Source organism: Myotis nattereri (assembly GCF_964212035.1).
Source record: "Myotis nattereri genome assembly, chromosome: 17".
In the NCBI taxonomy this organism is placed as follows: Eukaryota; Metazoa; Chordata; class Mammalia; order Chiroptera; family Vespertilionidae; genus Myotis; species Myotis nattereri.
This window is the reverse complement of record NC_138092.1, coordinates 48,119,262-48,191,350: the sequence shown is the minus strand read 5'-3', so window position 1 is coordinate 48,191,350 and position 72,089 is coordinate 48,119,262. Positions and strand designations below refer to the sequence as shown.

At 44.6% G+C, this 72,089-nt stretch overlaps 1 protein-coding gene and 1 long non-coding RNA gene across 3 annotated transcripts; one reads left to right on the top strand and one right to left on the bottom strand.

Moving 5' to 3' along the window:
• Positions 1-14,000: 14,000 nt before the first annotated feature.
• On the bottom strand, positions 14,001-45,590 carry ZBTB10 (zinc finger and BTB domain containing 10; the record flags this gene model as incomplete). 2 transcript variants are annotated; one of them, XM_081111557.1, is made up of 6 exons in its annotated part: positions 14,001-18,812; positions 19,078-19,250; positions 19,434-19,610; positions 25,091-25,189; positions 38,173-39,064; positions 44,682-45,590. In XM_081111557.1, 6 exons carry the CDS (start codon positions 45,588-45,590, stop codon positions 18,507-18,509), a joined length of 2,556 nt encoding a protein of 851 aa, XP_080967683.1. In that variant the 3' UTR covers positions 14,001-18,506. The 2 variants fall into 2 exon arrangements, with proteins under 2 accessions (XP_080967683.1, XP_080967684.1); XM_081111558.1 differs by having other exon boundaries at positions 19,434-19,538.
• Positions 45,591-47,490: 1,900 nt separating this feature from the next.
• LOC308533518 lies at positions 47,491-70,478 on the top strand. Its single transcript, XR_013997095.1, has 3 exons — positions 47,491-47,577; positions 70,068-70,233; positions 70,346-70,478. It is a non-coding gene; the product is annotated as an uncharacterized lncRNA (long non-coding RNA).
• The last annotated feature ends 1,611 nt before the right edge of the window (positions 70,479-72,089 follow it).

Genomic DNA, 72,089 nt, shown 5'->3' with positions numbered 1-72,089 from the left:
GGGATATGGCTTCCAGAGACGACAGGAAGGCCAGGCCTCCTCCACTATCACGTCAGCTTTGTCTCAGTGAGATACAAAAACCATGGGGACACTTTCCAGAGAGAAAGAGAGAAGCGAAGTGATAAACATGCCAGGCATTCGGAGTGCGTTCAGGTTCTGGAGAAGGGGGAGAGCTGGGATTCTAAAATGGAAATGGAGGGGTTCGTCCTGCTTCTCAACTTTAGTTTTAGGACTTGGGTGGGAAACGTGTGACAGAAACAGCAAACTGGGTCAGAGGTATGACTTTTTGCTTTATTCCTTCGGGATTCTCTGTACCATCAAAAGAATATTTTCTGAGAAGGCCAGCATCTGACGGAAGGAAGCTTAGTTGTGACGGACATACTTCACAGCAAGACTCGGCAGCTCTGAAGGGAGGCGTCGGGCTCGCGGCGGAGGCGGGCGTGCGGCCCCAGCAGACCTGCCCGTATGTGTGTGACGGGCACGCTAAGAGGAAAATGGTTGTCCATTTTTAAGTGGTGGACAATGACATGTGGACATTACAGGAAACCAGATGTCAGTGCACAAATGACATTCTAGTGGGTCACAGCCACGCCCGCTTGCGAGGCATCTTCTGCTGCTTTTCCCCTGCCAGGGCTTGAGTAGTTGTCATGGAGACTGGCTGGTCCACAAGCTGAAAATATTTACTATCTGACCCTTTGCAGAAAAAGTTTGCTGACCACTGAGCTGGAAATAAGCTTAACTGGAAAACAAAATAGATGATTATCTTAATTTAGAAGTGGAGAAGGTGTTTCTAAGCACACAATCAAACACAGAGCAGCTATTAAAATGATGAAATGGACCCACGCTAACTCACTGAAAAGGATGATACTGTATTGCTAAATGAAAAAAGGGCATAATATGATCACATTTTTAAAAATAAAAAACTAGATCAAACAATTCGTCAGTCGATAGTTTGGAAAAGGATAATAGTTAACATATTGTGCCACCAGTAGGCAGGAACCTGGGCCACCAGAACAGTTGCTAGTTGCAAATACTGGATGTGGTTCGTTATCAGTGTATATCCCTGAGACCAGCCCTGACGCCACATCCATGCGTGAACGTTATTTGGAAGAATTATACAATAGATGTTAACAATGACTGTCTCGGGGGGCGGGGGGGGGGGGGTGGAATTGTGGGTAATTTTTCATGTCTCTTTATTTACTCATAGTTTTATGTATTTTCAGATATATAACTTATTTCAGAGAGGAAGACAGAAGGAGAGAGAGAAACATCAATGATAAGAGAGAAACATCAGTGATGACAGAGAATCATTGATCGGCTGCTTCCTGCATGTCCCACACTGGGGACTGAGCCCACAACCTGGGCATGTGCCCTGTCGAGAATCAAACCGTGACCTCCTTGTTCATAGGTCGACGCTCAACCACTGAGTCACACCGGCCGGGCTCAGGTATTTTTAAACTAACAATATTATTACTCTTAAAATCAGAAGAAAAGCTATATACATATATTTGGAAAATGAAATAAAGCAAACTAACTAATCAACTAAATAGCACTATTCCCATAAATCATGAAATGGAACTATGTTTGTTTTCTAAACTAATAAGAAATACTTTGATTCTTAATTTTTATCATATAATTTTCTAATTTAAAAAACTGCTTGTTGCAGTGGAAAATACACTAAAGGATAAAAAAATAAATTATCCTAAAAGTTAGCATTTTGGTGTACTTACTTTTTATACAAAGTTGGGAGCATATTACAGTTTGTGTCTTTTTTCTTAATATTTACACAAGATAGACCTGGCCAGTTTGGCTCAGTGGACAGAGCGTCAGCCCACGGACTGAAGTATCCCAGGTTCAATTCCGGTCAAGGGCACATACCTCGATTGCATGCTCCATCTCTGGTCCTGGTCGGGGAGTGTGTGGGAGGCAACCAATCTATGTGTTTCTCTCATATCAATATTTCTCTCTGTCTCTCCCCCTCCCTCCCACCCTCTCTAAAAATCATTGGAAAAAATATCCTTGGGTGAGAATTAATATAAATATATATATGCTTACAGAAGATAATATGTTATCAAACACTTTCAAAATATTAATGGGTACCTAATATAATGAGACTGTCATTATTTATTCCTACATAATTGGAAATTACATTACTTTTTATTTTTCTCATAAATAACACTCAAAAACATCCTTGTATGAAAATCCTCTCTGCTGTGGGACAGTGTCCTGGGAATGCATTGTGGGGCATGAACACTTTAACGACTCTTAAAATACATTGCCAGCAAGCCCACTGGCATGCCTCAGTGGTTAGCATCGACCTATGAACCAGGAGGTCAAGGTTCAATTCCTGGTCAGGGTACATGCCCACGTTGTGGGCTCAATCCCCAGTAGGGGGCATGCAGAGGCAGCTGATCAATGATTTGCTCTCATCATTGATGTTTCTATCTCTCTTGTTCTCTTCCTTCCTCTCTGAAATCAATAAAATATATTTTAAAAAAAAAACATAAAACAAACAAACAAGAAAAGGACTTATTTCTGTGGGACATTTTTTATGCCGTGTGAATATGGTAGCATCAAGTAATAGCAGTGGCATATTTACTTTAAAAAACAAAATAAAAAAAACCCCAAAACTTTAACTTTTAATGTTTAGGGTGAGATGCTTTAATAAAATGACTTAAAAATGTCAAGCTTTTGAAACAAACACACATAACTAACCTTTCTCACCAAATACCACCTGTTACCACTCACCGTGTTTTAACCCTGGTATCTCCAGTCTCATTTCTGGGAATCTTATCTTGGAATCACAGAGTTCTTCGGTTGGTTTTTCTATTTCCACTTCATGAGGGCTGCTAACCCTAATTAAACTCATTCATGTAATTGAATCAATGGCTTTGGTTGTCTTTTTTAGCAAGCCCTGATCAGCTAGCAATAGAACAACGTAAAACTGGCTATTCTGTTCTCTCATCTCACAAAAGCAAAACCAGGAGAGAAGAGGCACGGGCGCTCACCATCCACGGTGGCCAGGGAACTGTCTACACCAGTGGTTCTCAGCCTTGGCTGCACATTAGAATCACCTGGGAATCTTTTTAAAATCCTGATTTCTGGGCCTCATCCTCCGGAAATTCTGTTTCTTTGTTACTAATGTTGTGGCCCACCCCATAACAAAGAAACAGAATTTCCGGAGGATGAGGCCCAGAAATCAGGATTTTAAAAAGATTCCCAGGTGGTTCTAATGTGCAGCCAAGGCTGAGAACCACTGGTCTACACCCTCCTCATCAGCAGGAGGGGGTCCTTAAACTCTCTGCAGAGCACTTCCTACCAGTAGCACTAGCCAAGTGACATTGGGCTGGCACTGAGATCCACACTCTCCTTACCACTGCCAGCGACTTCTAATTTCACAAACAACGGAACAGAGAATGCGTCAGAAATACTTTCAGGAAGAAACTTTTTATTCGTATACAGAACATTTTAGGTCATATTCAAACATTTTTATAAAAAAGATTTAATGGGTTCCATGATAATGGTCATAGGAAGATCATTTCAATACTGTACACTAATGTGTCTGCTGAGTGAATGTTAAATAATTTCACAAAAGGGATGTCCATCCATTTAAGGAAATCTATATTTCAATACCAGTTGACAACAAAGACGACAAACATTTTTTTTCATGTATTGAATATTATAAATTACTTGCTATTAACTCTCTATATATACTGTATTAGAAAAATTGGTTGGAACTGCCTGGTAATTTCATAGCAAGTTCCTAAATAGAGCCTTAGGCCTCTGACGTGTCTTAAGCAGGAACTACTATGAGTCACTTAGAGTCTGGCACCTAACAGGAAACACTTTAATTGCACCGGCTTTCCCTGGTAAGGATGGGCACAGCCCAGGAACTGCTGGCCACCTCCTGGCAAGAGCACCTGAACAATCAGCTGGGAGTGGGGGTGTGTGTTCCTTTTTTTAAAGTTTGGGCATCCACCCAGCCCTATGGCTGTGACGTTCTTGGCAGGGATACTGGCAGTGGGAATAGTGAAGGTTATTCAAACCGCTGAGCTCTCTGCTCCAGTGGAAACCAGCAGGCGTGCCCCAGGCCTCGTGCTCCCCCCTCTCCTCCTCCACCTGCACCCACGCCTGCAATGGTAGGTTTTTGTTCCAGGAGGCATGCAAAGAGAAACTTAAAATCCTAACTGTCCTGATTATGAGGACTGTATCGTGTTTATAATTACCTGCTTATAAATGTCTACAAATTACAAATATATAAATACAGAAACAAAAATCCTCTCTTAGTAGTGGGTGAGAATGAGGATGCTACTGTTAGGGATTTTTGTCCATAAAACAGCTTCATCATGAAAACGGGCATCTAGGATCTATGCTAATTTAGTGGTTTTCTACTACCAATATCCAAACAAGCACGTGCAGACGTGGGGAGACGTCCTAATCAGGAGTGTGAGGTCACAGAAGTCTCACCGTAAAGTAGGGACAGTAAATAGACCTCGAATGCCCACATGGGTGGCGCACACTTACCTTGGATGTGCCTTCCTGACTTAAACTAAGGCCCTAATTGGCACACCCAGATTTGAGTCCAAAGTCTATCGCTTAGTAGCTGTGACCTCTTGGCCAAGTTCCTTAATCTCCTTAAGCCTCAGTTTCCTCATTTGTAAGATGGGGATAATAAAAATGCTTGACCTTGAGGGTTTTTCCTTAAGGATTAATGTTAGTATTTAAAGCGCGGTCTGGCACTTGATACGCACGCAAAAGCTACGATTACTGTTGTTGTCGTCTTCCATGACTGTTTTTAAATTAAGTTGGTGGTTAAAACATTTTTTCAAGCACAGGCCCTGAAAGCCAGGAGATGAAAGGGGAGCTGCGGAGGCCTGGCCGAGGCCCAGGGCCCCACCTGCTCTGCCAGCAAACCCCACACCCAGGAGGCATCTTCAAAGAACCCCTAGGATCCCAGAGCACATTTTGAAAATCCCTGAAGAACGTTATTTACAAGTGAAAACAATGCCCCTCTTTTGAGGTTTGCTCTGCATTTGTTAGCCAGTTAGTCTTAAATAAGAAAGGTCATAGTCAGGGCAAAACGGCCACATGTAAGGCAGAGAGAAAAACGCAGTGAAGAATGCGCCCCTGGAAGTAAGGTGCTCAAAAGCAGGCAGTAAATTCACATAGTTATTTTAGAGTAAAAATGTTTACATCGAGATTATTTTGGGCAAATAAAATAGGATTAAAATTCACTTCAGGTTAACTTGAGGATAAAATGGATCCTTACTTAGCTTTGTATTTATATCTAAAACATGGCTAGATTTAGTTAAAAGAATTTAGCCAGAGCCCTAACCAACTTTGGCTCAGTGGATAGAGCGTCGGCCTGCGGACTGAAGGATCCTGGGTTCGATTCTGGCCAGGGTTGGTGGCTTGATCCCCAGTGGGGTGCATGCAGGAGGCAGCTGACCAATGATTCTCTCTCATCATTGGTATTTCTATCTCTCCCTCTCTTTCTCCATTCCTCTCTGAAATCAATATGTATACACTTAGAGGCCTGGTGCACAAATTCATGCATGGGTGGAGTTCCTCGGCATGGCTGGCGATCAGGGGCGATCAGGGCCGATCAGGGCCACGGGATGTTGGCCATGGGAGTGCACTGACCACCCGGGGGCAGCTCTTGTGTTGATCATCTGCCCCCTGGTCAGTGCACGTCATAGCAACTGGTCGACCGGTCATTCCGGTTGTTTAGTTGTCCAGTTGCTTAGGCTTTTATATAGATACTAGAGACCCGGTGCACAAAAATTTGTGCATTCGGGGGGATGGGGGGTCCCCTCAGCCCAGCCTGTGCCCTCTCGCAGTCTGGGACCCCTCAGGAGATGACCACCTGCTGGCTTAGGCCCGCTCCCCAGGGGATTGGGCTTAAGATGGCAATCAGACATCCCTCTGGCAGCCCGGCAGCCCACAGGGGATGTCCACTTGCCAGTGGGGAGCAGACCTAAGCTGCAGTCGGACATCCTTAGCGCTGCTGAGGAGGCAGGAGAGGCTCCCACCACCACCGCTGTACTGGCAGCCATCAGCCTGGCTTGTGGCTGAGCAGAGCTCCTCCCATGTGAGAGCGCCCTGACCACCAGAGGGCAGCTCCTGCATTGAGCGTCTGCCCCCTGGTGGTCAGTGTGTGTCATAGTGATCAGTCATTCCCAGTCGTTCTGCTGTTAGGGTCAGTTTCCATATTACCCGTTTACTATACAGGATAGAGGCCTGGTGCACGGGTGGGGGCTGGCTGGTTTGCCCTGAGGGTGTCCTGGATCAGGGTGGGGGTCCCGCTTGGGTGCCTGGCCAGCCTGGATGAGGGGATGATGGCTGTTTGCAGCTGGTCACACCCCCTTCAGGGTGGGGGTTCCACTTGGGTGCCTGGCCAGCCTGGATGATGGGATGATGGCTGTTTGCAGCTGGTCACACCCCCTTCAGGGTGGGGGTCCCCACTGGGGTGCCTGGCCAGCCTGGATGATGGGATGATGGCTGTTTGCAGCTGGTCACACCCCCTTCAGGGTGGGGGTCCCCACTGGGGTGCCTGGCCAGTCTGGGTGAGAGGCTGAGGGCTGTTTTCAGGCTGGTGGGCAACTGAAGCTCCCAGCCTCTCCTTTTTTCTTTTTCTTTTTTTTATTCTGGGATTAATTTACCTTCTATAGCTGTCACTGGAGCTGAGAGCAGGCTCCAGCTCTGAGGCCGTTCCCAGGTGAAAGCAGGCACCTGGGTTTGTTTAGATTCTATAATTGAAACTCTGTTGCCATCACTGGCCATTCTAAGCTCTGAGGCCGCGCTGGCTGAAAGCAGGTTTCTGGGGTTTGTTTAGATTCTATAATTGAAACTCTGTTGCCATCACTGGCCGCTCTGAGCTCTGAGGCCGCGCTTGCTGAAAGCAGGTTTCTGGGGTTTGTTTAGGTTCTATAATTGCAACATTGTTTCATCCAGAGCTCAGAGCTGAGCTACGGCAGGCGGGGAACGTTGACTTCCTCCATCACTGGAGTAAGCAAGCCTCATGTTCATGTTCGCTTCAGCTGCCTGGCTGCCGGCCGCCATCTTGACTGGCAGTTAATTTGCATATCTCACTGATTAGCCAATGGGAAGGGTAGTGAAGTTATGGTTAATTAGCATGTTTCTCTATTATTAGGATAAAATTCAGCCAGAAAAAATAATGCCCAATTGGTCTGGACACATTCTTTAATTATTCAACACATATACCTGCTCAAGTAAGTAAAGTTCATATGAAATTTGGTAGTTTATTCTTAAACCTTTCTAAGTTGCATCTACGTATCATGAAAACTTGTTTGCAGAATCAATACTCTTGTCAATAGATTGTGCGTCAAACTTACAGAAGTGCCTTCCCTGTAGCTCTGAGGAATCATAACACTTTACTTCTAACCAAGCCTGGCTCTCAACTCTGAAACTAAAATACAAAGGCCTAAATGTGTACCATAGTCCAATATCCATCCCACAATGGAAACTTAAACCTTAATGATTACGATGGCACTCCATTACATAGTATATTAATCTTGTTTCACTGGCTTAAGATTTCTCCTTAATGGCAGGGTTAAGTTTGCTTTCTGTGTGTATATGTGGCTACAAAAATAAAGCTGACAGTCTCTTAGGACATACAAAATGCTGGATTTTGCCTTTGCAGTTGCCTCATTAATCATCTCCAACAATGAATCATGTTAATAAAGGCTGGAGCGTAAGAAAAAAAGGTTCTATTAAGAAGTAGGACATCAATGACAGTATGATATATTGGAAAAATTCTCAAATCTGATTTTTCAAGTCACTTCCGTCGTATGTGCAGAAAATGGACTTTTACAGTGGAAAACCAGCTATGCAATTTAGTCATTTTTTGCTTGCAAAAAAAATTACTATGCCTGCCTCATTTATGCTCATTTTCCCCAAAATGGCCATTCTGAGGTCTGGATTAGAGTCACAATCATATTATAAAGAAATTGCTTACATTAAACCTGGAAGTTATAACTAGTCTTTCAGAATATGATCTAAAATGCCCTGGTGTCAGTGAGCGATAAGTGCTTAAAGAGCAAAGCCATCCCCCCTGCTCGCATGTCCATCAGTGGCTGGAGTGGCAAAGCCGTCAGTCCCCTGCGGGCAGTGTGGGAGGCCCATGCTCCCGGCTGTGGTGAGAGAGAGGGGTGTTGTGGTAACTTTCACACAGCATGCAGTAAACCTGACAAAAAGCATCTTGGCAGCTATTTTTATGAAATTCCCTCACTCATATTTTTAAAGTTCGAACATTGAGAACAAAATACTACGCTGATGAGCATTTAATAATTATTAGGACTTAAACTGGCCTCCTGAAGGGGACACTGTCCAGCTCCGGGACAGGACGGGCTCCAGGACTGGGCTCTGCATCTTTTCCAAAACAAGGATAAGCAATAACAACGCAGCCATGACATACATCTGTCTTGCTGCATAAAGGAGAGGAGTGGCTTGGGCCGAGGGACCTGAAGTTTTATAAGAATTTAATAAAAACGAAATATTTCTCACATCTTTCAGAATATGATCTAAAATGCAATTAAAAGAAAAAACTCTCATCTTCCTTGTAATGCATTTTCTAAAGGGAACTGAGTCATTAAATTTATATGGTAAAATTATACTGCATAAAAAATCAATTAATTATGAAATTCTTAAAAGCCTAGGATTAAGCAACGTTAAAATTTTTATATCAAGCTGCAAACAAAATCTTATCTTAGAGAAGCAAGTTTAATCTCACGTTAAGTGTAGTGCAGGCATATTAACATTCTACTTTTAAGAAATATTTCTGGATGCTTTTCTTTAAAAATCTCTCTTTGGGCATTAGTTTCCATATTAGTATTAGCCTTAAAATGAAAAGTGAAACATTAAACTGGAAAAGGGTAGACAAGTATGGATTCTGATATTATTCTACAGAAATGAAGACACAGAATACTATTGACTATGAATGAAAAAATTTTAAGGCCAAGCTCTCCTCAAACACTAGTACAGTGTACCGCCTCCCCGTGTCCGCTGTCACACAGACCATATGTGGAAGGATCTGAATCTCTGGCACCGAGATGGAGGGAGCAGATTTCAACTCGACGCAGCTCAGAGAGCGAGGAAGAGGAGAGTCTCAAGCTCAGACGACTTGCTTTACGAACGCTCACAGAATGAGTTCAGAGGGGGATAAACACGCGCTGTCCATGTTCAAACATCCCATGAGTCTGTGTAGTTAGCAGAGGTACATACGTGCTGATATGACAGAATAATAGTCATCCAGACACCACCTCTCAAACAGTGCGGACATGGCTGGAGAAAGAATTAAAATCACGGTTTTAATTCTTCTAAGGGTGACTTTGCCAGGCTGTCTCAGCTCATGGCGAGACTCCATACAGCAGAATGTAAATCTAAAGACCCTTCTGCTCATGAAAGAACCGAGACCCTAATTAGGATTGTGACTAAAACTCCTTTGTGCATCAAACAGTGCATGGGGTTATTACACAAATATTTGTAAACTCTGCAGAGTGGTCAGTGATGAACGTCGCCAAGACTGAAGTCACTGTGATCACTTGGGACGGAAAGAGAACACCAACGGAAAGAACGCTGGGAGAGTGCCCCTCAAAGAATGAAAGGAAAACCATGCTTATGGGGTCAAAAGAGGAGTCGAAGGAAATGAGTCATGAACAGTGCCAAACGCCGAAGAGGTGAGGCGTCAGCTAACAGCCATTCGCGGCCTTTAGGAGGGCAGTTCCTTCCGGTACTGAAGCTCAGCCTCTATCGCAGTGTCGGGGGACAGGGACGTGGATGGTGCCCGGGGGAGCGTGCCCACGTGCTCTGCGTCCAGCAACTGTCCTTTCGGAATAGACCCGACATTCCCGGCGGTGCAGCAGCCCGTGAGAACAGTAACAACACTTTTCTAATCCTTTAGAATTGGACCATTTGTTCTCATTAATTTTAATCTTAACCTGAAAAACTATTGAAACTATTTTAGATCAACATTTAAATCGTCTTGAAATGTTTTAGTTTATGAGTCAAACTGGCGACACAGGCTGTGGAGTAAGATCTCAGCCCTGCTCCACACAGAAATGTGACATGTGAGGGAGAGCCTCCTCTTGCGAGAGACTGAGTGACACAGAGGCCACCAGGTTGTCGTCAGTGGGTCACAATGGGGAGTCATGTGCTTGAAACAATGCCACAGGCTTCCAGGTCCGCTGGCTAGTCTTTGGTCTTGGGAATTCATTTCAGCAGAGACTTGTTCAGGCCAGATATGCTGGCTAGTTCCTTACAAGCTCAGCATTTTCAGGCTGCGGCCAAAGAACTGACAGTCCACTTTACTGACACCTTTTATAAACGCAGGTATCAGTGAGTCTCAGACGCTACAGAAAGTCAATGTCATGGTGTGCAATTGGGGTTGAAAGGCTTCTTTATTGCCAGTGTATGTTTAACACAGGATAAACTGGCAATGAAGGGTCTAGAATTAGAAAGACAGTTTTATTGGCAAGTGAAAGTCTCTTCTTACGTCTCTTCTTATTATTTAGGCACCAGGGCATGTGGAGGGGCACCTTGTGTGCTGGGATGTGGGGTTCAATGGAATTCTTATGAAGGTCTGTTTAATCAGAGCCCCCTTCTCGGCTAAAAGGATGCCACCGGTGTTAATTCTTGCTGCTCCTCTAGATCTCTAACTCTGGACAGGACAGAATTCGCTGACGTCAAGAAGGCGTACCCTTCTTCAGTGCATGTACTGCAAGGACAGAAAGGTGGGGAGGTGGTGCAGTGAGAACTTCAGGGCAGGGGCCAGCAGCCCGCAGCCTCATGCCCAAGGGAAGTTTATCGGAACACAGCTGTGCTGCTCATGTACACTGTTTCTGGCTGCTTTTGTGGTACACCAGCAGAGACCTTGTAGTCCACAAAGCCAAAAGTATTTATTCTCTGGTCCTCTCAGAACAAGTCTGCTGACTCAGAATCCTACTGAAAGCAAACTGTAAAGCACTCCCCCCCCCCCCCCCCACACACACACACCACGAGATGAGTGGGTTTGAACACTCAGGTGTGTGCTAGTAAGAGATTTTGGCGAGGTGCAAATATGCTTTGATGAGAACTGAGGAAAGGTACTTAAGCTACCACTTTCCATACTAACCGCCTGGGAGGGACTCGGCTTGGCTCCATCCTTTGAGAGGAGCTGTTCTTTTCCTAATGGGCACCTCCGGGGAACAAACATGCTCTCACTGCACTGCCTTATTGGGCAGGAAGGCTCTGCGAGGTCAAAGGCCCTTCATGCAGGCAGACCCGAGTACCACGGGTTCTGAAAAAGAGCTTGTCTAGTCCTAGAGAGTGGTCCAGCAGAGCGAGAGGAGGTGGCACCTAGGTCCTATATTCCTGTCCCAGAAAAAGATGCAAATGGGTAATGTAACACTTCTGTTTGCCAGTTAAGGATATGGTCCATGTAAAATGTTATGGGTATTTTCCCCAAAAAACTCAAGATATATTTTCAAGGTGAAAGTATTTTTATTATGTTGAAGGGGAAACAATGAATTTAAGTGCTCTGTGTGCACTGGCTTACCTCCATCTGCACGGTTCTATTTTTAGTCATCCTACCTGTCCACTCCTCCCAATTATGCCTGCTTTTCAAAACCTCGGAAATGAAGAGCCTTTTTGATCAAGTTCCCTGCGTGGCTAAACTTTTCCCATCCCAATGGCTTGTAGAACAGCTGAGAGCGGAGTGTTCGGTGTGACCTCATTATCCGTCACAGGTACTGAACATGCATCCGTTTATACATGTGTGCCCACGACGGAAAGGGAGCGCCCCGAGTGTGCTGTCGCCAACAGCAGCCAAGAGCCGACAGACAGCCTGGGGCCGTCCCTGCTTCCAGAGGCAACTGCAGGATTCTAACCGACACCTTTAAACTTACACAATGGAGTCTTAAATGGAGGCACATTTATGAACACCGATGAGAGAAGCTACACACATATAAAACTAGCTGTTTGTGTCGTCTTTAAATTATGTCTTCAATTTCCTTTGCCACAATGAAGATGCGGCTGTGGACTAGTCCCCTCAGAGGCTAATCCGGTTCTGTAATTGCTATTCTTTGAAATGAGCTAGTTGTTTTATCTAATGATTTAGGGGACAATTACTTGACAATTAGTGTGTAACCTACTTTGGAGAATTGCCCGTGTCTTTATGTAAAATACCCCCATCCCAGTTTAGTAACCCAGGTGGTGAGTCAAGTAGGGGGTGGGGTGACAAGTACTAAGCTCCACAAATCCTTCACAAGAAGGCTGGTCTCGTGTGGTAAAACGTAAATGCCACCACCTAACATGCCTCTTCACAACATGGCAACTAACACCTCCGACCCAGCACCTCCAGGATGTGCTGTGCACTCCCCGCTGCACCAGGAACCAGCTCCATGGGCTTCCTTCCCGTTTCCCACATCTTCCTCACATACCGAGTTCTGGCATTTGCACTGGTGTTGGCCACACTAATCATTTCAAAACCAGTATTTTGCAGCAAAAAACCAATAATCTTGTCACTAAGTATTCTGAGTTATGGAGATGGTGTACATTTAAGACTCTTGCATTGAGATCTCTATTTGCTAGATTGGGTTTGGTCACTGTCTTTGGCTATGGTCACCCATGGGTGTATTGGGGAAAAGGGTCCCGAGGGTCCAGAATGTGTGATCCTATATACCCTGTGCTTGACAACACAAACTACTTCTAAATAAAATATAGCTTGACAGCTACAAGCCATTAGATACTAGTAGGCAAAAATCCTGAAGTTCCTGATATCTTTTAAATAATCATTCACTTAATATTGAGCTCAGACTATGTGCCAGATACTATATTTGAATATACTTTGTAGTTTCTGATTTCAAAGTTTTCCCTAACCTAAAATACATACTGCATGCATGTTTGATGTAGGGGAAGAATTACAATGGAAGGGGCCCTGCCTAAGATTCATGGCAAAGTCACAATAGCAACCTGTCTGGGAATCAATTCTTTATTACTCCTAAAGTTTCTTTCAACCTAAAAGAAATTCCACAATTACCTTGAAACCATGTTATATAGTTTTCTCTCTCCAGCTGTTGGGACGTGTGCCAAGAAGTAAGAGTCTTTCGCTAAGAGTCTCACACACCCCTAATTATGCGGGAAGATTGATGCTTTCCTATTGCCAAACTGGTTGTGCTGGAAAAAAGAAAAACGTCTGGCTGAAGGTCAGGTGGGTGCACAGCAAGCATGGCACCGGGCAGAGGAAGCAGCTTCCTCCCCTTCAGCTCACACAGCAGAGATCCCGTGGTGCCTTTTCTTTCCCTTCTTAGGACAGAAATCGATTGTTCAGACGGACTGAGCCCTTACAGCACAGCCCCTTCCATGGGAATGCTGGCCCTCCGGCTGCAGCAGAGGCCACCAGTGCCCCCGCCTCCTCAACAGCTCCAGTGCACGTGGGGCCTTCTCAGCTTGGGAAGTGGTCTCAGCTTGAGCCCCGGAACCGCAGCGAAGGCACCCAATTCTCCTGCCTCAGGACCGTTCCAGCGGCGGGCGTTACATGCTACATGGGCATCCAGCCGCCTTCAGCTCGCCGTTCTCCAAACTGAACCGTGACTCATCCCTCAGCCAAGCCTGACCGGCCGGTCCTTTCTGTGACCGCCTTCGTTCTGCTAACACCACAAAACCTACATAACTAGTTAGTATGTTTTCTCATGTCACTCCAGTTTTAAAGACGTGAAATTTATATAGTTACTTATAATCCGTTAACCTACTAATATGCAGTAAATATGGGATAATGTGATTGAGCTTTGCTTTTTAACCCATTCCCCAAAGTACAAGTGTACATCACAGGGGAAATACTTCAATGTTTCTAAAACCTGTAGAGAAACGCTCACGTCATCACGATGGGACACGTGCTGGTTAGAGCCACTCTGTGCTCCAGAGCGGCTCTCCACGCAGCGCAAGGAGGTAGTTGGAGGGGCGTGTGCACTTCTCTTCATATAAAAATACACAAGAGAAACCCTTAAAATAGTATGTAATTCAAACTTTAAACCTCAAGTACAAAGATATCTGAATTATACATGTCAAAGTTTACAAAGGTGTCCCCCACCCCAATTAGTCCGATTGTGTACACTGATTGCAAAGAAACACAATGAAAAAATCAAGAGTCAACAAAATTCACAAGCCAGAAGCAGTTCAGTGCTCACAAGTTTGTATTTTTAGGTTTGATAAAGATTCTTGTGTATTTTCTAAATACACGGACAAACAGTCTCGGAAGTTTACATACATGTCTTAGGACACTTATACTAGGTAGGTAAGTTACATTTAAAAATTGGTCTTCGTAAAAGATCTTCCCAAAGAGCTTTTACAAACAGCAGGCAGAGAAAGTGTTCTTTCTATGTTTACAGTGTTAAATGCTGATTCTCCCATTTCATAATGGCCTCAACCACCCCCTCCTCAACCCAAAACGGTGTTTCCAGTAGCCAGTGTGCTCCATCCACAGCTAAGTCCCCAGGGTCCCATGCAGGGCTTCCCGTAGCTTCTCCCCACCGGCCTGGCTGCCTAGAGCTGCCCCGCCGGGAGGCAGGGCCACAGCAGGAGCAAAGCTTCCCTTCTCACCCACAAGGGACTCAGAGACGCCTGGACCATGTTTAAGTTTAAGGATCTGGGTGACTGAACGGCACTAGACCTGGGGTTCATGTTTCTTTCTTCATTTAAAAATGAAATGCCGCACTGAGGCTGGGTGCCTGGTTTGTAGGCAGATGGTGCAGCGATGGCTGCACAGGAGGAAGGTAGGGAGGACGTGCACCTGGGGACAGCGGAGAGAAAGGCGTAGACGCTAGATTCCTAACAGCTGTTCTAAGGGAAATGTGTCTCCACAGGGGACTCCTTAAAAGGGTGAACTTCTACAAAAGCTGTTGCATGAGGCCCAGTGGAGCCTCCAGAAGGGCCGGCTCGGAGGCGGCGGTGGGAGCAGCTCGGCCTGGCCTGGCCTTGGCCCTGGCCCTGCGGCTGCTACGCGAGCAGGCGGCCGCTGGGAGCCTTTCCTGTCTATAAAATGGAGACAATAGCACCTACCTTAGAGAGAACAGATCAAATAAAGCGCAACGGCACGTGTAGGCACTAAAAAATGGTAGCTTTTGGAATCATTATTCAGAAAAATAAACTCTTCATTCTATGTTGACAAAGTCCTAAAAATATAAGTAAAGCTTATCAAAGTTTTAAAATTTGTGATTTTAAAAACCCAACTCATCATACTTTCTCCATGATTACACTGCTCCGGTTCTTTTCAGGCCTTTGACACTGTTGTAGTGGTAGAGTTTCTCTCTTCCCCCTTCCTCGTTCCTTCTTTTCCTCTTGGTTCCGTCTACTACGGAACAACTGCCAGTGTTCTAAGCACCTGACAAGAGTCTACGCATCACCTCATTCTCCTCATCAGGACGGCGCTGCCCAAACCAGTGAATGTTTTCCCCCAAATTTCAAAGCTGCTCATGACTGTTCAGTTTCCCTTCCTGGAGCATCTCTTCTCTTTTCAGCTCTTAGTTGCTGTGGTACTAAAATTTAGCAAAACATCTAGTGACCATGAAAAATGAGGGCCGAACTCTGAGTGACAGTGTAGGGACCGTGTAGCGGTGACTGTCAGAAGCCTAAGAAACAGTGTCTGGCCTTGATTTATCTGAGAGGGTCTGTACTCCAGTGAACACCAAAGAGGCAGTTCATGCTCTTCCCCTTCATTAAAATGAAAAGCTCTGAAGTATTTTTAATTTTCAGTTATGAGAGAAAAATTCAGCAAATGTGTTACACACAATTCTGCCAGGGCCCCACAGACCAAACTATGGGTATTTCGTGTTACCTGGGAGACCAACCCTAAGTTCTTAGCATCTCAACTTCCTGAATTTGTACTGTAAGTCAGAAAAAGAACATACTTAAAAAAATAGAAACATCCAGTAGTATACCTTAGTACTAAAACTAGTTTTTAAAAATGATCTAGAAGGGTAAAGGCAGTCCCTCAAGATCATGGAACAAAATAAATTAGGGAGTCAGCAAGTAGAAAAGTTTGTCAGTTCTGTTTCTTGTGAAACGCTTACTTTAAAGAAGAAACTTTTATATAGGCTGAGGCTAATATATTCAAGAGTATAAACATTTTTCCTTTGGATTGCCTTTCTAAAAACAATATGGTAAAGTAAATATAGTCCGATCTGTCATAACACAACATAAAAGGTAATGGACAATCATAGAATATCTTAAATTAACAGTAACAAGCCATCTACATCAAACCTTGTTTCCAACTAAACCAAGCAAAAGCACAACAATCCTGTAGTGTACCACATGTGTATTTCAATTTACTGTATGCAATCTAACAGAAATTTGGTCATAATTTACCAGATATACATAAATGATTTAAGTAGTAAAGAAAATTCAACTTAAAAAGAATAAGTTCATACCTTGGGAAAAGTAAAAAGTACATTAGAGTGTAAAGCCCAGTCCAGTTTCTATGCAATAAGTGACCTGCAGTCTAATAAAGCAGATTTAGCAACTTTCAGATATATATCTTTTCTCTTTAATATATATTTATATATAGACAGATCTACCGATTGTAAACTATGGTTTATTTTAAAGGAGGGGGATAAATGGGATGAAAGAAATCTTTATACTATACTTACATATTCACAATGCAGAACATTTTATGCTTAAAATACTTTTTCATTCATAGTATCTTTACCCAACTAACGTCTACTTTGGACCCCACCAGAACTACATTTTACTCATTTACCTAGAACATTGAGAATAAGATGTACTCTTCAGTCTTAAAAATCAAACCAAAACTATTCGTGTCAGTTTTAGTTATGTAGAAACTATAATAAAGTTTAGATAATGAAAGATGCATCTGACCATGTAACTGTACTTTATATCTTTAATTTATCCGGGCAGAAACATTGATGTCTAACATTTAAGCATCATTTTACTGAAATCAAAGAAAGCGTCTCTTAGAAAAGTATCAATGTTTCACCCTTGATCAAATGGAGCACCACACAGCAGGAAAATATGCTCAATCTCTATTTAAAAGAAAGCTGAAAGTTTGATATCCCTCACTTGATATAATATACAATATGTTCCTGATAATGTTGTGCATATTAACATTAATTATGTGACATCTTGCTGTCATACAATTAGCTAATTCATCTATCATCAGGCTACATAAACCTGACAATTTCTACTTTATAATATATCACCCCTTGTATCCTGAAAAATTCAGTTAATCATAAATTGTAAAGCCTCACTATTTTATTTGTAAGACTTCTGCAGATCACTGAATCAAGGTGACTGCTAGAAAGACTGCATACCAAGGTGTAGTGACTAAGGAATTGAAAAAAATAATTTTCTATCATAATTTTAAAACACTGAATATCCCAGTAAATATGAAACAAAAGAGAATGCAATTTTTGTGTTAATTTTAATGGTAAAAGGGCACAAGAGTAAAAACCTGATAGTTCACTTATATTGCATAACAAGCTAACCAAACTGGACATGGAGGATAAATCATAAAACAAATCATTTTACTTATTGTTTCTATGACTCTTCTTTCAATCAGATTTCTGTCTTTTCAAATAGGACTGAGGTATAGTACACTGGCAAAAATAAAAAAAGGCAAACAAGAATAGTGCCAAAGTAACAGATACCCAAAACCGAATACCATGTCAGAAAACATCATATAGAACCATTTTATCAGATTAGAGCAGCAAGAGGAAGTGACTTCTAAATCATAATCATTTAGTGGTATTTATCAACTTCGTCAACGATAACTTTGCAACATCATTCTTCATTTGTGAAGTAGTAAAATTCATGTCAAAAAGGAAGGGGGAATGGAGGAAGTCAATTAGTTCATTCCAATAAATTACCTCTCCAGTTCTTATAAACATGCCCATCAGCACAAAATTGAGAAATAATACCTAAGACTAGAAGAGACTTGGTTTAACTTATGAAGCAAATCAAAATGGAAAATACAGAAAAGTACAACCAATGGGGTTGAAAAGGCCCCTCACTGAAAATCTGTATTAAAAAAAATAAAATTAATAAAAATAAAAATAGAAACAAAACTCTACTAGTACAAACTAGCCTGAGTGGTTTGGTGGACAGTGTAGTTGGGCCAGCTGTCACTGTATTCTCATAACTGGATTTTCTTCATTCCGGTTAAACTGGTACGTAAACGTCAGCTCTTTACAGACAGGTAATCCATTTTCATTAGGACCCAAAGAGTTACTGTATATCCTATAAATAAAAAATATTTTTACTTTGATAACTGACTGAAGATGTGGGGACTCCATGTAATCCAACCGCAAGGTTGGTTGCTGTCCAGTCCTGTGCAAATATAAAAAAATTTTGCTATAAGGCTTTGACCCTACAGTTTTCACAGCAACTTAACTACCATCCAGCATGTACCATATTTGCAAGCCTTCAAGTTCAACAATTCAAATTGTCGCTTCATGTTACGTCCCAATGCAGCATCCTTGAGGAGCAGAGTAGGCCAATTAGTCATCCTGAGACATACAGACGTCTCCCAACTCGTCCCAGCGTGACGGGTGGTTCTGATCTTCTCCCTCGTCAGCCAGCTCTTCTTCGGCTTCTCCCCCTTCGTTCTCCTCGTACTCTTCATCCCGAGGGAAATCTGTCTCCTGTCCCTGATCTACACCTTCTTGCCTTCCTGGCCGTGGTTTATCTGCACATTCTACACAAATACCATAGCGTCGAGATCCATGTCTGATTCCAACACTGGCAGCTAATATGAAGATCTTCTTACACACCATACATTTGTATTTTTTATCCTTTTTATGCACCTAGTTGAAGGGGGGAAAAAAATCCAATAAGGACGGTATAAACAACTGAATGCATTTGAACCACTCAAATCACCAGCTGAACCGTGAGTGAATATACCATTTTTGCTGTATGAGGCTCAGTATCAGACCATAAGTCATACTCTTTGTTTAAAGCTATTAATAATCAGCCTTCCTTAAAACTGCAGTAACAGTGCTAATATGCCTTAAACTTTACTGACATAAACATTGTTTAGCTCAAAGATCAGTTATATTTAAAGTTACTTACCAGGGAATGTCTTTTTACATGCTCTCTGCGAGTAAACAGTTTTCCACAAATATCACAGCTAAAGGATCTGACTCCCGTATGAATGAGCAAATGCCTTTTTAGTGTTCGTCTGTATTTGGCTACATAGGTACAATGAGGGCATTTTAACTTGTTCATGTTTAGAGATGATTCACCTTTGAGAATAAAAAAAAACACAGAAAAGCACTTATATATAAAACAGAAAACTTGCTCTCAAAAGCTTACCTATGCCTGAGAACAGGGACAATTACAGGGCTACTACTGTCTTAATTAAAAAAAAAACCCAAAACACCACAACTCAGAATAATTCTGTAGATGTTCAGGTGACTAATACTTGCCATTTTCCCAAGTTTCTTGTTTTGGCCAAGATTCAGGCAACAATCCATACTTGAAATCGTTTGCAGCACCTGGTAGCAATCCATACTTGAAATCGTTTGAAGTACCTGGTAGCAATCCATACTTGAAATCACTTGATGGGCCAGGCATCAGGCCATACTTGAAATCATGTGAAGTACCTAATACAATTGAAAAGTGATTTCGATGTAATAATGGTAATAAAGATCTGTCTTTTGCTGGAATAAAAACACACAATAAATGAGCATTAAGATAGAAGAGCTTAATTTAAAATAGCTAAATAAAAAACCTCTACGTTTTAATCTAAAACTGACATGTTTTCATACTTTATTACCTAATTATAATATCCTAATTGGCAGGCATCTTAAACAGAAAACAAATTAAAGTTTAAAATACAATTCAAACATGGGGGGAAATTCAGTGAAATAAATCTAAATACTATTTAGTGGTGTGTGGAGGCCACAATGAAAATACTGTCTTTCAAACATATTCAACACAGAACCCTGTCTTAAAATAGTTGCTCTTCCTAATTATTCTGTCACTCAAGACTGCCAGCCCAAAGCCGAGCTGTGGAACTAGATGGTCTCCTTCTGTCCCCAAACAATCACATAGCCTTGTTTTAAGACTAACTGGTTTAGAAAAATGGACAAAGGATGAAAAATATAAACAGGTAAACTACAAGTATCAAGTTCTTGTATTATCAGACCCTTGTCTGTGGTCATAGACACACTGGGCAAGGTAACGGAATGCCTGTGGGGGCTTCACCAAAACCTCTTTCTAAGCCCATCCTTGAAGAAATGGAAATCAAGAGGGTAGAATCAGAACACAATAGCCGAAGTCCCGTGGGATCTTCAGAAGAGCTAAACTAGGAATTCTCTCTTCCGGACCTGGGCCCATGTTGACTGTTCCTTGTACTGGGAATCCTTGGGCAATGTGAATCCAGAATCCTCATGGCGACTGCCACCCAGATCCAATCCACCATCAGCTCTAGCCTCTGGATGATGTTCAGTAGCCACCAGCTTATCTGCCTTCCTACAGTGCAGTTCAACACAACAATCAGGTTCTTTTGAACACATTGCGTACCGCATAGAAGTCTCTAAGACATACGCCAGGGACCGCACGTTTTTGGGCAAACTGCACGTTATTTAAATCATCATAATGCACTTTAGGTGTTGTTTTTCAATAATTATAACATTTTTATTTACAAAAACAATTAAACAATTAAAGTTCCTAGTATGTTTTTAACGTATGGTACTGCGTAAAACATTTTCCTCTATGAAGAGGGACCAAACAAAATTTACGTAAGTATCTAGATTCGCTCCTATTTCCATGGGCGTGAAAAACGAGAACACTCGTGAGCGGTCCTTAACAGACGGCGCGCGAAACACGAGGAAACTCCTGAGCGGACGAAATGTGTTAAAGCTTTCAGTCAGAGCCTGGCACTCTGCTCAAAAGCCCGCAAGGACTATCCATCGCACTCCGAGTAGAAGCCAAGGACTCCCCACCTCCTACCAAGCAGTGCCTGACGAGCCCTTGCTTCCAGCTGCTCCTGGCCGCTCTGCTCCAAGCAGATCCCCGGTGCTGTCCTCTGCGGTGAAATGGTCCTACCTTCAAAGCCTCTGCCTGGGACTCCCCCCTTTCAGGCTGTGCACAGCTCACTCGTGCAGCAACTGATTAAGTTTCCTCCCATGTATACCATGGATATAATAAAGGAAAGCTTCTCAAAAAACGGGTTTTCTAAGAATTTGTTTCCCAGCCCAGCTGGCTGACTCAGTAGACAGAGTGTTGGCCTGCAGACTGAAAGGTCACAGGTTTGATTCCGGGCAAGGGCATGTACCTGGGTTGCAGGCCCTGGCCCCAGTTAGTCAGGGAGCACGTGGGAGGTAATCAACTGATGTCTCTCTCACATCGATATCTCCCTCTCCCTCTCTAAAAATCAACAGAAAAATATCCCGTGAGGATTAATAAAAAAATAAAAAATAAAAATTCATTTTCCTATACTGCATCTATTTGCAGATACATTAATTTTCTTAAAAATTAAAATAACTGCCCTAGCTGGAATTAAACTTGGGACCTTTCAGTCAGCAGGCCGATCCTCCATCCACTGAGCCAAACCAGCTAGGGGGCGAGCAGGAGGCAGCCGATCAGTGACTCTCTTTCATCACTGATGTTTCTCTCTCTCTCCCTCTCCTCTCCTATCCCCCTCTCCTCTTCTCCTCCCTTCCTCTCTGAAATCAATAAAAATATATTTTAAAAAATTTTGTTTAAGAACTTAAGACGTCTTTTGTGGTGAAAGTATCAATACCCAACAGCGCGCAAAGGCCTCTTGGGGATTTAAAAATCGCATTTCATTGCTAACAATGTAAATTGTTTTGTGCTTAGAAAGCCACCCATTTTGTTAAATGTTAGGAAAGCCCTCTCAAAAACAAAAAACAAAGGAATAAAAGAAAAAAGAAGGAAATCTCAAATCCATAATTATATAATTTAACTATAATGTATTGCTGTTTGGGGGAAAGTTTTCAGAATCCTAGTGAGGCAGTTTGTCTGTGTGTGCGAAGGAATAGATCACCTTCACGTTCCTAAAGTTTGTGCTTTGTGGCTCACAGTTCTTATCCAAATCAATGCCTGTCTTGCCTTTGTATTTTTTTAAAATATATTTTATTGATTTTTTTTTTTTTTACAGAGAGGAAGGGAGAGGGATAGAGAGTCAGAAACATCGATGAGAGAGAAACATCCATCAGCTGCCTCCTGCACACCCCTTACCGGGGATGTGCCCGTAACCAAGGTACATGCCCTTGACCAGAATCGAACCTGGGACCCTTCAGTCTGCAGGCCGATGCTCCATCCACTGAACCAAACCAGTCAGGGCTTGCCTTTGTATTTTTAATGTCCAAAACATACTCTTCAGTTATTTGTTGAATAAATGGTATCTGGCAAATGGTATTTCTGACATGCTCAAAATACTTGAAAAATTAACATAAGAAATCATGTTAGATATGCTGATATCAACTAAATATTATTCATTACATAAAGGAACAGACAGAATAGCCTAAAACATGAATTGATAATCCAAGAGTCAGAATTAAAGATTTTGAATACTTGAAATTCCATGTTTTTCTAAATAACCTACAGTAAAGACATAACAAAAAGCATTCATGATAATAGGCAAGAGAGCATTCTGAAATTCAAAATAATTCAAATTAAGGAAGGCTTATCCCAAACTTAGTCACCTCTCCCAATTCTTACAATAATGGGCTATCTTGTAGGATACCTAAGAGCAGCCTGAAGAAAGGCTCCTTTGTAATCTAACCCACTGAAGGGTCATAAAGTCATTGAACAGCTACTGCAAAATTGTGCTTGCTTATGATTCCACTAGTAGCCCTGCGCATGAATCCGCGCGCCAGTAGCCCGCTGCCACCCTCCAGTAGCTCTCCCCCCCGCACTGCTCCCCCCCCCCCCCCCCCCCCGCCTGCTCAGCCCCTCATAGCTTGCTGCCCTATCCTGCCCTGCTTGAGCTCGCTGCCCCACCCTCCTGCTGATCCATGATCTGGTCGTTATGCAGTCGGCCATTACACTTCACGGCATAGCAACCATTTGCATATTACATCTTTATTATATAGGATAATAGCAAACTAAGAAGACAACAATGTTTTTATAGTCACAATTTTAAGATAAAGGCTGGTCTCAGTTGCAAAAAATCCAATGAATCAAAGTGTCCCCTAAAGACAAGTGACTCTAAATCAAGGTGTTTCTTTTTTTGAGAATGAGATAAATTAGACCATTACCTGAAAATGTGCATGTGCAAATTTAAAACAACGTATGAATGCACATAGCCCAACTGACCAGTCCATTCTTAAAACAGATTTCTAAACCAAAAGCAAGGGCAAGAAAACATTCCTGTACTCAGTGATTCTCTGTACAGCAAAAGTCTTCAAACTGTAACCCAAATAATCTGTAAACTACTAACTTCAAAACCTTTTTTGTAAATTCTTTCAACAGTTAGGAGAAACCACCTTAAGGGAGTTTTGGCTTCATTTTTTGCTGGTGTATTCTGACTTCAGAAGCCCAACAGCTTTTGGTAAGAAGTACTCCTAGTAATCGCCTCCCCATCAATTCTTTAAAAAATGTCTAGGCTACACAAGCTGAAACAATGACCATCTATATCCCTTTATGTACATTCAACAAATGTTCATTTTGCAGAATGTGCTCTGCGATACACATACACACCTTTGATGTCTATTTGAAAACAAGCTGTACAACCATCACTTCACCCCTAAACACAGCGTGCATCTTTTAGAACTTTCTCCCACATAACCACAGCACCTTTATCACATCCAAGAAATTTAAAGTTGTTCAACACCTGTCATTTCATCCATACGACATATTTAAATATCCAGCTGTGCCCAAAATGCCCCTTTAGTCCTTGTTGGGACTCATGGTATAGTCATGATGGACACTGTGCGCTTGGTTGGTCCCCTCAATCCATGGTCCCGCTGCTTGTTTTTCCTGGCACAACACCTTTAGAATGTGGACTAGCTGGACTTATGTCCATCTACCTCCTTTCCTGTGTGATCAGATCTGGGGCAAGAACACCATAAACACTGTGCGTCAGGAGGCCCGTGTTCCGGTTCCTTTCACTACAGCACTATGTCTGATCACTCGGTGATGGCCACTCATCAGAACTCTTTATCGTACAGCCACCTTTTCCTCTTTGTGACTGAAGACACCCTCACCCTGTAAACCTTCCATTCCCACATGCCTGTGCGCAGTCCTGGAAGCCCATCAACCATGTCACCACAGAGTGACGTTCTTGAATTATGTCCTGTGGGGATGCAAAAATATCATTCTTCTATATTTATTAGCTTGTCCTTCTTCTGTAAAGAAAGCTTTCCCTTTCTAATTGACTCATAATGTACTCATGTAATTCTGTGGAATGTGCATGAATTCTTTGTTCCCTAAAGTACAGCTGATATACCAGGTAAATATTACTATTTAGAATTAATATTTTCTGTAGCCAGCAACAGCCAATTATTTTATATCAAAGCTAATTCAAATACATTTATCATTCTAATAATTACCATTCTTATGCCATCTATATTTTAACACAGTGGTTCTCAACCTTGGCTGCACATTAGAATCACCTGGGAATCTTTTTAAAATCCTGATTTCTGGGCCTCATCCTCCGGAAATTCTGTTTCTTTGTTATGGGATGAGGCCACAACATTAGTAACAAAGAAACAGAATTTCCGGAAGATGAGGCCCAGAAATCAGGATTTTAAAAAGATTCCCAGGTGATTCTAATGTGCAGCCAAAGTTGAGAACCGCTGCTTTAACAGAAGTCATCATAATTACTTTTGATATTGAGTTTTACAATGTCCACCCAACAAAGGAGAAATGCCTATTTTTTTATTTACAGGCTTCCAAAGTCCATCATAATCACAGACACCACAGATGAAAGTACTTACATATACTCCTCTCCTTTAAGAAAAAGAAACTGGAGTAGGTCCTTAGTAAACATGTACACAAACACTTCCCAATCCTCAAATCCTCTTAAATGTATTCTTTTTAAATTCTTACTGCACGGTGGAGGGGGTTAAAGGGACCCTGTAATACTGTCGACAACAAGTCCTGCCGTGCCTACCAGCATCGCCTGCATCCTGCCCCAAGCTGGCTTCGGCCAGCACGTTTGCGTTCACATTCCTGTCGCAGTCCGGCCCCGGGAGCAGAGCACCATCCAGATCTGAAAGAGATGGAGAGTCATCTGTTATTACAGCCGCACCACAGCCGCCACCCAACACACTCCCTTCTGGAACTGTCCTTGGGCACACAGAGGGCTGTCTGCAAGTGCCAAACACCTGCTCACACCGCAAGGCACGGAAGGGCAAGACGTGATTTTCAACCTCAGGAGTAGATGCACACTCGGCAGCAAGCACAGCGACTGGAGAGCATGAGCTGCGAGCCCGGTGCACCGGTCCTCCAGCTCCATTTGCTACTGGCTACGTGAGCGCATGTCAGTTTCCTCACATGCATCTACTTGTATCAGATTTGACAGAGAAATTAGGTTCCTGCAAACAAGGGTTATAATTATGATGTCTGGCACCCAACAGAGGATGACTACTGCTGGTACAAAGTACTAGATGTATAAAACATCATATGGCTCAGAGGTGGGAAGGAAATATAAAGCTAAAATAGAAAGGAAGCTATCAGAGAAGAGGTCATTCCCAAGAGTTCATAGTGAACTGTGGAAAGGATGTGACAGGCAGCGCACAAGGAAAAAGCTCACTAATGTGCTAATCCCTTTAAATCTGTTCCATCCCTTCATTTCTCTACCACTGCCTGCAACTGGCTCGTGTCTTTCCTCTCCTGATTAGTGAGTAAATGACTCAAACAGTTCCTTGGTCTCCTTGCTTCCCGAATACAGTGCTCCCACCACCACTCTCCCCACACACTGCCCGAGAGATCTTCCAAAAACATCAATCTTTAAGTTGCTCCTTTCCTTATGATTGCCCACGGTTAACCACAGCTTTTACGATAATCTTCAAACTCCTCTGAGTCCAAGGTACTGTTTCAGGTGCCTGCTTAGGAATCTAGACTCACCCATTGGCACCATCTACTCTCCCAGATGAATCGCACGTTTCTGAAGACAGTGTTACAATGCCGCGTACTATGGACTGCCCCTCTTCTGCCTTCTATTCAAGACCCATCCTTGGTACCACCATTCCGTACTGCTCCGATTCTCAATACTAAAGGTTAAAAAATTTATGGGGCGCAAATATAATCATACAATGAAATGCTACCCAGCAGTAGTCCTAGTGCAGCTATAAACCCCAAACCACCCACCAGAGCTGGTACTTTCATACTACGAGGCCAGTAGGATAACACTTCCATCATGACCAAGAGAAGAATAGTTTAACTGATCCCAAGTAGACACAAATAGTGATGTAGGTTCCTGCAGGCTTCCGTAAGGAATTGGCCTTTTTTTGCTAAGAGCAATAAAAGGGTTTTAAACAGGCTGCTAGTCTCATTTGTCTTAAAAAAAAAAACAAAAAAAACCCCACACAACAAAAATATTCCTGGTGTAGGAATGAATCAAAGGAGGGCAAGAGGAGATAAGGGAGACCAGTTAGGAAGCTATTTTAATACTACAAGTGAGAGCTGGTGGTGGCTTGTCACTTGGTTGAATGGCCATGGCAAATGGAGAAAAGTGGATGAATTTGAGTTTGTGGGGGAAAACTGACAGGGTTTGGTGACAGACTGGGTGCTGGGGTGGGGGCGAAGGCCATGAGTACGTTTCCAGACTGTTGCTAATGGCAGCTGGGAACCTGAGGAAAGCCCATTCTGGAGGGAACAGGAGGTGTAGGAAGTTCAATTGTGAACTTTACAGAGTGAAACGTACTTCAGAACAAGGCTGAATAATGTGCTTGGGGTGGGACGGGGTGAAGAAGGCAGCGCTAGGACTTCCTGGGGCCAGCTCTGCCACGGCCCCGCTGTGAAACAGGCTACTTTGCTTCTGTGATTGAGGACGGCGCCACAGTGCTCATGCAGTCCCTCCCCCAGCAGCAGTGCTAGCTGGGAACTTCCTAGAAATGGCATTTCAGGCCCGCTGCAGACCTACCAGAGACTGTGGAGGTGGGCCCAGCAACCTGGAGTTAGTAAGCCCTCTAGGGGACTCGGATGCTCAGGGAAGACTTAGGGCTGTATTTTTTTCTTCCAGGTGGAGAAATTTAGTACCAAAAACTATAGATTTGGTGCTTGAGCTGGGGACAAAAATGTTTGAGTCGTTAGAATACACATGGCAAACAAAGCCATGGGAGTAAACAGATGAGGCCTTGAGGAATCCTAGCATTTAATAATCTACCAAAGGGTATAAAAAGATTTTTAGAAAAGTATTTCAAGAAGTGGTCCACTGTGACAGTGCTGTCAAGAATTCAAGATGAAGCCGGAAATATGGGCCACTTTCATTTCATCCAAGAATCCTGAGCACCTCAGTGGGTGGGTCGGGGCAAGCAGGAAGTAACAATGGCCTGTGTTAAAAATGGGAGATGGCCCTAACCAGTTTGGCTCAGTGGATAGAGTGTCAGCCTGCAGACTGAAAGGTCCCCAGGTTCGATTCCGGTCAAGGGCTTGTACCTTGGTTGTGGGCACATCCCCAGTAGGAGGTGGCTAATTGATGTTTCTCTCTCATCAATGTTTCTAACTCTCTATCCCTCTGCCTTCCTCTCTGTAAAAAAATCAATAAAATATATTTAAAAAAAGAATGGGAGATAATGAATTAGGAGATAATACAATTTGAGAACTTTGGCTGTAAAAGGGAAGAGTGCCGAATAGAGTAAGAGTTTTGTCATTTACAAGATGAAAGTAATAAACATATTTCAATGTTGAAAGGAAGAAGTCACTAAGAAAGGGAGAAGTTAAAGCTATTGAAGAAATACCACAAAAAGAAATGGTCAGGTTTGTAAGGTTCCCAGGGAGTCTGTTTGGGTAACAGGAAAGAGAGCAAGGAACATCTGTCCAGAGAGGAGTTTGAAGGCAGCACTCAGGACTTTTCTGTCCAGTAGATGGGAGGGTGATGCCAGTGTATGAAATAGGTGGGACGTCAGGAGGATGACTGAGAAGTAAACAGACCACAGTCCTTCACCTGGTCCTTCAGAGCAGAACACTATTTGGGTCTTATTTTCCCAACTAGAGGCCCGGTGCATGAAATTCGTGCATGGGGGGTATGTCCCTCAGCCCAGCCTGCACCCTCTCCAATCTGGGGCCTCTCAAGGGATGTCTGACTGCCTGTTTAGGACATCCCTCTCACAATCCAGGACTGCTGTCTACCAACCGCTTGCCTGCCAGCCTGATCGATGCCTAACTGCTCCCCTGCCGGCCTGGTCACCCCTAACTGCCCTCCCCTGCTGGCCCGGTCATCCTTAATTGCGCTCCCCAGCCGGCCCAGTCATCCCTAATTGCGCTCCCCAGCAGGCCTGATCGCCCCCAACTGCCCTCCCTTGCAGGCCTAGTCTCTCCCAACTGCCCTCTCCTGCTGGCCTGATCGCCCACAATTGCCCTCCCCTTCTGGCCATCTTGTGGCGATCATCTTGTGTCCACATGGGGGCAGCCATCTTTTGTGTGGGAGTGATGGTCAATTTGCATATTACCTCTATTAGATAGGCTATTTATCAAAATGCATAACAAATAAAAAGCTTTTCAAGAAATGTTAAATGCTACTTAAATAATCTGCCCTTTGCAACATTACTAGTTTAGTTGTAATTAATGGTGTTTGAAGAAAAATTTCTCAGTTTTCAGGTGTACAATCACACTAAAACACGTCCATACACTGAAAAATAAGTGAAATTCAGTAGCTTTGTTTTCTTATGAAAAGTTAAATGTATTTTGAAATTCAAAAGTAAAATGCAAATCACTATCCAAACAATGTTACTAAGTTTCTGTCTTTTAAAAACAGTAATTCGAAAGTGTAGCCTGTTGAGAGGGCATCTGTCAAATTCCCACAATGGTTTGTCAATATGGGGTATTTCTATTTATGTAACATTCTATAGTGATTTGTTGAAGGCTTTCCTCTGCTGGTTCTTAAAACAGACATCTCCCGTCTTCTACCCCATCTCGAGTCTTCTACCCCATCTCGAAAGTATTAGAATTTAACTTGTTATCTTTAATCCTACACGGACACTGCGTACACAACAGCAGTAATAGATGGCTAGTGTAGTCGTCCTGTGTGCAATATTTCCCCTCCACACAAAACCACACCCATGCTAGACAGTAAATCTCTTTGGAGAGGTACCAGCTACTTGGTTCTTGGAATTAAAAACAAACCTCAACACAGGTGAGCTCTGCCAAGCTGACAGCAGCTTTCCTAAGTAGCATGCTTAATGCATGAAGCAATACATCGCATCACTCTGGACCTTACGTGACACCAGCCAAACTGCCTAGCAACTCATTTCTCATCAGTTTCGCTGATGTGAGTGGGAGAGAAGCCAGGCAACCAACTGTTCACTTGATATAGGGACGAATTTGCTTCGCTGGGAAGCAAAGGCAGTAAATCTTCCTCACCATCTTTTTCTCTAAAATTATAAGATTAAAAAGTAAACTCTTTAACATATTTGCTCTTCTAACATTCATGACTTTGCTATGGAAATCTTTCACTTCATTTAAACTTAGCAAAAAGGGCTAAGATCTCTCTACAATTGTCAGACCTTTTAAAGAACTATTAAAACATTAGTTTCACAAGATAACAGCTTTCTGAATGGTAGCAGGTATTATGTGTGCTGTGTAATATGATTCCAATCATCAGAGCTAAAAGATAAGCAATGTATAAATTCTTTTATTTTTACAAATGTCTTTCTCCCATGAACAGGTAATAGCAGACCCCTCCTTCAAAGAAGACAAAGAACAGAGTTTATGCATCAAGCAGTAAGTCCTTTTGTATATGCTTTCTCACGCAAACTTTCCATGTGTATGTCACAAAAGTAAGAATGTTCGTATCCTCATTGCATGAGGGAGCTAAGGTTAAGCTAGACTCTAGCTGCTAGAGGTAGAGAGCTGCATTGCTCGTTGACTCAACTCCTGGTAATGTGTTATAAGCACCAGGCGTGTGGCCTGGTGCACAGCAAACAACCAAAAAGGGCTCAATTTGCAATGCTGTCCACCTTAAACTCACTTTCTAGTGATACTTGATATACTGTTCTGCTAAAGGAGCCAAGATAACCCTCACTACATTCTGCTAAACCAGCATTCAACTTTATTGACTTCTCTTTATTTAATACAACCATTTCAAAATCTTAAATGGACCTTCAATGTCAGCTATCACGGTTCTTTGCACTTATACATTATCTTTAACGCATCCTCCAGCCCAGCCAGTGTTACTCAGTGGTTGAGCCTCAATCTATGAACCATGAGGACACATGACTGGATTGTGGGCTGGATCCCAGTAGGGGGGTGTGGGAGGCAGCTGATCAATGATTCTTTCTCATTATTGATGTTTCTATCTTTCTCTCCCTCTCTGAAATCAATAATATAAAAAAATAATATAGGAACCTCCTCCTCAGAATTCATTTTTAAAATAATTCTCTGATTAACATGTCTTGCCTTTTTAAAACATGACTTCTTGTAGGTCATGGGTTTTTAAAAAATCTGGTTCACAAGCAATGGAAAGAGCATCCTATATAATAAAAGGCTAATATGCAAATCGACCAAACAGCCAAATGACCAGTCACTATGATGCGCACTGACCACCAGGGGGCAGACACTGAACACAGCCTCTCCTGCCTCCGCAGCAGCACTAAGGATGTCCGACTTATGGTGGGCCTAAGCCATCAGTCAGACATCTCCCGAGGGCTCCTGGACTGTGAGAGAGAGCAGGCCAGGCTGAGGAACACCCCCCTCCCCCCGCCGAGTGCACGAATTTTGTGCACTGGGCCTCTAGTGTTTTTATGAACAGGTATAGGTTATTTCACTTCCTTCACTGAGATCAGTGTTTCCCTCATTCAGTGGAGTAAACGGTTGCGATGTGGTCTATGCAGTAAAGCACCCTTGAGCTCCTGCAGCAGATCCCCTCCATGCGGAACTGAGCCTCCCAGCCTGGGCTCTCCCGTTCCCTCACACTCCTCAAGGCGGGCACTCTGCCATGACCAGACCGCACTGGGCTCCCGGGTCACTTCCCACTCCATGAACAACACCCTACAAATGCTTTTGTGTTAAAGGCAAATATAAACAGATAGAATCTCTAGTAAAAACCTCTCGTTGTCTCAGAATTTAAAAGAATTTCACAATTACATCAAACAGAGAATCACAGTCTGGCCCTAACCTACCCACCAACCTCATCTCCCTGTGACAGCCCCTTTCTATTCTTTTACCCACTATTCCAACTTATCAGCTGCAGCAGGAAACATCCTCCTCCCTCCTGGCAAACCACACCATATGAGGGCCAAGCTCACTGCTGCCTCTGCAGTAAGCTCTCCCCATGCTTCTTACTGAGCACCCACCTATCACACTGCACTGGGTACCACGGCCACCCCACTGTGAACACATGTGCTCAGTCTTACATCAACATCATCTGGCATGTTGCTTAGTTTCTTGGAGTTTTAAATAAAACTTTTATTACCAAATTTCCTCATGTTATGATGTGGAAAACTACTTTGGAGTACCAGAAATGTAATATTTGGATATAACAACTTTTCTGGAAAGGAAAGCTCGAAAATTTAAAACTATCTGGTCACCCAGAATATTAAAGTTGTGTCAGAAATCAAACATTCAGTGTAACAGAAACTCCAATTTGGGTTTAGAAAATGTAATGCCCTTAGCAGATGGAAACCACAAAGATGCCCTTCTCCCAGGTCCACACAAGCCTCCTCAGCACCCAGCGGGGGTCTGGCCACACCGTCTGTGTCCTCAGGGCTCTCACTTAGGTTAGCACAGCCATCTTTTGGGTCAAACAAATACGGCAAACGTGAGGAAAGAATACAGGTGGAGGAAAGATAGAGAAGGGGAAAGAGATGGCAGCATAGGCTTACCACCATACAGATGCCGACTAGCATTCTTTCAAGATTAAATATTGAAGAGTCTCAGGCATTACTATATTTTATAGCCCATTAACTACCGGTGGATATTTTTTTTTTTAATGAGTATCAGGGTCCTGGCCAGGGTGGCTCAGTTGGTTGGAGCATCATCCCATACACCAAAAGGTTGCAGGTTCGATTCCCAGTCAGGGCACATACCTAGGTTTCAGGTTAGATCCTTGGTTGGGGCATATATGGGAGGCAACCTATCAATGTTTCTCTCTCTCTCAAATCAGTAAACATGACCAAGACCACCTTGTTCCTGAGTATTTGTATAGTATTAAAATTTTTTAATGAGCACCAGACTTTCAAACTACTATTTAAAACCCAATTATAATAGTTTATTAAAAAAAATAACATCATCACTTAAATTATACTCAACCAAAAGGATGCTGGGAAGATGAGGAAGAACTGGAATCCTTACAGCAGTGGTTCTCAACCTTGGCTGCACATTAGAATCACCTGGGAATCTTTTTAAAATCCTGATTTCTGGGCCTCATCCTCCGGAAACAGAATTTCGGAGGATGGGGCCCAGAAATCAGGATTTTAAAAAGACTCCCAGGTGATTCTAAAGTGCAGCCAAGGTTGAGAACCACTGCCTTAGAGCAGTGGTTGGCAAACTGCAGCTCACGAGCCACATGCGGCTCTTTGGCCCCTTGAGTGTGGCTCTTCCACAAAACACCACGTGCAGGCGCACGCATGTACAGTGCGATTGAAACTTCGTGGCCCATGCGCAGAAGTCGGTATTTTGTGGAAGAACCACACTCAATGAGCCAAAGAGCCGCAGTTTGCCGAACACTGCCTCAGAGGAAGAAAACTAGCCCAAGATCCAGGCCCATCACCTGTTATCTGAAAGCCCTGAGGTGAGGTACAGAAGGCAGACATTCCAGGGCTTAGAAAGTAATTAACTACAACACTCCCGGTGGGGTCTGTACAGCATCCTGCAATCAAAACAGCACTTCCGCAACAAAACACAGATACACAGATTCACAGCTAAGGGAGTAAGACTATCAATAACTGGTTTTGCTGCCAACTGGGTATCAGGTTTTGTTATAAAAATGATTAAGAAAAAGCTTTAGGTAGCTTTACAGCTTTCAAGATTTTAGAATTAAGACATTTTCCTTCCTTCCTTTCCATTGCAGCGATTCTCAACTTGTGCGTCGCGACCCCTTCGGGGGTCAAACGACCCTTTCACAGGGGTCGCCTAAGACCATCCTGCATATCAGATATTTACATTACGATTCATAACAGTGGCAACATTAGTTATGAAGTAGCAACGAAAATAATTTTATGGTTGGGTCACAACATGAGGAACTGTATTTGAAGGGCCAGACGGTTGAGAACCACTGCTTAGAGACATTATGTGGGATAAACTCAGGGCTAGTTAAGTGGCAAAACTGAGTCCAAAGCCCAAGCTCCATGGTTTTTAAACATATTTTAAATAGTTCACACAGCAAACCTATGTGACATGGTCAAAATATTAGAAGTCTCAAATCATATGGGCATTTTTCAAGTGTAAAGATGTTTAATAACTTTAAAAATATGGTCACTTAGAAAGCATTTTTAGATTCTGCAGCACATGAAAATAATGCCAAGTACCAACTACCACCCAAAACACAACAGGGCAGAAGTGGTGGTCAGCTGGTAACTAATTACAGAGTTTACTCTAATTAGAAGAAATAACTCATTTCAAGTATGTGCCATATTAGGGTATCTTAAAAATACAGAGTTTGAGCATTATTTTCTCAAAATTGTTTAATAAATACTCAAATTAGGTTTTTTAGACAAAAGGCAATTATAAAAACTGAAAATGTAAAGCTTACACCCAACTCAACTCAATTCACAAATGTTGTGCAGCTGTTTTCCCATCAGAAATACAGATGAGAGAAAGGAGCTTTTAGATGAACTGTATCCCTTGACCAAGACCACCTTGTTCCCGAGTACTCGTACAGTATTAAGAAAATCTAGTCATCAGTATAGGATTCTCTCAGCTTCTATGAAAGATAGAAATCAATTACATAGTCTGCTGCTGCATCACTAGAGAATGCTTCTGCGGACGCTGTCTGTCATACTGGCTGGTGTCAACTCGACAAAACCGCACGGAAGATTCCTTCCAGAATCCAGTGCCAGAAGCCTGTCACCCTGCAGGACGGCTGTCCCCCTTTGAAAGAAGCTGCTTAGACTACGAGGCACTTCGGAAAAGGCCAGAGAGATGTGAAAGGCCAATGGCTGCAGGAAGTCTGAGGACAGGGAGGGAGGGGTGAAGGGGTGGCGCGTGGACTTTTTGGGCAGTGGAACTAGTCTTTATGTTAGTTCAAAGCGGATCTAACTTTGAGTAGTGAGTCCCATAACAGACATGCTAGCCTCCGATTAAAAATACCCTCTGAATCAAGTTCCTGATGTCTATGGGTGTGTCTTCTTCTCTTAATATCTTACAACATTTCTTTGAGGCATCCAAACACCAGCTTCAACATTATGCGGCAAAAAGACATTATTTTTAGAGCTGTGCTATACAAACTGTAAGCTTAAGAAACTCAAATGTGCCAGGCAATGCTTGGAGAGAAAGCGAAGAGTTCGCAACTCTCCAGACATTTAGGTATAGAACCTTAAATTATTTTAAAAGCATTTATTTCACTGAAAACTTCCTCTATTTACTTAATGAAATGAAATCAAAGTATAATCAATGTGCGGGGTTCATAAAAATGTTTGAAGCTTTAAAAGGGACTAGTTTTTAAAAAAGAATGGGTCTAGATTACAGTGGTTCTCAACCTTCTGGCCCTTTAAATACAGTTCCTCATGTTGTGACCCAACCATGAAAGTATTTTCGTTGCTACTTCATAACTGTAATGTTGCTACTGTTATGAATCATAATGTAAATATCTGATATGCAGGATGGTCTTAGGCGACCCCTGTGAAAGGGTCGTTCGACCGCCAAAGGGGTCACAACCCACAGGTTGAGAACCACTGGTCTAGAAACTCAAACATGTCAAACTCATGGCCCTGGGGCCACATGCAGCCCACAAGTATTTTTGTGGCCCAGCTAATATAACGGTATGTAAAATACGTTTTAATAAAAATTTCAACTAAATTTAACAATATCCTATTATAATAATTATTAATAGAGCTACAATGTTCGCTAATGACTGATGACTATAATCACGGTGCATTCATTTCCCTCACTCGCCCTACACACAGGCGCACCATTCCTCTCCACTAATACTAGCAGCGAATATTTCAGCAGACAACTGCCACGTCATTAGTCTTGTACAGACTTGTTTGGTGTGCGCAACAGGAAGTATTCCGCTTTTGGAGAACAAGAAAAATAGATTTGCGTTACGCTTATTAATTTGTGCAGTTATCCAGTGTCTGGTAAGTTAATATTCAAGAAAAAATATTTTATTTAAACGTTCTATTATTTTATGTTAATGATGACTCATTTATTTCAGCTCTTTGTATTCAGCATGTCTCTATAGAAATAAACCTACATTTCTATGAAAATTGAAGCTTTTGTTTTTTGGGGCCCCCATAAACTTACACCTTATTTGGCCCGTGATAGCCTTTGAGTTTGACATGCTTGTACTAAACCAGCGGTTCTCAACCTGTGGGTCGCGACCCCTTTGGCAGCTGAACGACCCTTTCACAGGGGTCGCCTAAGACCATCCTGCATATCAGATATTTACATTACGATTCATAACAGTAGCAACATTACAGATATGAATTAGCAATGAAAATAATTTCATGGTTGGGTCACAACATGAGGAACTGTATTAAAGGGCCAGACGGTTGAGAATCACTGTACTAGACAGTCTTAACAAAACATGAGACCTGCCTCTATTATCTCCTAGCTGAATGACCTTGAGCAAGGCCTGACCCTCGGTAAACACAGACCCACTACGTTCTCTACTGGTCAGAAATTGCCTAAGAGGTGTATGTAGTCTATTCTGTCCACCAAAACTTCCAGGTGAAACAAGCCAGGTGATGTCCACGACTGGAAAAATCCACAAGGTGGGAGGTAGAGTACTTAGCCCAGATGACTTCAGGGAAATTCTTTAAATGCTAATATCTGAAGAGTTATCAGGCAGATTAGAGGTTAGAGGTTGGGCTCAGATTATACTGCCCAAAATGACAGAATTTAGTAGTTAAAGCAAAGCAATTTTTGGCTCAATATGAAATAACTTCCCAATAATCATAGTTAATTATCCTATACTGGAATAGGCTGCTTATAAAAGTATTGTAAGTATTCAAACAGAAAGTCAAGCTGAAACTATAAGACCATTTTATATAGAATTTGGTGGGAATTACACTGTACTGGAAAACCGATTTTAAATAACCTCAATAGCCTCCCAACTTTAAGAGGGATTAAAATGACCATGATCGCTGCTGTGTTTTTATGTACATTTTAAAGATGAGGAAATTGAGGATAAGAGTTAATTTGATCATGGTCACATAGTGGGTAAGGAGAAGAGCTCATTTCCAAATCCTGAATCTATCTAGGTTCTTTCCTCTCTTTGAATGGTTCTCATCTTTGGCTCACATTATAATCACCTGTATACCTTATAACAAACCCACCAACCAGACCACGTCCCAGACCAATTAACCAGAATAACTAACGGAGAGACCCAAGTGATGCCAACATACAGGCACGACTGACACCCACTGTTCTATACCAAGGGTCGTCAATCCAGCTTCCGTGGAACACATCCATGTGCATGTTTCTACCCTGTATGACTGTTTTCATGCTACAATGGCTGAGTTAAGTAACTGACCTTATGACCAGCAAAGCCAAAATAGTTACTGTTTGGCCCTTTATAGTAAAAATTTGCCAATCCCTGGCTCTATATCAATTGTGTCCTAACTCTTATAAACCGGATGGAGAAGACCAGCAAACAGTGTTTACTACACACACCTGATGTTCAAACAAGCAAAATTTCAACCGATGAAAACTAAACCCAAACCTAAAAAGCCAGAGGAACCATTCATTTCACAGGATTACTATGACATTTTGCCCTTTGCCAAAGGGAAAAGGAAATAAAAACAGTAATTCTTTTTAACAGAAAGTACTCCACCCCCACATGATCACCATCATGGAAATCAGACACTGAACAGCTACAGAGCTTCAGGGCAAAGCAAGCATTACATCACGTGCGGCTGGACAAGTGTGGGGTCTGCAGAGAAAACCCCAACCCACCGGGCTGCTGCTTCAAATAAAAAGTTAGGGGCAGTCAAGTTACGTTAAGGCAAAGTTCCAATCTATTTCCACTCCTCAATGATGCCCTGCACCCCACTTTTTTGAAAACCCACAAAACAAATATGACATGCTAAGATTCTTGTACATACTCCTTTGATATACTGAAAAGTCTCAAAGAAAAATTTCAGAGGCCTCTCTTAACTAAGGAAAATGAGGTAAGAGTGGGACAAATTTAAAATATTCCAGCTTCTGTAATATTTATTGTAAGAACAACAGCTCTACACAAATGAGAATAACACTATCACCATTTGCAAAAATCTGTAAGCACTTGTAAATGTTTAATTTACCGAAAACATTAAAGAGTAAAGGATGCTGCCTGGGCAATGTGGCTCAGGGGTTAAGCATCAACCCATGAACCAGGAGGTTAGGGTTCAATTCTGGTCAGGGCACAGGCCTGGGTTGCAGGCTCAATCCCAATAGGGGCATGTAGGAGGCAGCCAATCAATGCTTCTCTCTCATCATTGATGTTTCTCTCTCTCTCTGAAGTCAATAAAAAATATATTTTTAAAAGAGTAAAGTATATTAACTAGGTATCAAAAATGTTCTGAAATAACAAACTACATCTTACAACTAAAGAACTTATCGTTTCCAGGACTGGGTGCAAAAAGGGTGAGCAGAGTCTAAAGCAGGAAAGTCAAATTACTAAACATTGAGTGACGTCTGCATGCCAAACAATATAGGCAAATGCCTGATTATTAACACAGCCTTTGCATAACCCACAGCCACAGGCCTAGAGAAAATACTAAGATACCAAAATTATGTGCTTGAATAATTTCACCCTTCTATTTTAATTATTCAAATTTCTTATTAGTTACATGTATTTTATAATGACAAAAAAACTTTAAAAAGCATACTTCAACATTATAGCCAAATGGAATTATAATGAAAATGAAATAACTTTGTATGCACAGTATTTACCCGGTTCTTCCTTAATGAATGACATATCTTCTTCTGGATAGGCAACAGATGGCTGCATCACGGAGCAATCTTCTAAACTTGTTTCATTATTAGGTGGTATATTATAAATAAATCTCTTTGCAGTTTGGTTTTTCCTCCTTGTTTTGTTGCCAGTTTCTTGAATTCCCTGGGAGCCCATATTATTCCAAATAAACACTTTTGTTTGACTTGGGGCTTCACTTTCAGCCAATTCAGGTGAACCATCCTGAGCCCAACCACTGTCATTCATTTGGTAGTTCTCCATTTGGCCCTCATCGACACTGCAACCATCATTTTCAGTTTTTACACTACTTGCCAAATTGGTAAGATTCCGTGTTGCCCAAAAACTGGCAATTTTTTGATCCCGCGATGAAGACAGACCATCTCTACTAACTGGTTTTCTGTTGTTATAGTCCACAACCACAGACTCCGGAGCTTCAGATTTAATGCTTATATTTAAGGCGTCTTTAATGAAATTTCGGCAAGTCTGGACAACTTCGCTCATCTGCAGATAGCTGGCCACGGTCATCACTTCAATGGCATTTTGGCTTGTGAGCACCAGGTTACCAGAGTACAGGAAGTCCAAGATGACGGAGAAACCTTGAACTGCAGCAATATCTAAGTGGGTAGTATTGTTTTGGTTAGGGCTTTCTTTGTTGGAAAAGCAATATAAAGTCTTAAAGAAACGGCTGCCTGCAACCAGGATGTTCTTATGAGCTTTAAAGATTTTTCCGCTCACCACAATGCTGACATCACAAAGAATACCTTTCTTTCTCTGCTCATTTAATTGTCGAAGAAGCTGATAGCAATAAGAGTTTTCATTTGGCCTACTATTAAAGTCACAGTATCCCTCTTCTGAAGGTATTTCTGATTCCTATAAGCGAATGGAAAACATAAATGTTAAACTCAAGTTCCTCATATAAAATAGGTAGTACTTGCATATCCTCCTGTGTACTTTAAATAATCTCTACATTACTTATAATACCCACTACAATGGAAATGCTGTGTAAATAGTTATTATACTGTGTTGTTCAGGGAATAATGACAAGAAAAAAGTCCGTGCATCTTCAGTCCAAGCTCAACCATAGCCGCCCTAACTCCATAGTACAACGATGTTGTTTTTCCCAAAATGTTTGACCTACGGGTGGATGCAGAACCTGCAGGTGCAGAGGGCTGCATGTACACTCACGTCAGTAATCACCACGAAGTGCTCACATCCCAAGTGCTGAGAGGAAAGTGTGGCAGCTTGGTGCACGCCATTGCGAACATAAGAAAAATCGAACACCTGAATGAGAATGAGCAGGATTTCACTGACAGAGTAACATGCATCATGTCCTTCTTGAAATATAAAGTAAGGACAGGAATTAAGAATTACTCTGCAGTGCATTAGCATTAGCAAAGCAGGAGCTGCTTCCAAGCTGGCACATTCAGCACCCACGCTGCAGGAAGGACATGGCTATGTCTAACTGGAGTGACCATTTCGGGCTCTGGTCGTTGTGTTCTCAATTTCCTGGGCTAGTCCCAAGTTCTGAAATTCCCCGCCATTATCAGACCAAATACCCTAATTTTAAAAAATAACTCAGACAAAAGCCTGTACACCAAAACATTTGCCCATTCTAGTTTAAACACAAACTACACAAATCAAGCAGTTATTCAACCACTTTTTCTCTCATTGCTATTGTATAACAATGATGTTCCCTAATTTACAAGCAATACTAGCAACTTCTTTTCCACTACTGATCACAGTACCTATTAAATGTGCCCTTGGAAACAAATGGTTTACAAGTCAGTGCGTGTTGCTTTCCAAGGGGAGTATTACTTGAGGATTTGGGTGAAATATAGCTAAAATAAATGGCCAATATTATTTGCTGAACCAAATAAGAAATTCTTATACTAAAGGCAAAAAGTTATCACTAGTGATCAGGACTCCTAAAGCACTGAAGAATATGACAAGGGTGTTAGACACACAGGAGGTGCATCTAATCCAGATTTCTCTCAGGAGGTGGGGGGCGGAGGTGGTTGGAGGAAAGATTTGAGCAGAGACTTGGAAGATGAAAGAGAAGGATGGAAGGATGTGCATTCTAAGCAAAGTAGATAGTGGAAGAAAAAGAGCCAAGATGGATACAATATCCTGACAATTCCAGATTTCTTAAAATACTCCAGGATGATCAAAAAACCCAAGATATGCAAATGTGCACTCACTAACACTTAAAAGTTTCTACAGCTTTCATCAGATTATTAAGAGATTAGAACCCCCGACAAGATTAAGAATCTCTTCTATAGGTGCCAGAGCTTTAGAAGCAGAGTGATCTGATTGGATTAGTGGAAGAGATGACCGGAGCTAAGTAGAGGATTAATACTGGGGACTAGGACTGGAGATACTGACCAGCGGAAGCCACTGTTAACAGTGTAACATACTTGCAATAATCAAGGACCTTAACTAGGGAAGATGGATAATGTTAATAGGGGGAGAGGTGGTGAGGCAGAGTTTGGAAAAATATTTGGGAGGTAAAAATCAGAACTTGAGTGATTAACTGGATTGTGGGGGTTGGGGAGAAAAGAATCACAGGGCCCTCAGCATTCTAGCTTGGGGAGCTAGATAATGCCACCAATTTGTAGGGAAATCTACACCACCCTTCTGAGGGAGAGTGATAGAGATAAATTCAGCTGCAAGCAGTGAACTCAACTGTAGTCAATCAATAAATAAGAAAATGCTATTTAGCTAAAAACCAACAAGCAATTAGCATTTACTTCCCTGCCCAGAATTATAGTCCCCTTTCAAAAAACAATTATGGATTCAAACACAATGTTAGGACCTATACAAATAATATTCTACAAAGTGGTTCTTTAATGGGCATAGGTTCATCTTTAATATTTCTTCTTCTTAGTGAGAGGGTTTTCAGATTTTCCTCCTAAATTGATAAAAACAATAATCCTTGAGCCATATTGTTGCCAAAGTCAAAGAAGGCTGGTAGCTTTGCTTCACCTTTGCTTTAGTGATGACCTCAACATAGTCCACTTAATAATGTCAGCCAGACCAGATGTGAATTCAGCATTTACTTTCTGGAAAGGCTAAGTAAATGCAGAACACCCATACACCTGAGTGCTTGTCTCGGGGCTAGTAAACTGGAAAGGGTTGGCGCAATGTGCGGTGTAAGCTATGAAATCTTACAAGTGGGTAGAAAGTGACCTGAACCAACAGACAGTGGAATAATCACTGTTAAAACAATTTTTTAAAGTCCTCTAGGCCAAATGGTCAATTCCTGTATGAGCTAATTATTGAACTTCTATAAAGACATAGTCAGTTGTTACTCAAAATACAAGGTATAGACTGGCCGGTGTGACTCTGGGATTGAGGGTCAACCTATGAACCAGGTCACAGTTAGGTTCCAGGTAAGGGCGCATTCCTGGGGTTGCAGGCTCCACCCCCAGTAGGGGGCGTGCAGGAGGCAGCCAATAGATGATTCTCATCATTGATGTTTCTCTCTCTCCCTCTCCCTCCCTCACTATATGCTGTCCCTTACATGTTATACTCACATATGCTTATAAAGAATTACAGGCTTCTCTTTGAAATTGAAGGCCCAGAACAGGTTCTGAAAACTTATTTACAGACTCTTCCATGAGGAGTCCTTCACAACTAACATCCAGTTAACAAGAATATCAAACTTTTTAAGAAGGTGCTGTAATGTTTTAGTCACCACCATGAAATTAATGAAAAAGAACTTACCTACAGAAAAAATAAGAAAAGTAACCCTTAGTGACATACTAAGATTTGGCCAAACTCCTCTCAAAAAACAGGCCACCTTAAAACAACAAAAACAGAGTGTTATAAAGTGAACTACCCCAACCTCCAACTGAATTCTTGCCTGAAGAACTAACCCTAACACTCTTATTTCAATGTTTTTAAGACAGGGGGAAGTTGATGCAAGGCATTTTTTTATGGAGCTGAGAAAAATGGCATGTGTGATGAGAAATCTCAGAATGTTCAAAGAACTGGATGGCTAAGGTCTCAGAAGGTATGAAAAAGGGAACTGGTTTGCTCTCTAGAATCAGTGTGATTGCGTGAGATAAAGTGGCCTCCGAACTGATAAAACTGGTAACACTAAGACATGAGAAACACCAGGCCACAAAAAGCATCTTGTTACACTTATCTGCGAAGAAAATAAGAACGATGATAAAAATAGTCCTCATTTTCTAAGTGATTATGTGCTGGCATATATACTTTGCATACATGAGAAGCTAAGTTTTGCTTGCCAATAAAGAGAATTAGGATTCAGGTCCCCCTAACCTTAAACCCGAAAATGCTCTTACAGTCTGTGTTATACTGCCTCCTACTGGTAATCAAAGACTGCAGGACAATGGAAAAAAACGAACTGTCCACAGGATAAGTCAGTTCTTGAACCTGTCACTCGTATTAACAAGGAGAAATGTAGGTGGTACCTGCAAGGCACACACAATAGCAAATTAACACCCCAAACTAAGGTTAGCTAGAATTAACAGACAAATGATTAGGATCAATTCAGAGTGGAAACATCCAAAATCCAACCAAGGGAACCAATACATAGCCTCAAAGTAAACTGTATCCCCTCAGTCTGATGAAAGAATGTCTCAAGAGAAAGAAGATGGGCTGCATAAAAGATCTATAAAAAGAGAGCTTCAAGGGGGCAAGGAGATGGGAAGGGAGGGATAATTCAGAGATCAAGTTTAATAATGATTTTACCCAGGAGTGTATTCCCAGGTCCGGATGCCTGCCTGGGGGAGAATGCATGCACCGCACCAAGTCTGTCATAAGGTGATCCAACTAATTCCCCTTCCTCTGATTTCACGTTCACTAAGCAGCTAATTATAATCTGCATTTCCATTCAGCTTTGCCTACAGGGAGAGACTATGCTGATAAGAGGAGCAACTAAGTTCTTTCTAATTGTCTATTTTAATTTTTCTGAATAACCAACCTACCATTATTTAGAAAAGTCTACTTTCATTTTCACAAGTTTCCCATCTCCATCATTTTACTAATTAACTTCAGAAATACATACTTAACCCTTTAAAGCCTCAGACTCCTCTTCTGTAAAATGAGAGCAAAATGATGATTTTGCAGAGTTAAGGTAAATGCGTATTTGGCATATGGAAGACAAGGAAATGTTAGTTCTATTTCACTCCAGGGCCCAAGCTCACAAAGCTAGTAATTGCAGAAAGCTGCGATCTGAACCCAGATTTACTCCAAAACCCGTTCTTTCCCCATTACAACATTCCTCACAGGCTCTAGTCTCAGTTATCACCAAGGGCTCTAAGGCTCAGGACAATTTACTTAACCTTTCTGGGCCTTGTATCTTTAAATAACCTTCCTTCTGGGCTTAGGCAGTTAAAATTTGTGCAAAACTATTGCCACTGTCCCCTGGGAAAAATAAACCTACACTTTAAAGTTCAAGCCTTAACTTCTGAGAAGGTTCTGGGCTATGGAGTTACTAGATGCTGCTTAATTACTCCAGTGTAAGTGTTCTGAGCACCAAGATCATTCCAATAAACAGGGGGGCTACTATCTGCAAGTCGACTTTCTAAGCCAATGACTGGCTACGAGAATCCCACCCGCCAGCACAGGTTGTCCAAAAAGTCCTAAAGGAGAACTGACCACCTGTGCTAGGCCTGAAAGGGGATTATCAAAATGGTCAGGACTACTCTCTCTAGAATGGAAATATTAAAACAAAAAAGGAAGAACCAGTGTGCAGCTTACTTGTTTTGTAACTAAGGACTCGCTTTCAAGGAGTTTGATAAATATGTACTCTACCAGTCAAATCAACTTTTGAAAAAGGCGGATTATATAAAATCTCAACACAGAAATCTGAGTAGAACAGGCAAAAACTACAGTAATTTATCCAAAGCAAAGTTCAACAAGTTCAAAGAAGATGAATTTAGTAAAATTATGTACAAGAGAAAGGAGTGTTAAGCAAATAGCTTCCACTACATTTACATACTGCTCTCATATTTCAAACTATTCTGACTTGATGTAAAGAGTTTTCTCGGCTGGATGTTTTCCTAAAAGGGGTGGCATCAAAGGTTAAGGAAATTGTTTAATTCATTCTTCAAAGAGCTCCCAGGCCTGACTTCCAGCAGCATGCTATAAAACACTGAACCGTAGGAGCTTTTCAAAAATCACAGGCAATGAAACTTTTGACCGCAAAGTCAACCTTTCCGGGTTAAAGCCTTCAACCCTGCTTTCCTAAGTTTTCTTTTTTATTCAATCCGATGGGGCAAAGAAATGAGTGGTAAAACAGCGGAATAAAGTCAGCGCTCCGATGAATAAACTGTCATTCCCCCGCCCTCCCCAACTCCCCGATTCACTTCTGAAAACTTGTTCCTGGGCGTCCCCACCTCCCACGCCCACGGGGCCCGCACCTCTCCCGCCGCAAAGATGCTCCCCGGGGAGAGCGGCGCGGAGCTGACCGCCCTTCCCCGCCAGGACCGGGGCGGGCAGGAGCGGGACCCGACCGTACCTGGGCGTTGGCTTCGTGGAGCTTGTGCTCCGCGGAGACGTGGTGCCGCAGGAGCAGGGTCTTCTTGTAGTTGCGGGTCCCCCGCGACAGCTCGTCGTGGCCCCCGGGGGGCAGGTCCCCGCCGCCGTCCGCGGGGGTCTTCTGGCACCAGCCGCAGGACATGAGGCCGGTGTCCGGGCAGTAGCGCAGCCAGGGGAAGTCCCGCAGCCAGGCCGCCTGGAAGGAGTTCTGCAGCTTCTGCAGCAGGGACTTGGGCCGCGCGAGCGGGAGGTGCGGGACCGCCTCGCCGTCGCCGGGCCCCGCGCCGCCCTCCGCCTCGTCCCCGCCGTCGCCGCCCGACCGCCGGCCGCCGCCTTCCGCCCCGCTGCCGTCGCCCAGGCTCGCCCCCTCCTCGTCGTCCTCGGTGCTGTCGCTCAGGGACGCGCCGTCCGGCACCGAGTCCTTCCCCTCCAGCGCGTCCAGCTCCAGCTCCGCCGCCGCCGGCCCGCGCCCGTACGGATGCTTCGGGGGCCACGCCGGGGGGTCGGGCCGGCCGCGGCTGCTGCCATTGTTGCCGAGACCCCCGCCGCCGCCGCCGCCGCGGAAGGCCAGGGTCCGACGGTTCCTCTCGGCGAGCAGCGGGCCCCCCGCGCCGCCGCCGCCCGCGTCCGGGGGCAGCGGCGGCTCCGGCGCCTCCTCGGCGGCCGCGGCCTCGGGGTCCTGGGGCTCCGGGCCCTCCGGGTCCGCTTCCTCGTCCGCCCCCCGCCCGTTGGGCTGCGGCGGCGCGGGCGGCCGGGGCGGGCGCGGCGGGGGCGGCTGGGGCCAAGCCGAGGCCTCCCCGCCGGCGTTATTGTTCGCGGAGCCGCCGCCGGCGAGCAGCCCGCCGCCCCGGAACGCCAGCGTCCTGCGGTTCATCTCGCTGAACGACATGGCGCGCGCCGCCGCCGCCGCCCGGCCCGGCTCGGCCTGCCTCGGGCCGCGTCCCGCGCTCCCCGCCGCGCTCTCGCTCTCGCGGGGCCCGGCCTCGCCCTCCCGCCGGCCGCGCTCGCCGCCGGGGCCGGGGCCGCCGCCGGCCGCCCGCGCGCCCTGCGCCCCCGCCCCGCCGCGCTCCGGGCCGCGTCCCGCGCGGAGAAGGGGCGGCGGGGAGCGAGGCGCGGCGGGCGCGTGCGGCCTGGGAAGTTGGGCGGAGAGCGGGCGCCCCTCGCTGCCCTCCGGCCGCCGCGCCGCCCGCCGAGCGCCGAGCCTGCCGCCGCCGGTGCGAGGCGCTGGGGCGCGAGGCTGGTCACGGCGCCGGGCGCCGCCACATAACGCCCGACAATGCAGCGGGCGGAGCGCTTCCGTCCGACCAGGCCCCGGCGGAGGTCGAATGGCAAATGAACAACGGACCGTGCGCCCACAATGCACCGGGGTAGCAGCCACCGCTGGAGGGGAAAGGGTGGGGGCCGGGCGGGGAGGGGGCTGGGCTTGGGGCCGGGCCGCTGGGGTGGGGGCGCCGGGACCCGGGCGGGCGGGGGCGGGGGCGGCGGCGGCCGGCGGGGGGCCGGGGCCGGGGCCGGGGGCGGGGGCCGGGGTCGCGGGCGGGGCGGGCGCGTGCGGCCGGCCGGGCTCCGCGGGGACGGGCAGCTGGAGTGTCCGGGGGTGGCCGCCTCCCGCCGCCCGCACGCACCTACCGGCGCCCGGGACGCGCATTTTCCTTCCCTCGCCGCGCGCGCCCCGGGGCTGGGCCGGGGCTGGGCCGGGGCTGGGAGCGGCGCCCGGGCGGCGTGTGCCGGGGCCGGCGGCGCCCGGGGACGCGGACTGAGTGTGTGTGGCTGCTTGACAAAGGCCGGCCGGGCGCCGCCTGTCGCGCGGGGAGGCTCCGGCCGCGGACACCTCCCGCCGCGACGCCCCGCGGGTGCCAGGCGGGCCCGCGGCCCCGGGCGACAGCGGCTTCCCCGCACACGCACCGCCCGAGTGCCTCCTCGCCGTGATGAAATGGAAATTTAAATAAAAGGTCGAGCACGTGCGCTCGCTGGGAAGTATTGACATGGGTGTGACATCACCGGCAGCCAATCAGATAATTGCAGCGGTGTTTATACTGCTGCAACCACCTTGTGAGGGTGACGCGGTGTCATAACGTTATAAATATTAGGAGGGTTTTCCCCGGCAGCGGGGCGGGGCCTGCTCGCGCGGACGTCGTGTGGGGCTCCCATCCCGGTCTGTTCAGACACCAGACTCCATTTCTGAGACTGGCTTCTGAACTGTTTGCCTTGCCTATGAAATTTAGAATGATCAGAAGACTGGATGGGAGCTGGAAATGAAACTCATAATCGAGTTATTCAGGAAAAGGTTTTCTAGCGTAGAGCCCTCATACTGACTTATTTAAATTGTTAATATGCTAAATTTAGCAAATTCTAAAGTGTTTAGACTCGTTTTACTAGTTTTAAATGTGAAGTAAATCTCAAATTACTTTTATTCAAACCTCTTTCAGGTAAAATGATGTTCTCAAACTATGAACAGGGGCTTTTTACACTTAAGAAATATATTAAAAGTTTAATTACAAACGAATATAAAATATATTCAAGATAATTATTGGGTGGAAAATGGGTATTGATTTACATTGTTACATTAATATGTGTGTGTTAGGATGTGCATAGAAAAAAGATACATATAGGCTCTTTGCAGTTATGGTTTACCTAGTGTTAGAGGTTTTATTTGTTTTTAATATATTTTTATTGATTTCAGAGAGGAAGGGAGAGGGAGAAAGAGAGAGAAACGTCAATGATGGAAGAGAATCAGTGATCGACTGCCTCCTGCAAGCCCCACACTGGGATCGAGCCCGCAAACCCGGCATATGCCCTGACCAGGAATCCAACCGTGACCTATGGTTCATGGGTCGATGCTCAACCACTGAGCCATGCCAGCTGGGCTGTTAGAGGTTTTAATCTTCTATTTTATATATTAATGGAAAGTTACATATATTCTATAAAGAGCATGTGTGACAGTATTTAGGCACTCTAGTTTTATGATTCTGTTAAGTTTCTATTTTTAAAATAACAGTATGTAAAGCTTTGAATATATAATGTAGAATATGGAATATGGTCTGGTTTTGAGATTAACTTTAGAAAACAGATTTTCGCGAGGACATGGGTATTAAAAATGCCACTTATCTTAATGTTTATAAACAAGCTACACATGCAGGCATAGCCAGACTACTATTGATTGTATAGATTTACTCAAAGCAACTTCCACTTCATTCACTGAAATTTTAGTATCTATATAATATACAAAATGTAATTTTAATGTAAAGAATGACGCTACCAACCTGTCACAAAAAGATTTTGGCTTTGGGTTATTTTTCCTTAATGATCATGTTGTCACCTATTCATATTGTCACCTGGCCACCAGTGATCACCAGCTCGAAATTCCAATATAGGTCAGATTGGTGCAGTTTGTGGGTTTAAAAAAATATATTTGTCCTGTTTTATGTTAGTAGTTGGGACATTTAGGGCAGTAGAATCTCTGGCATTGACCTAATTTGTACCTTGGAGAAATGAGAGAATTCCGCCTGACAGAATGCGGTTAGTATGTGCTTCCATGGAACATATGGGAGAATCTATAACAATAAAAGCGTAATATGCTAATTAGACCCGAGTCCTTCTGGGCGAAGCTGGGGCTGCGAGGGCCGAGCCCCTTGCACGAATTTCGTGCATCAGGCCTCTAGTGTAATAATAATACTGTGCTTGGTCCTTAATGCATTTTTAAAATTCCAGGCACTTTGCAAATGAATGCGTTGTTTATTGTATTTTAACCAGCACTGCCTCCCCCATAAAAAGAAGAGTTCCTGAAGTTAATTGCTTATCTAGGGTTAAGGTGATGGGAAATGAAAATGGACCTGAGAATTTTAATTTCATTCCAAAAATGTTAAATCCATATCTTTGCTTTTTTTCATCTTCTATGTCTAGTACATAATAGGCACTAAATGAGTTTATGCTATTATTATTATTTTTTGTTTTCTGCTGACGCCAGACTCACCCAAAATGTTGGAATCCATAATGGCATTTGTGTCAGGAGTGAATTTTTCTCTCACACATATCTTACCTTACATTGTCTTCCGTCTGGAATTATATTTAAGTGAACAACAATTAGATTCCAGTGGTACAAATAAATGACTTAAATTCTGGGACCACTGAACTCCTGAACAGCTAAACAGTGTGCTTGTGTGGTGTGTGTGTATTTATACTTCTATCATTCTCGACATATAAATATATATTCACATGTCTTCCCCTAAACCCTGAAAGGAGATGGACTCAGAAACAAAGTTCAAAAGGCTAGTAACCACAGCTGTCCCAAGAGTACCCGGGGTGAGGGAACTTTGAGTACCAGAAGGGGATCTCCTATTCTGTAAATGGAGTTTTTAAGAATTCCCCCACCCCTTCCAGTCTCCTACTAGCAAGCAGGGATCTGTTCTCCCCTCTGGCCCCTATATTTACTGTTGGGGTTACATTATATTCAGGGGGATTCCCCGTTATGCTTACCAGGGGAACCCCTCAAGAATGGGGCATCCCCAACCAGTTTGTCCCCTAATTTCACTGTAGGCTGTAAAACTGCTGCAGGCCACCCTGACACTGTCCCACCGTCACTCCGTGGTGAGGCTGAGCTCCCGTTTCTGGCTCCCTGGCCTTGGTGGTCAGACTTGCCTGTTCTTGACGGCCTTGGTAGAGGCTCTCGGGAGCCTGGCCTGTGCTCCTGCCTGTGCGTGGACATGTAGCCATCTCCACAGTGAAGGACCCGAGCACAGAGACTGTGATTCATTCTCAGGGTCCCCACCCCAGCCCCAGCCTGGCACACAGTAGGCAGTTAGTAAACGTTTGCGGACTATTTTCTCTTCTCTTACCATCTATTTTGGGAGCAACTTTGCTGTTTTTAATTTTCCTTAGCTAATTAAAAAAATACTTTTTTAAGGTATTGAGCTAATATTTTCATTGCATTTACATTGAAAGCAACTAAAAAAAAGGAAATCCTGCCATTTGTAACAACATGCAGCACCTGGAGGGCATTGTGCTGAATGAAGTGGGTGTAAGCACCGAAGGAAAAATACTATCTGATACCACTTCTGTGAGGAATCTAGTCAGACTCAGAGAAGCAGCACGTGGAATGGTGGCTGCCAGGGGCTGGGGAGAGGGACGCCAGAGGCATCGGTCAAAGGCACGGGGTTTCAGTTAGCAAGACACAGTCCTGGGGTCTGCGCCACAGCAAGTGCCGGAGCGAGCAGTTCTCTATTGTGCACTTCAGCTTTGCTAAGAGGGTAGACCTGAAGTGTCTTTATCACAGGAAAATAATAATAAAGTGGCAGCAAGAAACCTTTAAAGCTAACGGGTATGTTTATGGCAAAGACTGTAGCGATGGTTTCACGGGTGTAGGCTTATCTGCAAACTCATCTTGTTGTACACAATCCATATGTACAGCTTTTTGTATGTCGGTCATACTCAGTAAAGGGGTTTAAGCAAAAAAAAAAAAAGCAACGATAATCATAGTTGAATGTAAATAATATATTATTAGCACCATTTTCTATGTAGCTTACAGTGTATTACAAACAGTAACACAATCTTCCTGTGAGTGAAATCAAAGTAGATATTATCATTTTCATTTAACGTATGAGGAAAGCCAAGTACAAAAGGGTGAACTGACTTGGTTATTGGATGAGGCACAAGTTATATTTATAAGGTTGAAGACAAAGGTAATACTCTCTAATCTAGCTACTAAAACATGCGTGATACACGTAACAATGTGATATCTGCATAATTATGGGTACACTAAATTTTAAACTTTTTTATTATTCAAACATGCTCACAAAACAAAAGGAAAAGAAGAGCACCCATTATTTCCAATGCCCAGAACTTACCACTATTAAGTAAATACAGTTTTCTCTTTCTGTGCCGAGTTAAAATTGTTTTTTGGTGTTCATAAGTTGGATCTTAGCATAGTTGTGCTTTTAGTAATTAATGTTTTAATATGATTAAATCTTTTTAGTATGTTAATGGCTATGGATAAACCATAATTGATTTAACCAATCTTCCATTCCATTTTGAACTTTTCATTCTTAACGGTTGGTTGGTTGTTTTTTGTGTGTGGGTTTTGTGGGTGTTTTTTTTTGTGTTTGTTTTTTGTTTTTTTTTTGCCATTTTAAACAACTCTTTAGTGAATATCCTTGAAACTAAAACTTTGTGTCTATTATTTCCTTGGGATAAATTCTAAAAGGAGAATTTCTGGCAAAGGGAATGAGTATTTTTTAAAATATTTCCCCTCATTGCCCTCCAGAAACACTTTCAAACATGTCAAAGCACCCTAGCCGGTTTGGCTCAGTGGATAGAGCATTGGCCTGCAGACTGAAGGGTCCTGGGTTCGATTCTGGTCAAGGGCACATAACTCAGTTGCAGGTTCAATCACCTGCCCCCAACCAATCAAATTGTCTCTCACATTGATGTTTCTGTCTCTCTGTCTCTCCCTCTCCCTTCCACTCTCTCTAAAAATCAATGGAAAAATATCCTTATGAGGATTAACATCAACAACAAAATTTTAAAGTGTCACAAAGCTACCCAAAGTGAATACTGTTAGGGAGGTATTTTTATCCTGGAGAGAGAAAGACCTAGTGCCTAGGAGAACACAAAAGCCAGAAACCTTAAAGGAGAAGGTTGACAGAATTGATTATATAAATGATAAAACTTTGTTTTTCAAAGACTTAATCAACAAAGGTTTGTTTATTTATTTATTTTAAATAGTATTTTTTTAAAAAACATTTTGTATTGATTTCAGAGAGGAAGGGAGAGGGAGAGAGAGAGAGAAACATCAATGATGAGAGAGAATCATTGATCAGCTGCCTCCTGCATGCTCCCTACTGGGGATTGAGCCGGCAACCCAGGGATGTGTCCTTGACCAGAATTGAACCTGGGACGCTTCAGTCTGCAGCGCAATGCTCTATCCACTGAGCCAAACCAGCTATGGCAACAAAGGTGTTTTTTTTTTTAAGTGAAGTAGGAGAAAGAAGTCAGATCTATAGAATGGACAAGGTGTGGGAAGTTTTAATTCATTATTTTGAAGAAAAAGTTATCGTATACTTCGAGAAGCTTATGGTGAACATGCTCCATCTCAAGACACTTGTGAGCGCGGGTTTAAACGCTGTAAAAGTGATGATTTCGATGTGAAAGACAAAGAACGTCCAGGGCAACCGAAAAAGTTTGAAGACCAACAGTGACAAGCATTATTGGATGGAGATGCGTGTCAAACTCAAAAACAACTTGCAGAAAGATTAAACGTTGCTCAGCAAACAATATCTGATCGTTTACAAGCAATGGGAAAGATTTTAAAGGAAGGAAAATGGGTGCCACATCAACTGAACGAAAGACAAATGGAAAGCCGAAAAGTCATCAGTAAAAGGTTGCTTCAACGGCACAAAGGAAACATCGAATTGTGACTGGCGATGAAAAGTGGATTTATGTTGAGAATCCCAAACGCACAAAATCATGGGTTGATCCAGGTCAACCATCAACATCTACTGCAAGACCAAATTGCTTTGGAAATAAAACCATGGTCTGCGTTTGGTGCAGTCAGGAAGGTGTGGTGTATTATGAGCTTCTAAAACCAGTGAAACCATTAATACTGATCGCTACTGACAAAAAATAATCAATTTGAACCATGCTTTGATTGTAAAATGGCCAGAATGGGCCAGAAGACACGGCAAAGTAATTTTCATGATAACGCACCATCACACACTTCAAAACCAGTTAAAGACACGTTAAGATCTTGCCTGGGAAGTATTAACCACCCGCCGTATTCACCAGACCTTGCTCCTTCAGATGACCACTTGTTCTGATCGATGGCACACACACTTTCTGAGCAGCACTTCAAAATGCGTACCAAGAAGTGGAAAATTTGATCTCTGAATGGTTTGCCTCAAAATAAGAAAAGTTCTATTGGGACGGTATCCACAAATTACCTGAAAGATGGGGAAAATGTGTAGCGAGTGATGGACATTACTTTGAATAAAGTATTTTTGATGTTTCTCTTGAAATTATCGTGTTTTCTTTGATTACAAAATCTGCATTATTAACCGGTACACTTTGGGGGGACACCCTGTATATATACTCCCCCAGCAATTTCATTCAGTTCTAGGAATTTATCCTAGATAGGTGTGTTAAGATGTCTGTGCAAGGATGTTCACTGTAGCACTGTTTATAAGCCTAAAACTCTTGGGCTCCCATTAGTGTGGGGTTATTTACATACATGGCACATGCCTATAATGAATTACTGACTGGTCATTAAAAAGGTTGATGTGGCATTACCTAAGTCCAAGACTTAACTGTTGAGTGAAAAGAGCATTATATTAACACTAGAGGCCCGGTGCACTTGGGGGGGTCCCTCAGCCCAGCCTATGCCCTCTTGCAATCTGGGACCCCTCGGAGGATGTCCACCTGCTGGCTTAGGCCCACTCCCTGGGGGATTGGGCCCAAGCTGGCAGTCAGACATCCCTCTGGCAGCCTGGCAGCCCTCAGGGGATGTTCACTTGCCAGCGGGGAGCAGACCTAAGCTGCAGTTGGACATCCTTAGTGCTGCTGAGGAGGCAGGAGAGGCTCCCACCACCACCGCTGTGCTGGCAGCCATCAGCCTGGCTTGTGGCTGAGCAGAGCTCCCCCTGTGGGAGCACTCTGACCACCAGGGGACAGCTCCTGCATTGAGCAGCTGCCCCCTGCTGGTCAGTGTGGGTCATAGTGACCAGTCATTCCCAGTTGTTCTGCTGTTAGGGTCAATTTGCATATTACCCTTTTATTATATAGGATAGAGGCCTGGTGCATGGGTGGGGGCCGGCTGGTTTGCCCTGAAGGGTGTCCTGGATCAGGGTGGGGTCCCGCTGGGGTGCCTGGCCAGTCTCGGTGAGGGGCTGAGGGCCGTTTTCAGGCTGGCCAAGCGCCCTGGCGAGAGAAGCTCCCAGCCTCTCCTTTTTTTCCTTTTTTTTTTTTTTTTCATTCTGGGATTTATTTATCCTCTATAATTGAAACTTTGTAGCCTTGAGTGGAGCTCAGAGCCGGCCAGGGCGGGCAAGAAGCTTGGCTTCCTCCATCGCCAGGGGCAACCCAAGCCTCCTGCTCGCTCCAGCTTCATGGCCACAGCCGGCTGAAAGCAGGTATCTGGGGTTTATTTATCTTCTATAATTGAAACTTTGTTGCCTTGAGTGGAGCTCAGAGCCACAGCAGGAAGGAAGCTTGGCTTCCTCCATCACTGGGGCAACCAAGCCTCCTGCTTGCTCCAGCTCCGTGGCTGCCAGCCGCCATCTTGGTTGGGTTAATTTGTATATAGTCGCTCTGATTGGCTGGTGGGTGTGGCTTAAGGCATAGCAAAGGTACGGTCAATTTGCATGTTTGTCTTTTATTAGTGTAGAGATATAATTGGAATAGTCAATTCATGCAATTAATTTTTATTGAGCACCTACTTTGTTGAGCACTGGGCATGTATAGGTTGCTGAACAAAACAGCTGTGGTCCCTAGAGCATGTGCATCGGTGCATATGTGAATACAGGCACTGAAGTGCTTCCCAGGGATATTCCTCAGAATGCAGACAATCATTGACTCTTGAGTGGAATGTCAGTTTTTAGAAAGTTTTATTAATACATTTTCTGTACTGTCTGACATTGAGAATATAATTTATATTGAATATAATTCAAAAAACCTTAATACAGCTATTTTCATGTTTGAGGAAAAAGGTAACTTTGATCATTGATGACATGTTTTTCCAGGACTTCTGGGAAGGAGTACAATGCATTCTTTTTCTCCGCTTACTGTGAAGCAGTTTTGCCCTACCACCTCCCAAATAAACACAAAAGATTTAAAAGATAAATACCAGTTGTTTCTTTTCTTAGAAAATTCCAATCGTTTTAAAACGCTTGTTTTCAGAAGCTTAAGTTTACACGCATATGTCCAAGGAAGTATCTATCTCAATAAACCCCACGTTCTGGCTCTGCCCTCTAATCCACTCCTATGGCAAAGCCGGTAATTTTTTCAAAATGCAAACCTGGTCCTATCACCCCACCCACACTTAAAACCCTGCCGAGGTTTCAATTATTTCCTGCTGGTCTACATATCAAAACACTTTTTCCTGCGGAGCCTGGCAGGTCTGGCTGCCTCCCACCACTCCAGCCTCACTGGACAGGCTCCCTCCTTCCCCAGCACTCTGCTCAGCCCTTCGTGTTCGCTTTGATCCCCATCCGCACTTTGCACGAGCTGTTCCCGGTCTGTAAGGCTCTTCCCTCCCTTCTGGTTAATCCCTGGATCACGTCCTCAGGGCAGCTTTCCCTGACCGCCACCCCTCCCCCCAACACGCCAACATCCTGCTGAAGATTCTCCTAGCATGTGTAACTCTCCCTCACAGAACTTGTCACCGTTGCAGTTTCTACACGTGTGTAATTACTTGATTATTGCACGTTCCCTCAATAAACTGATAGCTTCAGGAGAGCAGGGACCATTTTTGGTTTTGCTCAATATTGAATTCCCAGCTTTTAGTAACAGTGACTGACACAGCAGACAGTAAGGATTTGTCAGATGAATCAGGAAGTGAATGTGCAAATTTGCAACCACTAGGTACACACAACCTTGAACTGTCAACAAAAGATAAAAATGTAGGTGAGAATTTTACTGAATAAACTAGTAGAACAGAAATGTGGACGAGTTCAAGTGTTGATAAATGTGTGCATGTTATTCCATGTAAGGCATTTCCATGGAGTGTACAGTTGTAGGAGGTTGTTTTGAAATTTTAAAAATTAAAACTGGTAAATAAACATAATTCCAATTAAAACTACTAGGCCATTAAAAATATACACAAATAAACATTGCTTTATCTGTGAAGATATACTTTTAATTTAAAATTCCAAATTTAAGAATAGCTAACCATTTTGTGTGTGCAGTTTCTCTCTATTCTATTAATTGCAAATAGGAGTTCACTCCCTGAATTTGTAGAGAGATAAGGTAAAAAGTAAAAATACCTCCTTTGTGTATATGAGTTGTACAAAAATAGATTCTTTTTGCAGAATGAATTTTTATATAGGTTGCAAAGAATGAGAACAGTGAAGTTAGGGGTTCGATATTTATTTCTTAGTGAAAAGACACGTTACTGATTTCTGTAGGAGATCCATCCCAGCTATTTAGTTTGCAGGTACTGTTGGTTCACAGATTGACTTCCCCGATTGGTCCATTACCGATGCTCTGTTCAGCTGCCACAGATTGGACCTCACCCACCTCTTTCATAAACTCACAGTGCAAACCAGTTGCCTTCAGCAGGACCAAGCAGAGGGGAGAAGGGGCAGAGGCCCAGAGGCCCCGTGCTGGCAGCTTCCTCCAGGAACCTCACAGGGGCCCCAGTTCTACCTTCGGTAACTCCCTTCCCCAGAATTTGGAGGGAATGTCGAGGTCAGACACTAAAGTCATGGCATCACTATAAGTCATGAGATGGGTCTTTACGAAAGAAACCCACCGTCCCAAAGAGTCAGTGACTCTCCCAGATGCTCAAGACTGAGGGCATCAGGACTGGGACAGAACTGCTTCAAGGAAAACACTTTCAGGCTAGTCCAGTGCTCTTCAGACGGGGCTCAGCCCGGGAGCAGTACAAGTTCCTGGGCGTGGGCAGCTCACTGCTCAAGCGAATTCGTTGGCAGGCTTTCGACTTCATGTGCACTCTTTGCCCCAAGACCGAACTGGTGAGAATGCTCCTCTCCCACAGTCTCCCTTCTCCCACTTCCCCAGAAAGAAGGCAGCCTCTCTCCCCTCCCTACTGTGTGGCACTGCCCAGCCTGGACAGCGCCCAGGGACAGAGGGTCGCCGTCACCACCGGGAGCGGCCTTCTGCCTCTCATCCTTCGTTTCCAGCTTTTCCTTCAACAAAGCTGATGAAGGACCTAGTGCAGTGGTTCCCAACCTTCTGGCCCTTTAAATACAGTTCCTCATGTTGTGACCCAACCATAAAATTATTTTCGTTGCTACTTCATCACTGTAATGTTGCTACTGTTATGAATCATAATGTAAATATCTGATATGCAGGATGGTCTTAGGCGACCCCTGTGAAAGGGGCGTTCGACCGCCAAAGGGGTCGCGGCCCACAAGTTGAGAACCGCTGACCTAGTTGAAGGGTCAGTTGATCATTTAAAGTAATTTTCAACGATAGACCGCTGAGGGTTTTTGCACATAACTTGGAAGGAGTTTGAAGAACGTGGCACAGAATGCTGACACAAAACCCCTTCTATTCCCGTCACCCATAATTTTTTATGACCAAATGTTCTCAGCACGTATTCAAAAGAATAAAAAGGGGAATGAAATGTATGACAATCCCTTTCTCACTGCGGCAAACAAATTCTTGGCACATTGATTAGTTGGGAAAAACTCAACTAATTAAGAAATGTATTTCCCATAGATGTTTATGTCCTATGTAATATCAATGTGTTCCTGTTGCTTCGACCAAAGGAAGGCGGCATATCTGTCAGCCCCCACCTCTCAGGCGTACTGAGAGTTCCACTGTCATGGTGCAATCATTTCACAAACGACGGTGATGATACGTTTAAAATCCTCAACTTCCAGAAATGAGGATGAGGCTCTCCCAAATAGTCATGTCAGCCAATGTAAGATTTGCCTCAAACGCTTAGGTGTTACTCTTGCAACAAGAGCCAGAGAGATGGCTGCGCATTAACGCCTCTGCTCTCAGGAGTGGAGCAGGCAGTGTGGGTGGAGAAGGAAACATTCATGAGGACCTTTGGGTAACCGTACTACTTACGCACAGTAGCTCAGCAGAGCCTTCTGCATATTCTGAGACAGTCAACAAAAGTGGAGTCTGTTGTTTTCCTGCTGGTGGAAAGAGACGTCATAAATTTTGCCTTGAGAAGTTTCTTGACTGCGCTGAGAGATATGTCCTCGGGCAGTGGTGTGCTGTGCAGTGTTACGCCTCACTGGCCGGGAGCGGTTAGGCTCACTGAACAAGTACAATTCAGGGACAGCCTACTTGTTTCTTCTGTTGAAGCAACCCAGCCTAACAACCGTGGCACCCTGTTGTTGACTCTTTAAAAAAAAAAATAGATTTTAAAGAGAGAGGAGAGAGGGGGAGGTTTGTTGTTTCACTTATTCGCGCATTCATTGGTTCATTCTCGTATGTGTCCTAACTGGGGCTTGAAACACAACCTTGGTTTATCAGGACGACGCTCTGACCCCGGAGACACCCGGCCAAGGCCTGTTGTTGGCTCTTAAATATTTCAGGATTTTCAGGGTCACTCACAAGGTATAAATGATCAATTTGTGAATCAGAGATTTCTTCCTGCTCACGTGCTCAGTTCCTGTAGTTAACATGTTAACGTCCCCAAGGAAGCCCACAGAGCATGGGCAGCAGTCCTACGTGCAGTTGGCTGCAGAGGACTTTAGTTTTTATGTTGTGAGGTGGGAAAATTCCCAATATCTCCAGACCCTGTTCTCTCATTTGCAAAATGGAGTTGCTCATCGATTGGTAGTAACCTCGCAAGTCTGTTGTGAAAATGAATGAGATGGTTTTTGTAAAGCACATCTGGCTAGCTCAGTGCCTGGCAAATATAAACCAACCGGTTAATTTACTCAACTTCCCAAACACTGACTGCATGCCGGGCCCACTCGGTACCCGGATCAAATGGTGACGAGGATGTAGACAGGCTTCTTGCTCTCAGGAAGCCAGCAGTCTAATGGAGGAGGGTGCCGGTGCCGAGCCAAAAATCACAGAAGCAAATGTACAAAGAAGGGGAGGGAGGAGAAGGACATGGCGCTTTGGAGCTTACAATGGAAAGATTCAACTGGACCCTTAGGGTGGTCAGAGGGGACTCCGGAAGAGTGCTCAGCTGGCCTCCGGAGGAGGGTGGGGTGATGTGGGAGGTCGGCTTTCTGGTGGTGCGGAGGGAGGCCTGCAGTGAAATGACTCAGCACAGGAGGGGGGCACACAAGTGTGAGGCTGGGCAGCTGAGGGAGCAGGATGGGCGATGAGGTGGACGTGAGATGGCGTGGGCGTGCCCGGCCCTATAGCAGTTTTAAATTGTTCTCTGAAAAGAACCATGGAAGCTGCTGAAGGGCTTTTGAGTGAGGCCAGATGAGGGATTTGCATTTTGGGATCCTCTTGATTATAGGAAATGGCTAAGAACAGGACCAGAGACATGGAGGCTGCCACAAGAGGGGATGAGAGAGTGGCCTGGGTGGCCACTGGCACAGGTGGAGAGGATGGACACATTGGAGAGCTATTTGGGAGGGAAGATTTGCAGACGTTGGTGATGGATTGGCTACGGGCACTAAAAAGAGGAAAATGTTGAGGATGATTCTTAGGTGGCTGACATCATTCACTGTGACAGGTGACGTCAGAAGAACAAAGTTTGGGGGTAAAATTATGAAATCATTTTTTGAAATTTGATTCTGAAGTTCTTTTGAGGTATTTAAGAGGCATGTTAAGTGCGCTAGAGCTCCTAGGATGTGTTTATGATAAATGAATGCATATATGTGCATACACACATACACATACACATATACGTCGTCTGCATATATGTGGTGACGTTTTCCTGCTTCAAAGGAATGTTTTAAGAATTGAGTTGGAGATGATGTACACAAAGTATGTCGGCAGGTACAGGGAGAGCTGGGAAAAGCCGTGGGTCGGTGGTGACGAGTAACAGGCAGACAGATGCCGGAGGAAAGGCTGTAGGGGCCGCAGGGCCATTCCAGCCTGATGTTTGCCACTTTCAGTCACTATCAGTGATGGTGAACCTATGACAGACGTGTCAGAGCTGACACGCGAACTCATTTTTTTGGTTGATTTTTCTTTGTTAAAGGGCATTTAAATATATAAAATAAATATCAAAAATATAAGTCTTGGTTTTACTATGGTTGCAAATATCAAAAAATGTCTATATGTGACACGGCACCAGAGTTAAGTTAGGGTTTTTCAGAATGCTGACACGCCGAGCTTAGAAGGTTCGCCATCACTGCACTAGATTCTGTTAGGAAGCCCTTAACGCAGATGTTTTCTAAATGGTCAGTTACTGCCGCTGAGGCTGGGAAAGGCTCTTATCAATACTACCTAGTACATAAAAGCATTCAAGGGACGTTTCCATGGAAACTCATGAGCTTTTAGTGAGGGTCACTGGTCCGAAGCGGTAAGGCCGGAGCGCAGGTCCTGGAGCAGGAAAGGCTGGTGAGCATGGAGGGCTGCAGAGGGGTGCTGTGTCATAGGAGGAGGGGAGAGTGCAGGGGTCACCTGGAGAAGCAGGCAGAAAAGGACAGCATTTGGGGAGTGACAGGAGATGTCACTGGATAAGTCAGGGGCTAGGAGCGGGGCACGTGCGGGAGGCAACCAATCTATGTGTCTGTCTCACATCAAAGTTTCTGTATCCCCCTCCACCATAAATAAATAAATAAATAAATAGGAAAATATCCTTGGATGAAGATAAAAAATATTTTAAAACAAATAAAAAACAAAAAGAAGTTCATGTAACAGCATCATTTAATGAGCAGGTGCAAGAAGAGGCACACGAGAAGGTTTCTCATTCGATAATCCTCATTCTCAAAAGCCCTTTTTTATATCTAACTTAGATCTTTCATGCTGTAATCAAAGTCAGTTTCTCTGTTCACTCCCCAGCTGAGAGGGAAAGCAGCTGTGCATCCTCTTGTATATAACTACCCTCCCCATGCTTGAATACTGTTATTAAGAAACCTGGTAGTCTTCTCTAACTTAGTCTAAATAATTTCTGGCTCCTATTTTTCCAACCCTTTAATCATCTCTGTGACTCCCTGTTGCATCCCTTCCACTCTCCCCACATCCCTCTTTAAGCTGTAGAGTCCGTTTCTGAACGTTGTACTTTTGAGATTCGCTTGGAGTATCATGGAACAATTTTCTTAAATGTCTTATATGACAGCTTTACATATCCCAGTGCTGGGCTTGGATTTGCTCCATGTTAAATACAGGATTTCCAGTAAACCAGTTTATTTTGTCGATTTAAGTCGAACCAGCTAAGTTTTTGTATTTACGGTTCACATGAAATCCCTGTGGACTGTGGCATTTCAGAGATAATGCTCAGTATTATCTCAGAGAGAATTCTCAGATGGAGTGACACAAGTTGATATGCCCCTGGCCTCACTCATATCAACTTCAGTAGGAGGTGAGAGCTTTGTGCTCCGTGTACTTGCACAGGATGACATAGATCCAGAGTATGTTTTTCCATCTCCCCTTTCTTGTTTTAACTATAAAATCAGATTACACTGTAAATGTGAAGGAACCTACCTTATTTCACATATCTCGAATGTCTGTCTCCCTTACTCCACTGTCAACTTCTAATTCTCAAGGAAAACCCGTTCGATGCTGCCTGAAGTCGAGTGGACAAAGAAGGTCTTGGCCAGCAATGGCATTCTGAGGGGTTGGTAGTAATTTAGTGATTGCTGAACAGGTGATTAGAAGGATTCTGAAGCAGAGTCCTGCATCATAGTAAGTGCCAGTGCAAGCTGGAATTGTTGGGAATCAGAATTATGAACTGCTACAGCAAATTGTTTGCCGTGGACATGGGACATAGGAGAGGAGGTGCCGGTAGCCCATACTGGCCACTGAACACAGCAGGAGTTATGCTTTCATTCCTATGCAATGCCTTGCCCAGACTAGTAATGGACGACTCCTCTATGACAGAGAACAGCATTTTGTTCAGTTTATAGATCACAGTGAAGACAACAGAAAACCTCAGAGGTCATGGCCCTACTTTAAAAAAAATCTATCTACCCACTCATTTTGCACAATTGCCCACAGTCTATTTTTAGCTCCTCTTGGAAATGGTGTGAGTGCTGATCTGCATGGTTGCCACACACAGTTCTGAAATGTCAATGCAACCAGTTCGTGGTTCTTTCCTTGAAGCTGCTGAGAAAATAGTTGTGATTTGACTTAAAAGTCAACACAAATAAGAGACTTTAAAAAAATGAATTGAAGAATTCATCTGCCACTTTAAAAGTTCCCCCCAAGAAACCTATCTGATGGGGTGCTATTGCTAATTGTTATCTGATGGCATATTGTCAAGTGATGTATTAATAGTCAAATAATTGGATCACTAAAAAAATTAATGACAGATTTGCTTGAGAGAGGAAGGGTTTGGTATACAAGCTGAACTACGGAGTAAGACAAACTGAAGAATGAGTACGTTGGGGGTAAGGTCGAGCCCCTGGAATGTAAGAAATAGTCCTGAAGAACTGAACACGCTTTCAATTGTAGACACTTTTGTTCTGTGCTTCTTCACTTACTGTGAGCCTCCATGTGTAGGCTTTGGAGAACAGCCTTGAGGATAAATTAGTGAGGAGTCAAATAGGTTGGCCCACTCATGAGAGGTACTGCATCTAAAGCTCACAGCTAACGAAGGGGATGAGCCCTCTACAGTGTAACTTCAGTGAGTTGAGAGAGAAAATTCTCACCGTGTTCTGTTACTGAACCATTGACATGATTTTTTTAAATCTTCACCTGAGGAAATGTTTATTGATTTATTTTATTTTTTATATATTTTTTAATTGATTTCAGAGAGGAAGCGCTGGGGCTGACTGGATGAATGGATTACTCCGACACAAAGTTTGCTGTGAAAGAGAGGTTAAGGGACCAGGCAGCCTTGATTGCCTGCCTTTTATTATAGTTTTTATCTTTAGATACAATCAGTAGGGTGAGTAATCTTGGGAGGACACATGTGTTTGCATTTTCCTCTAGGCGAGGGCACCCAAAGATTAGGCATAAGGATTCCAGTAAACACCCGGGGGTCTGCACGTGCACAGACCTGTTTGGAAAGGTCAAGGAATAATCAGGGCGCCGCCTTCGACACTCCCCTAAGTCTCCCCTAAGTTGGAATTCTGATAAACAGGGCAGGCGGCCTTCCACACACTTCCCTTTTACCAGAATGTCCTCCTGACAACTTTCCAACCAAGTCTTGCGTGCTCCCCAACATCTCCCCTTGTTTGGTTTTGCTGAATGTAGAAGACAGAGGGAGGTGGTGAACTTTCTGCTTTAGAATGTCAGGGTCCCTAAAGTGCATTTACCGCTCTAGTTCCAATTTTACAGACTATGAGAAAAACAAAAAGAGCAATGGTTAGTCATCTGGGGTGCGTAGAGTGTGAGTAGCTCCGATAGTTGCTCAGTGTCCGCCATCAGCTTCGTCATCATTCCCCAGGTTATTCCGGGGGCCGCCTGGGTCCGGGGAAGGAGCATCGTTCGGGGCTGCAGAGTCCCCAGGCCCAGATTCTTCATTTCTCTTAGGTGCCCTTGGCTTAGGGAAGATAGGATTTACTAGATGGCTCCAAATTGCTGTTTAACCATCTCGGTTTCCCTATTCTACTTGTCCTGGCTTACTGCTCTATCCACTGAGCCAAATCGGCTAGAGCAAAAAGATGCTATTCTTATTTACCCCTAGCATTCTTCGAGGAGGTTCTGAATTCAGGTAGATCGAACCACTCCCAAGTAATGGCAAATTCTAGCCTATCTGCCTACTTCAGGTCCAGCCTCTGTACAAAGTATAAGGGTTAACATTTTCATTGTTGGGACTTCCTGCAATCTGGGTTTGATAGATTATCAGCAATTTAAAGACCCACCCCACAACCCCCCTTGCTTTCCCTCCCCACCCTTCCCACCCCGCCCTCCCCTCCCCAAACCCCTTTCTCTCCCCAAGAAGATTCTGTGACTCATTTGTCTAAATGCAGGCGATAGTACCTGCCTTTACTCACACCGTGGCCGAGTATTTTCCGGCTGAGAAGCTTTTCATAAATGTTTGCCTAATAGTGTTTTTACGTCCCGGTGTCTCCTTCAGTGTTTTTATGTGGAAAGAATTAATGTGCTGCTCCTGCTCCTCCCCTGCTGCCTTCTCAGAGCACTTCTCAGTTCAGGCCGGCCGAGCTGTGGCTGGGACCTCTGAGCTTCTGCTTTCCTGTGCTCATTAGCTGGATGCCCCCCCACCCCCACCCCCCAAAGAAACTGGCCTAGGTCTTCCAACAGGTCCCAGCATGCCATCAGGGGCAGAGAGAGTTTTCATGCCATGACCAGAGCTGCCTTCAGCACACTTCTTTCTTCCAAAGACACACTCTTTTAAAGGTTTCTTATTCGGACAGGCTTCACCTTAACTCCAATTACGCTCCGCTATTATTGCCTCTGCATTAGACCTCCCTTCCCCCCATTGCTTGCCGATTTGGTCGAGTGGATGTTCTCTACCTCCGAGTGTTTTCCAAACACTGAGATGTACAGGCTACATAATTTCATTGTCTCATTCCTAGTGGAAAACTGGGAAACAATTATGGTAGCTATCGATCTATGGTTTCTGATATGCAAGGTGGTCGTTATTTTATACCTATCTGTACAGCATATACATATATTCCTTGAATGTGCCAAATTTCCCTTGTTCCTGACTCCCTTCCTCCACCCCTCTGACCAGATCTCACTTCACATCAGCTGTTAGTAGAGGAGCCACTTCTTACAGGAGGTGCTAGCTCTGCATTCTGGCAGTAGCGGTTTTCTGGGGTTGGTCGGTCCTGAACTGAAGCCCTGACTCCATGCCCTCCCCTGACAGTGAGTGCTGCGGAGCCCCCGTGCCAGCAGGGGGGTGTGGGGAGCCTGGGCAACAGGAGAGGCGGCCAATGCAGCCCAGGTGGCCAGAGGTTCAGCCTGGGGCCCTGGGTTCCTTCCAGTCTAAGCTGACACTCGGCTTCTCGGAGCCTTGGTGTCCTCTCTGTTAAGGAGGAATAATACCTTATGATTCAAATCAGAGTATTTCATCAAGCGAGATACTAATGCTAATTGTGGCTGTAATTGAAAAGTAAAGGCAGATAGATGTTGTCAATAAAAGTAGGGCCCTGGCTAACGTGGTTAGAGTGTTGACTCGAGCACCAAAGGACCTTGGGTTCAATTCCCAGTCAAGGGCACGTATCTGGGTTGCAGGTTAGATCTTATCCTGGCCCCCATCAGGGCACGTGCAGGAGGCAGCCAATCTCTCTCTCTCTCTCTCTCTCTCTCTCTCTCTCTCTCTCCTCCCTCCCTCCCATCCACTCTCTAAAAAATCAAGGGGAAAAACATCCTCGTGTGAGGATTAACAAAAAATAAATAAAATGAGCTTTCTTTAAAAAATAAATAAAATGAATTAAAAAGTAGGAATTTAAAGAATTGAACTTTGGAGGCCCTGGTCCAAACATACCTCGCTCTCACCTGAAATGACCCCTTTCTATTGTTAAGTTTCATTATGTTCTTCCTCCAAAAAACATAAACATTTGAAATAAAAGATATTCTGGGTCGTTTGAAAGACATGCTCTGCCAGTGTTCTGAACTAGGCGTTCGCCTGTGGGTGCTCAGTCAGAATGCTTAGTGGGAAGTTCCGCTGACTACCCCGAGGGCATGGGCATTTATCAGGAAAGAGAGAAGCCATGGTCAGGAAACAGGCCATGGTTGAGGGGCTGGCACAGGCCCAGGTGGGCGGAAGCAGAGAGGACGTGGGACAGCACGGGGCCCTGGGGAAGCAGCGACAGGAGAGAGAGACAGAGAAGAAGGTGGCGGTAAGAGAGGCTTCCCACTTTCTAGAGTTTTCCTCTTTATGTAGAAAATGGGGGGTGGATGAGGGCGGGGCTCTCTTCCTGTCACTCTCCTCAGTGATGCTTGCAGGTCCCCGAATTCACGTAGGCCGTGTCCACCCACAGTCACGCAGGCTTCGGGGCACCCCTGGGAGCCCAACATCAGTGTTTCGGGAAGGAAAGTGTATTCCCACTCGGAGAGCCAGCCCTCAGGCGCAGTTTTGAAACGCACTCTTTCTGAAGGTGAGCCAGCCGCCTGCGTGAGCTGCCTTTTCCAAAAGCGTGTGAGGTCGGAAGCTTAGCCGCTGGGATGGGAGCTGCTCCGCGTGGGGCTGCCATGGAGCTGTCCCGAGCACGGTACCTGCATAACTGAGGTGTGCGGACAAGAGCATCCACACAGACGGTCCGACAGCTGCAGACCAGTCTCACCGCGTCCAGGCCCCTGGAAAGCTTTCCCACAGCCCTGAAGTCAACCACTCACCTTAGGGACCAAGGGCCTTCCTTGGCTATGTCCCTAAGCATAATCTCATCTGGAAAAGCACCTCCCTGTGGAAACATAGCCTGGAAGCTCTGTCGGCTGTGGCCAGGCCCACAGTGTCTCCGGCTGCCGGGGAGTATTTAGAAGCCCTTGTGCTCACAACTTAAAGCCCAAGCGGAGGTCAGGTGAGCCAGTTCATCAGGGACTGGGACTTGCTTCTGCTGGAATTTGGAATCTCTCCTACGGTCATCTCACTCAGATGAATGAGTAATGAATTGTTTCTTCCTAAGCATCCCATCTCTCTGACACCCAGCTTAGCACACACCTCAGGAAAGTGTGTGTGCAGAAAAGCACTAACTCGTTTCCTCCTGGCAGTCGGCAGAAGTAAGGTGACTCTGATGTATGGTCCGGACCAGGATGCTCTTCTCTGGAAAAATGCTGGACCAGAGGAGGCATCAGGAGCACAGACATGAAGCAAGACTGTGGGAATTCGTGGCTGTGGTGCCTGGGTCAGAGCTGCGTCTGGCTGCCCGCTCCCTCCACAGCTCGTCTGCAGTGAGGAGGGCCGGGCCTGGTCACGGGACCCTGGCCCAGCCGCTGGGGCTCCCTCCCAGAGAGCCCACCCGCCATCCACCAGCCCTTTCCACCAGGCCTTTGGGCCTTCTACCAGCCAATAATCAAGTCTCATTATTCTCACTCCGAATCTCATCCGCTTCTCCCCTCTCCACCATCTGTCTTAGTTCATTCCGGTCATGACCCATCCCCCGAGTTATCGCAATAGTTTCCTATGGGCTTCCCTCGTACCTCCTGACCCTCCAACGCGTTCTTCACGCTGGTGCCTACTCTCTCCCAGTTGATCATTCTCCTTCTTAAAATCCTTATTGGATCCTCGTTGTCCTCAGATTAACCGTGAGCTTGTCCTGTTGGCTACCCATCTCTAGCCTCCTCTCTTCCCGGGCCCAGCCTGTCTACTGTCCAATGAGGAAGCACGCCTCCCCTCAGTGGGGAGACTACCTCGGGGCACAGAAATCCAGCTGACCTGGAACAAGCAATGAGAATGAACTCAGAGCACACAGTACCGCGGCCTTGTGGAGGCCGCCGCACGTGTTGAATTACCGCAGCTCCTGGATGCACCTCCCATGTCACTATTTGCATCATCCCTTCGTTCTCCTTGCTCCCCATTCTAGCCCACCCCACCCGACTCCTGGGCCTGAAATCTCGTTCCCATTGTGTAGATATCAGTTGAAAGACTTCCCCCAGGAAACCTATCCTCCCCAGGCCCCCAGGTCCCCCCTGTGTGCTATCATAGTAATCTCTGCCTCCCTCCCCAAAGCCCTTCCCAAACCCTGGTCCCTGCTCAGTGTGAAATCCTGGGAGCTGAGCTCAGGGAGGGCCTGCACTTCAAAGGGCCCTGGCCTTGACCTTCCAGAAACCTGTTTTGCATAATAATTCAGGAAAATCCGCTTGCTTTCAAAAATGCCAGCCTGACCTTGTGGACATTCCTCATCCCCAAGTCTCCAGCCCCAAGTTCTATATCCTCTGCATATCGGGGTGAAGGGCAACCTCAGCCCCGCCTCTCCTTCAGGGGAGGAATTCCCACGTCCCCAGCGAGTGCCCCAGGGCAAATGGCAATAGGAAAGGAAATTGGCTTATTGCCAGGAAAAGCACAAACTCAGCAGATTTTTCTTTCCTCCTAAATTTAACCCGATGAAAAAGTGCCTACGTCACCAACGCTTCGGAGCGCCCCCCCCCCCCCCCCGCTCCCCCGCCCGCCCCCTGAGAAGTGGCTGACAGCCGATTTCTCAATCTCTCCTCGCGGATCACGGAGGGCAAAGGCCTGCGGCTGCAGGACTCATGCTCCACCAGTGGGTGACGGTGCTTCAGAATCGTAAAATCCCCTGTGGATGTGCATTCAGGACTGTGCAGACCACCACGTTCTCATGTCAAGTTCGAGCTGTCCACATGCAGAAGGTGTGGACGCGCGCCTCCCCTCGGTGGGGAGAATGCCTCGGGGCACAAGAGTTCGGCTGACGTGAGAACAAACAACGAGAATAAACTTAGTGCACACAGCACCGTGACCTTGTGTTCCGCGTCTCAGGTCAGACCCCCGGAAGCCTCATGGTCACAGAGCCGGCCTGACAATGCTGGAACGGGAAACAGCATTGCCTGTGGGTCCCAATTCAATCGCCCCGTTTTCTCTGTGGTTATGGTCTGAGGTTGGTTGAGAAGGGTGCCATGAAGGTCCGAGCTTCTATCGATACACAGTAGACAAGCTATATTAGAATAAACTTCATGTTTGGGGAATGTTCAGCAGGCAGCGTCCTTTCTGTATTCCGAAAGGCCAGTATGTTTATAACTATGCTTGGTACATGAGAAACACAAGTGCTCACGCGCATGCAGCACCGTTGGCCCAGTACCCAGTGGTGTAGGTGGGCAGCAGCCTACCCCTCGCCACGCTCTCCTACTGTGATCAGAAGGAAATCCCGAGAGTCCCACAGCGAGTGACCTGGGTCTGCACCTCCTTCTTGCCCCGTTTGCTGCCTTCACACTGGCCTTCCTTCAGGTCCTCAAACACACAGCTTCTTTCCTGGCTGGGCCTTTGCATTGCCATTCCCTGGCTCTGGAATGCTGTTCCTCGCCTCTTTCCATGCTGGCCCCTTCTAAGACCTTAGAGCTTAGGCTGAAAGTCACTTTCCTGGCAAAGCCTTGACCAATCTGTTTCCTCCTCTGCTGCTGTTCTCTAGCATAGCCCTGTGTTTCCTTCCCCAGGGCTCACCCTCTCATTGTTATTTGTTTGTTGAGTCTTTCCTCCTGGACTGTAAACACCTCGAGGGCAGGAGCCACATCTAACCTGTTCACTGAACTCCCTGGTACATACCAGGGCCTGGAACATACGAGGCTCTCAATATATATTTGTTGAATGAATGTCTGAATATGTGTATTGAAAAAATATATAAAGACATCAGTTCTGTGCATTAAGTATTGCTTTAAGTGGATATACATTTTATTAATCTCAAATATCAATTACATTAAAATATTAATATAGTGTCGTTATTGAATTAGACATGCATAGATAGGCTACAGTAGAAGGTTAAAGATAAATTTCAATAGTTTTTAAAAAATATGTTTTTATTGTCTGGCTAGCATGGCTCAGTGGTTGAGCATCGACCTACGAACCAGGAGTGTTGGGGAGCACGCGAGACTTGGTTGGGAAGTTGTCAGGAGGACATTCTGAGAAAAGGGAAGTGTATGGAAGGCCTCCTGCCCTGTTTATCAGAATTCCGACTTAGGGGAGACAGGGGAGTGTTGAAGGCGGCGCCCTGATTATTCCTTGACCTTTCCAAACAGGTCTGTGCACATGCGGACTCCAGGTGTTTACTGGAATCCTTATGCTTACTCCCTGGATGCCCTGGCCTAGAGGACAATGTAAACGTGTGTCCTCCCAAGATTACTCACCTACTGATTGTATCTAAAGACAGAAATTCCATAAAAGCCTAACGAGGCAGGCAATCGAGGCTTCTCTGGCCACTAGAGCCAGGCAAGCCCCTTAGCCCTCTCTTTCACAGTCAAACTGTGCTGAGTAATCCGTTCATCTGTCGTTCAGGGGCTGCTGGTCAGCCTCAGCACAGGAGGTTAGCGTTCAATTCCTAGTCAAGGCACATGCCCAGGTTGCAAACTCAATCCCCAGTGTGGGGTGTGCAGGAGGCAGCTGATCCATGATTCTCTCTCATCATTGATGTTTCTCTCTCTCTCTCTCTCTCTCCCACTCCCTTCCTCTCTGAAATTAATAAAGAAAATATATTTTTAAATATGTTTTTATTGATTTTAGATAGGGAGGAAGGGAAAGGGAGAGAGGGAGAAAACATTGATGGCTGCCTCCTGCAGGACCCCAATGAGGATTGAGCCACAACCCAGGCAGGAATCAAACTGCAACCTTTTGGTGCATGTAACTCAACCAACTAAGCCGCACTGGCCAGGGCAATTTTCAATACCTTTGAGGAACCCCATCTCTCTAAGGATTGGTGGAAGAGATGTAGAAGGTTTGGAAGATTGTGCAGAATCTTGCTTATGGTGTGACATACCCTAGAAATCGCCCTTTCATCCTTTCATTCATTGTAAGAGCTCCTTGGTAAAAACATTTTCTTCCTTCCTGAGATTTTTTTTTTTTTTTTAAGCATAAGCAGTGTAACTCTTCTTTCCCAATAAATTCTAGCAAATTCAGAGTTAGTGGGTTCTCATTGACTGAGGTTTACTTGCATGTAACAGTCACTGAAGTCTAACCTTGGCTTTTCTGTAATTTCATTTCCTTATGTAAATGCCGTATTTCCTGATTGAACCATTGTTGAACTCCTACCAGATGCGGTGGAGACAGAGATGAGCTCCGTCCAGTAGTCCAGGGCCCAATGGGGACCAGCACGAACAGTCCTAATCACATGGTCCAGGGAGGGGGTTATGCCCCCAGCACGACCTCAGCAACAGAGGGCTTCCCACGTTTCCTTCAGGAAGTGGCACCTAACTGGAAGGTAGTGCAGGGCCCGGGGTGGGGGGGGAGGGGGGTGGGGCACAGTGTGCACAAAACATCAAACAAGAAGCGTCGCTCTGTGTTCCAGGAATTACAACCCGTTGTGTTTCTAGGGCTCCCGCTCAGGAGGGCTGCAAACCACGGCGCTGGAGAGGGAGCAGGGCGAGGCGGCGAGGGAGCGTGTGCCTCACGGGAGCCTTGGACTTTATCCTCCGGCCGTGGGGACCCACCAGAGGGTTTTGTGGGAACTGTTGTTAATGGTTAATCTCCAAGAACGTGGGAAGTGAAGAAGTTTATGGAAATGACTTTCCATTTTTACGCTGCTCGCAGTTGGAAGATAAGTCTCCGAGAGAAACACTTCAAAGGCTCCCAATCTGGCCCCTTTAACTGTGTTTATTCCACATCAGAACGGGCGTTTAAATGAGCAAGTCTGATCCTGGGGAGGGGTCCATCTTTAGTCCTGATGTTTATAAAATAGAAAGACTCAAAAACCACCCAATTATTCTTGGAAAATGTGCATGAATGTGTGGTATTTGGAACTCTATTTTAGAACCCGAATGTCACAGACATCTGGACACAACAATTATGCAAGAGAGACCTTCAGAAATGTGTTACTAATTCCCGGCTTTCCCCGCGCACAGCCCGCCTGTGCTGCAGCCGGTATCAGCGCTGCTGCGGCCTGGGCTGTTCTCACACGTGATGGTTTATTTTCATAAGGTGTTCTTCGCAACTCGCACCACAAACCTCTTCATGGAGTTCATGATAAAGCCATACCCAGAAGCAGATGAATTATGTTAGTGTTGATGAATGAACACAACAGTAGCTTAGGAAAAAAAGTACAAGGAAGGAAAAGGAGAAATGAGCCAGCCAGCTGGAGAATTAGGGGAAACGGAAGGCTTTGTGGGGAGCGGATTCTAGTGCTGGCCTGGGAACTTACAAATCTGTGTTTTAATCTCTCATGCGCTCTAATTTTATTACCCACAGCATGAAAAGGTTATGCTTTATAGTATTTAAGGCCTCTTTCTCTTCTAAAATATAATTTATAATTAAAGGCTAATATGCAAAATGACCAAACAGTGAAACAACCGGTGGCTATGACATGCACTGACCACCAGGGGCCAGCTCCTGTGCTATCAAGTGCACTCCCACAAGGGGAGCGCCGCTCAGCCAGAAGCCAGGCTCCCGGCTAGCAAGCGCAGCGGCGGTGGCAGGAACCTCTCCCACCTCCACAGCAGCGCTAAGGACGTCCAACTGCTGGAGCAGGCCTAAGCCATCAGTCAGACATCCCCCAAAGGCTCCTGGACTGTGAGAGAGTGCAGGCTGGGCTGAGGGCCCGCCCCCCGCCCCACCGAGTGCATGAATTTAGTGCACCGGGCCACTAGTAATTTGTAAGAGTTAAAATGTCATAAATTCAGCCTTGGCTGGTGGGGTGTTAGTTGGAGCATCATCCCATTCACCAAAAGGTGGTGGGTTCGATCTTGGTCAGGGCACATGCAGGAAGCAACGGATCAATGTTCCTCTCTTTCTCTCTCTCTTTTCCTTCCTCTCTCTAAAAAACAAAACAAACAATAAAACAAAACAAAAAACCTCAATTAAAAAATATCGTGAATTCAACTGCTATTAACTCTGCACGAGGAGCAGTGCTTGGGGATGGTGTCTAAGAACAAAGCACGGTCCCATTGAGCTGAAATTCTGGTGGTCAGGGAAGACAGAGAGGCAGGTACACGTGGAATCACTGTAGTTAGGAGCAAGAGCTACGAAGGACACAAGATGGGGTCGCATTCCTCAGAGGGACTGGAGGGCCTGGCGGCAACGTCAGAGATGAGCAGGGCATGGCTGAGACGTGCAGACAGAGGA